Raw genomic sequence first — 72,089 nt, forward strand, 5'->3', positions numbered from 1 at the left:
GTGCTCTTCTTTTGCACCAAACAAAAAAAAGATATCTTTCTTCTTTTTTAATGTCAATAATAAAGGCATCCATCTTCCCTCATAATCCTACACCCCAATAATGAAGGTATCTTTTCTTTCTTTTTTGGGGAAGAGTGAGTATGCCATGAAGAACAATGAATAATACAAAATTGAATATAGAGCTCTGCCAATTGTCGGGTAAGACAAAAATTTACTCTCGAAAAGAAATTTCATTTGAATCACATACCATTTACTCAAAACATCAACAAACCGAAAATTTGACAAGGCAATTAATAAAAAGGACAAGGCAAATTATAGTTGAAAGATCACTTTATTCTAGAATAAGGTTATTACATCATCCTCTCGGGCTAAAGACATCTATGTATAAGGGCTACAATAATCAAACACTGTTTACAATTGATAACATACCATAACTACCTAGGGTTCCTACACCTATGTATAAGGGCTACAATAATCAAACACTGTTTACAATTGATAACATACCATAACTACCTAGGGTTCCTACACCTATGTGCTTTTATGGGCTACTCTATTCTTCAACTCCTCTTGCAGGAGCTGCTCCTCCTCTTCGGCAATGTACCCGTAACTCCACCAAGTGCCGATAGCGTTTCCAATTTTCATATTCCACACATACAAATCTCTAGAATCAATAGGCTTATCCACTAGCATCTTGCTCCAAAGATTACAGGCCACTGTCATGATTCTCAAATGTTCTACTGCATCTCCGCCCATTTTGTTGCACAAATCTTTGCAAACCCTATCAAGGAAATCCTTTAGAGTATATTTGGGGCCACTAGAAGAAGACATAATTGAGATCAACAAAGGTTAGTTGATGATGGTGAGGGAGATAAATACAATAAGAGGGAGAAGGAGGCAATAATATTTGGAAGTGAGGATTAGAGTAAGAGCTAGGGATCATATTTATAGATACACAAAGCTAAAAGCAAAAAGGGATTTTGCATGGATATCTCCTAAATTTAGAAAAGTGGATGCATGGCTATTTTGAAAATTTAGAAAAGTAGATGCATGGCTATTTAGAAAAGTGGATGCATGGCTATTTTGAAAATTTAGAAAAGTAGATGCATGGATGTTCCCTAAATTTAGAAAAAGCAGATGCATGAATAAGTGATGTGTGTAAAAAGAGGATTTGCACGAATAAGTAATATATTCAAGAAAATCTATGTAGACATCAACATTGAGAAGACCTTGAAATAATAAATGAATATATTCAAGCCATTGACATACAACCATATTGATTTTCCTACTAAAACATTTAAAAACCTTGTTAGAGAGTTGATACAAAGGACATTTTATTATTGCATATGGAGGACCTTTTCAAAACTACAGTACAGTGTCATCAACAGTACAAGGTCCTTTTTAGATTGTTCTCCTATGTTGAACATTCTCATTAGGTCCTCCCTTTTTAGAGTGGCTTGATGTATAAACATATTATGGTTCACATCTAACCCAGAGATACATAAATATACAAAATAAAAGTGCTTGCATGTATAATATGGTCTATCAGCACCTTTCCTGATTTGAAAATCAGGATATGTGCATGATGGATTCTTTCACATAGTCACTTAGTATTTTTCATTGCATAGTAGGGATTTCTCGATCTCAATTACAAACACTTCCATTGCGTAGTAGGGATTTCTTGATCTCAATTACAAACACTTCCATCTATCCGGCCTTGATGATCAAATGCTCAAGGACCGTAACTGTGTTTGAAATTGTTGAATCTATTCTCTTGACTGCCATATCCGATATGCCACTTCTGCACTTTGTTGACCGATTGGCTACATCATTTGCTTCTTAGCATAGTCTATTCTCTATTCTCTTGATTGCCATATCCGATATGCCACTTCTGTACTTTGCAACACAAATCCACCAACCCTCCAATGCTCAAACCTCATCCACAGTAAGGTTTGTACCTCGTCTAACTGGTCATACAATTGGGGGTCTAGGTGATTGACAGATGGTATTACATACTCTCCAACAAGTATGATCCACACAGCTGTTGCAAAACCACATGAATTGACACCTCTGCCTCCTTGACCACACTCTCTCATACCATAGAAAGATGGAGCTGTAACACCTAACTCGTAGTTCTTAATGCTCGTCTTACATTTGCCATCTTGGCCACCTAACCATCCTTGGCAAAAGTGACCTTGTTGTGTAGAGGTGTTTGACATATAGCCCACATTGAGTCATATATGTCATTCTCTAAAATTTCATGTACCTCTGATTTAGTTTGCTAATCCCTCTACATTGTGATTACCTTCTGGAGCTGAAGGAGTAGTGGGTGGAAAGTTTAATCTTCTACCTTGTTTCTTGCATGGTTGGCTTTTTGTGACATACTTCGGACGATGTGATGAGTTATCTTCCTCAAGATTTATACGCCGACTAACTATAATTTTATCAAAAACCTTTGGACACCTTTTGGGTTCTTTGCTAATGACCTTCGTTAGCAAAATGTACCAATAGGAAGAGAGGAGTGTGCACATTTGGTCTCCTCCAAAAGTAGGGGGCAACTAGGCTTGTCCCCCTCTTTACTGCATTTGTGGGGTTCAAAAAGTAGGGAAAGGCCTTCATAAATTAGGGAGGTGGAGTGCAAAAAGTAGGAGGGTGCCATAAAGCAAGGGGGTAGCTTCTAAAAAGTAGAGGGCTCCACTGATTTCAACCCTATCAATCTCGTGGATCAAAAAACCCTAAAAAATAGGATTTTTCAAAAAATTTCAAAAGTGCAATTTTCCCTCTCAAAACCCAATCCAAACCATATTATATCAAAAACTTATTTTTTCACCTTAAATTTCTCTCCCTACACATTATTCTTCTCTCCAACATCATCCTCTTCACCCCAAACCTCAAATCTCCATAGCTCATTCTCTCTTTACTATGTAACTCTCTCTCTCTCTCTCTCTCTCTCTCTCTCTCTCTCTCTCTCTCTCTCTCTCTCTCTCTCTCTCTCTACCGTGCTAAAATTTGCAACCTTCTCTATCACGTGTGCGTGTACACATTTTAATCTCCCCACACCCACATCTACCTCCCTCTCCCCAACAACCTCAAATCTGTAATGTGCAACCTTCTCTCTCACTCTCTCTCCCCTAAAACCTTTTTAGCAGAACACACCATGGAGGGTAGTGCATCTTTGGCGAGGAGAGAAGGCCAAGGGATGAGGTTGGGGCTTTGCTCATGCATAATACAAGGGATGAACACGGTGCTTGGGTTGTAAAATAATTTCGAAAGGGAGATTGGGTGTATTTACAGCCCAGTGCCACTGGATTGCATCGAGTTTGACGTCGAGATGTGGTTGAGCACAATTGGAAGGGACGTCTATTAGGATTTAAGAAAACAAGGCGTGATGGATCGGTGGCCCTAGTGCAACATGTGTACTTGGCATCGGAAATTTCTTTGTGCCCACATCGTCATAGTCCTCGTATGCTTTCACTTTAGTACGCTAGTGTACATGGCATGTGAACTATTGTTTTCAACTTTATTTGATAGTTTCCTCATTTTTAGATATTTTTTCTTCCAACATCATTGAGGAGCAACCCATAAGGAGCCTAACAAGAACATTCTATGCCGTACACACGCACATTGGGGATGGTGTATTCTTTGATAGTGCCCCTTCTAACCTTGCTAGTCGAAAGATTTTCTTCTACACCCACAACTATGTAGTCCTGACACAGGTCAACGGGTTTGGTAAGCTTGAAGAAGTACCCTCTCCTTCCCTCTCTAGTGCTAAATGTCCAAAGCCTAATGTTTGTACTATTGTTACTCCCACATGTTTTGGGCCATTACTTGCACACAAACCCCAATAATGTACATGTGCAAGGTGGTAGACATTGAAGAGATTGTCAATTTGCTTGGCCAAGGGTGGGACATTGTGGAGGGGGAGCACAAAAAGGAGAGAATTTCACGTGTAATGTAGTGCATTCCAGTGTCTCCTTTTGATTCTTGCGAGCTTGTACCACTTTGTGTACTCGTTTTTGTTACAAGCAGTGGATGAAGAAGAAGGGTGCATGGATACCCTTACAAGCTCAAGAGGAGGTTGTAGAGCCTATATATCTCTCTATATGCCTACCTTATATGGGGGTACAAGTAAGCATTGGAGCCTTTTGAATGTCCATGATCACCTATGCATTTTGGGATTTGAGGGAATCAATAATGCTTACTTCAATGTGCGAGGTAGGAAGGTAAGGATTGTTTAACATTTAAACCTCTGTATTTGCTCACCCCTTTCTGGAATCACTTACTGTGTTGTGTGTTTGGATAGTTTGGAAGAAGGATGGAAGTAAACACCAAGGTGTCCTCGGATTGGGGGCTGGATGATGTCACCTTGGTTCAAAGAATCTAAGCTACGAGTGTCCACTGGAGCAATTTTGTAGTATTCCTCCACCAGAGTTTTGTATAAAAGAATATTTTCTAAGATACTTCGGTGTTTAAAATATGTTGTCTGGATTCTTGAAGAGGTGGTTTTGTCTTTTAAAAAATCAATGTTTTTTCATATTTTTTGGTCCAGTGTGAAATGGAGGCTATCTTGTATAAATAGTACTTTGAAGGCTTGATGTGTCATTTTTCACTCATTCTCAAGAGCACAAGGCACCTCCACAGTCGAGCTTTAGAGCACATGGCTGCCTATGAATGGTTCATGGACTTCCTCCGTGAGAGTGAGTTTCCAGAGGCCACACACTTACATGTAATGTTCACTCGTGCGAGATTGATTGGATCTCCACACTCCGCCTCCATGAAGAATTATTTATGAACACATTATCATACATGGACACCCACATCAAGCCGCACTCTGTCTCTCTTGCCAATGATGATAGATTATGGGTGCCCTGCAACCTCCTAGAGTACATCAACCACAACGAAGAAAGGCCCTTCCAAAAGCAGCTCAGAAGATTCGAAGCAATGGCAATGAAATCTAGACACTTCCTAGAGCTTGACAAGAAGCGAGTACGCAAGCTCAACTGAGGTGCCATTGGCCATCGCTTCCTACCATGACTGGCCTGCTTTGTTTTCTTCCTTTTAGAACGAGAGGAGGTCGAAATGCCACAACTGCGCCTTAGAGGATTCATCCTGACACACAGGTCTAAGTGAAAGCACACACAGGTCTAAGTGAAAGCCTGATCGTCGCACAACAATTTCCAGGAGGTGCGCTAGGGCTCGTAGAAAATCCACGCCGCTTTGAGGCTAGTGCTAGAGATTGACTCTCTATGTTCAGTTGTGGTAGGGAGGGAGCTTTTCATTTTTTTGCATGATATTGAAAAGTCATGTAGCCTTCACATGGATGAGTGCTTGAGCATGCACAAGGTGAAGGCAGAGTTCCCATTGGATGACTCTAACACATGTAACATGGAGGAGAACCTCCTCGCACTCCCATTGGATGACTCTAACACATGTAACATGGAGGAGAACCTCCTCGCACTCACATACTCGGTGGAGGAGATGGTGGTTTCTCCTCTGGAGGTAGCCAAGAATGCAGAGCAGGCAAATGTGGAGTTCCAAGCAGTGCAACAAAGTGTCTCTTGCGCAATTGTGCCTTGGACACCAACTCCAACATAAAATATCAACACGTTCAAGTCCAACATTGACTTGGAGCGAAAGGTTGATGCAGACGAGGATGATAAGCAAGAGAAGGTGCTAGAGATGGACAGTTATGCTATGCGGGGCGAGGGAACACGTGCTACTACAGGACCATATCTGGCTCTTGGCCACTACATCAAACATCTCCCACCCAATGACTGTGATTATTCACAAAGAATTCACACCCAGTGTGCCAGCTTCCCCCTTTTTGCATTAAAGTCCTTCTCAAAGCAATTGTGTGTGGCCACTCCTGGCCGCTCGGTTAGTTTTGTAATCCTAGTTAAAAATTTCCTAGTCATGACCACTTTTGGGAGTGCCTATAGAGGCTTGCCCAATTAGGAATTGCCAAGTCGCTTGGCCACCGTGACTCACCGGCGAGAAATTTCCACTGCTATTCTAACCAACAAGCTCCTCGCAGCTAAGAAGCGACGAACCTCTCTTGTAAAGAGTATTCCCAAATCCTACATGTAAATTTTTATATCCATACAGTGCTAAAAGGTGCTTTTAAGTACATGTGATTGATTTGTAATGTAAAAAAGAGGAGTGCGAGAAAGGGCTGTCCGGGGGCCCTGCACAGGGCATTTTCGCATCCTTCTAGTCATCATGAAAAAATATGTGCCATTTAATTTTCGTTGGTTTTCAAGTGAAATAAATGTGCTTTCTGTTTTGACGACATGGCTGTAGAATGTGTGTAGCCTTTGTAAGTGACTCGTGGAGAGAATCTTCAAAACATGGAAATCAAACAAAATGTTAAGTCGTTCCCCATGAATGAGCACAGAACTAATGCGTGGAATGTTCTAGAAGGCAACCCATAAGATAATATCATTAACTTTTGTAGCTTTCGCATTTCAACAAAAATGTTGTTGAACTCATTGAATTCGAATGAAACATTACCATCTGTAATCTTCTTCTTTCCCCGTGCTACAATGCAAAGTGTATCGTTGATGTGGTAGTAATCCCCAATCCTGCATTTTACATCTTCATTGCTCACTCCCTTTGCTAGACGATGTAAATTTTTCCAAATCCCACATGTAAAGTTTTATATCAATACAATGCTGAAAGTGGCTTTTAAGTACTTGAATTGATTTGTAATTTAGAAAAGAGGAGGGCCAGAAGGGTGCAAATAAGGGTTGTCCGGGGTCCCCGTATAGGGCATTTTTGCACCCTTCTAGCCATCATGAAGAAATATGTGCCATTTAATTTTCGTTGGGTTGAGTTATACCACGTCAGATTTTAAGGGATTTGAGTTTTAATTTTGATAAAAACCTTCAAATTTTAGGAAAAAACCTACAAAAATTTGAGTACATGTGATTGATTTGTAATCTAGAAAAGAGGAGGACCAGAAGGGTGTGAATAAGGCTATCCGGGGGCCTCGCATAGGGCATTTTCGCACCCTTCTGGCCATCATGAAGAAATATGTGCCATTTAATTTTCGTTGACTTAAGTTATACCATGTAAGATTTTAAGGGATTTGATTTTTAATTTTCGTTGGCTTAAGTTATACCATGTAAGATTTTAAGGGATTTGAGTTTTAATTTTGATAAAAACCTTCAAATTTTAGAAAAAAACCTACAAAAAATTGAGGTTGAAGGTTTTTTGAATTGTTGGGAAAAATGGTCCTATTGCTCGAAATCATCCTCTGTTTCTCTCTTTCGTCTCCACCCCCAGTTCCACCTACCACCACAAGACAATGTGCCACATAAGAAAGGAGGGCTAGAGGGGTGCGAAAATGGCTTGTACGAGGCCCCCATACACAGCATTTTCGCACCCCTCTGGCCATCACGACTTTCCTACTCTTAACCCCATTTGAGCCACCCCAAGCCCTTTTGCTCGCGATGAGAGTTTATCCAAAATTGACATCTTACTAGAAAAACCATGTGGGCCAGAAGGGTGCAAAAATGGCCATTGCACGCGGCCCAAAGGAGCCTTTTTTGCACCCTTCTGGCCCTTTATTGAAACGTGATTGAAAGCACATACACGCTTAAATAAAATAGACAATAGCAAGATAGAGTACACATCGATAATTGCAAGATGTCATACACATCGACAATTGGAAGATATATTACACATCAAAAATTCATTAACATAAAAAATTGAGATACATCATTAAACATTCCTCAATTTTCGTTCTCCTTTTCTCAGCGAATATGGCGGGCCAATTGCATATCCTTTACCATTATGGTGACCTGCATTGAATGGATGGCGCACGAGTTGGTGTCCTCAAATAGATTAACAAGATATGCTTTAGTGGCTTCCTGCAAGGCCTCAAGGGCACCCGACTACATCCGACATTCCATCTTGTATTCCCATAAAATTTCTTTGCACGTTCGTGAGAAAGGTGCCCTCCAGATGAGAAGCTCTATGGACTCTTGGTAGTGCCGTATCTCCTTGGAAAGCCCTGTATCTTGAGAGTCTCCTGGTGAGCGGGGCCATGACGAAGACATTCGGTGGGACATGGTTATAGCAGGCGAGGCCTATAATAGGTCGACTTCCTTCTGTTTTGTTTTGGAGCCGGTGCTTCTTCCTCTTGCTCCCCTTATTGCTGCTCTTGTTGTTACTATTACTGTTGCTCTTGCTATTACGTGGTGATGCATGGCAAGGTCTTTGCTCCTATGATTGGGTGGTTGGGAGTCTCTATGTGCATCCATGTAGGCTCCTCCAAGTCGGTTTCGGTGTCGGTGCTTGTTGCACTGCTATCTTCCATGCCATAATCCACCAACTTTACATGTTTGCCTGGTTAGGATGAGCTGGCTTGCTCTGTCAAATTTTTCTTCAGACTGCAGTTGTAACGTTCCAAATTCTTGTTTACACTGTCTTTCAATCACGTGTGTTCTTCGATCATCTTCTTCACTATTTGTTTGCTTTGTACGCGCCATGGTGAGGAGAGCTAAGGGTAAGGATGGGAAGGCTTTAGTGTGTTTTTCTCGCTGGGCAAGGAATGGGCAAAAGTAGAAGTTGACCTTTATTTATACAAGAAAATGCCATCATTGTAATAACCCTAAAAAACCCTAATTTTAAGAGGTTACGCACGCGTGCGAACAAATCGTACACTTGCTAAATGATGTATGTCAGGCTGCATGGGGCATCATTCAAATAAGCGTTCATTGGAGACAATATTGAAAAAATCAAGCAAATTTTTTATTGATTCGGAAGGGTGCGAAAATAACCTCTCTGACCACCCTGCATAGTGTATTTTCACACCCTTCTGGGACGCTTATCACAAAGCATCAAAACACATGAACATGTGGAATACAAAGCATGTCATATTTCAAAAATCATCATCTTTCGACTTCTTTGAGTATTACAAAGCATCGTAAATCTTTGGGATATAATTCAAGTTATCAAAAAAACTATATTTGAAGGTATTACAAAGCTTCCTCACTACCAATCAAACCTAGCAAGGGAAGTATATCAATCTAACAAAATTGGTAATGATGCATGACTTCAAGGTCCTCGAAACCAAGGGGGACTCCAAAAACTGCAACAAAATTTGCACCATAGATTGTCGGTGCTCTGCAATGTTCCTAGCAAACTACAACGCCCTCGTGCGGTTCGCTTGTGGTATGGAGGGCTCATTACGTGGCCTCCCCGCTCGTTAGCATGGAAAACTTAGCCCTGTTCATACTACATACAAACAAAATTGTCAATCCGAGCGGCAAGGTTGTCCAAATCCCTAGGTTGAGAAGACATCCTCATCAGGTTGGATGGGGGCGTCAATAGAGAATAAGTATCGTGCAAGTTCGGAAGCAGTGATTGTGCCCATGAGGAGTTGAGTGCTTGTGTGCTCTCAAAGTGCTTGTACAAAATGGACAAAAAGCGAGAGGCTGCTCATCTATAGTGGCCAACGTAAGCATTACACCAAACCCTAGTTTTTAGAGAAATGTCACACACCAAAAAAATGGATTTTTAAACACGAAAGATAAGATGGTTCCATATTAGGCAAAAAACAACCATTTACATTCTCATTCATAACACTTGATTGCATTCAATAGATAATATCCCTATAGATCAGCTACACATCAACCCTAGGCCTCATTCAAGCCTATAGGGACCCATACTTTACCAACTCTCCTATGTGTAACTCTCCATGCCGCATGATATGCAGGTTATGTCCCTGCCCTCCACCTTGCTGTTTTCTGACTCTTACTTTTCATTTTGGGAATTTGGGCCAATTTGGACATTTGAGCCCTCTCCCTTGAAAGGTTTCTTCTACATGTGTAACAGAAGAACTAATTAAACATTTCTTTGAGATAGTTTGATCGAGTCCTACCACCTCCATGTCTTGTGTTCTTGAATTAAACTCTCCTTGCATGACTTTTCTCCATTCCTTGGGTGCTCCACATGTCAAGTGAGCTGTAGGCGTTTATGAGCATAGCGAAGAAATGCAAAAAGAGAGACCAGCAACCCCTAAGGACATTAGTGGGTATCCAAACGCTGAAGAAGAGATAAGGAAGCTTAACGAGGCTAAGGCCTTGGTTGAGGAGTGCCAACAAATTCATGAAGCCAAATTAGGGGCTAACAGGGTCAGGGATACAATGTATCCTAGACATGAGCTAATAAAGGAATAGAAATTGGAGGTGCCTACTCTCTCCGATTCCAGAAGAGTTTGAGGGAGGGACTCACAGTGACCTCATGGCAAGAATGTTTGAGGAGGAAGCAGAACAAGACTTGTCCATGCATTCATTCTTAAGCTTCTTTTTTTTTGTTCCGCTACCATCATATATTTGTTGTATTGGACTTCCTGCGCGACAGCCAAATTCAACGACATTATCTTGGGCAGATCCTTCATGAGGGAATCTAAATTGGTAGATCATGTGTATGTTTGAAGGGACTCACAAATTCTAAAGATAGATCTACAAACTTGGAAAGCATATCCAATGGAAGGGCAATTGTTTGGCAACGATTTGGTCACTATTGAGCGAACCACGTCCTTATTACAAGTCTGCCAACCAATGGTAGAGATTTCAAGGGAAGAGGAAGAGGCTGCAATGTATGTGTTGCTTCCACCTCCAGATTTCAGTGAAAACTAGATGCATGTGCGTAAACCACTATAGATGTGTTGCAGCCTAGAGGAACCCAATATGTTGAGTCAAGGAACGTCCCTACAACCTCAGTATGTATGGTAAATGTGCAACCAAGAGAAGAGGATATGGAGGATGAAGCCTCTATAGCACAGAAGAGACGGGATTACAAGGCCACACCAGTGCCCAACGCCTCAGAAGATGGTGAAAGTAGAAGAGGTATATCGCTCGACGAAATGCCCTATTATGAAGTAAACCCACAGACGCCCAGTGGTGGCTGAGATATCTTGAAACTACTAAGGTGGTGCATGAGGAGTTTTCTAAGAATTAGGGTGAGTAGTTGAGTAAGATATCCCTGGAAGGTAAACAAGAGGAGAAAATTATACCTCAAGAGACAGAGACACCCAAACTTACGAAAGTAGGGTGAAGAAACTGGAACAAGACTTTGGCTGAAGCCGAGCGCACGAGGCTAGAAAAGCAATGGCTCAGACAAAAAAAGAGGATGAAGATAAACCAGACCTTCTCTCTGTGTCAGACCATTTCAAAGCCTACACTATTGAAGTGAAAAGTGGTCCAATCGATGACCAAAAGAGTAAAGGAAGACGGTCTATCCATGTCGTACAATGGTTCAGCCGAAGTTAAGGAAATTGATATTGTAGAGCCAGGGGAGGAATCCAAACCTGTCTAGATTGCTAAGAACTTAACTGCGTCTGAGGAAGAAGAGCTAATATCTCTCCTCAAAGAATTCAAGGATTGCTTTACCTGGAAATACACAGAGATGAAGGGTGTACCGCCTGAAGTGGTACAACACACGATTCTGATCATGGAAGGATCTAGACCATCTAGGTAGAAGCTGTACTAGATGAATCCAAAATATATATTGCAATTGTGAAGGACAAAATTGACAAACTCATTACTGCGGATTTTATCTATGAGATCGAGCACATCGATTGGCTCTCACCAATCATGATAGTGCTAAAAAAGAATGGGAAATTGAGGGTTTGCGTTATCTCAAAAAGGTCAATGCAGCCACTAGGAAGGACCATTACCCACACCACTGTCATATAATGAACATGTATTGGAATGGGTAGCTGGTGAAGAAGCTTACAGCATCTTAGACGAGTTTTTCAGGTTATAAAATCAGGTGTCCATAGCACCAGAAGACCAGCACAAAACAACCTTCAACATGATGTGGAAACATATTCTTATAAGGTTATGCCTTTTGGCCTCACCAATTCCCTAGCAACCTTCCAACGATTGATGTGCACAGCCTTCAAGGCCTACTTGCAAAAGTGGTTGGAGGTATTCATTGATGACCTATGTGTACTCACGATGGTATGAACATTTGGCTTTTGTTTGAGAAAAGTGTTTGAGCGATGTCGATTGTGTAGTATACCACCACCCACACCAACTACAAAGGTGTACAGAGGTTTATGTGCCACGTTGGGTATTATCCTCGCTTCATAATATTCTATGTTGAAATTTCCAGGCCCATGTATAGACTACTCATTGTCTTTGAATGGATTGAGGAATACAAAGAAGCATACGATAAGTTGAAGAAAGCACTAACCAGTGTGCCGATTCTGAGACCACCCAACTGGGATCTTATATTCCACGTGCACATTGATGCATCAAATTTTGCAATAGGATGTGTATTGGCACAGCTTGGGGAATTCAAATTGGATTACCCAGTTTGCTTTGCCAGTCTCGTCGGTTAAACGATGCTTTGCCAGTCGTCGATTAAACGATGAAGAAATAAATTACACCACCACGGAACGTGAAGGTTTAACCATGGTCTATGCCGTAAAGAAATATCGACATTACTTATTGGTGGTGGCCAACAAATTTGTCTTCTTTGGACCATCAGACCCTATTATATTTGGTGAATAACCCTTGCAACAACAGGAAGAATCACATACTGGTTGCTATTACTCTTGGAATTTGACTTCACGGTCACAGTAAGAAAAGGGACACAACATGTGTTGGCCGATCATATGTCTAGAATTTCGAATGGGGAACCTGCAACAACTGGTATTGATGATGATCTCCCATATGCTTGTCTGTTCAAACTCGACATGGTGCCTGAATTGAATGAGGAAATATATGATTATCTAGCCTATGGTAAGAATGACCCTTGGATAAGGACAAAATGCATCGGCTTATCAAGCTGGCTGCACCTTATCAATTGATTGTTGGAGAATTGTACAAGCTAGGTAAGGACAATATCCTGAGAAGATGTGTTCGAGAAGATGAATTGGTCACAATACTGGAAGAAGCACACTCAGAAATAGCTGGAGGACACTTCACTAGGGAAGTTACACTTCACAAGGTGCTTAAGTAGGACTATGGTGGCCTACACTATTTGGAGATGCCGTGGAATTTGTGAGGAGATACGAGGAGTGTCAAAGGTTTGCTATTCCACAACAAAGAGACAGGATGCCACTCATCCCTGTGATTGTAAGACAACCTTTTGAGAAGTGGGGAATTGATTTTATTAGACCTATCAGTCCATCAGTGCATCCGTGCAAGCAAGATATGTGATCGTTTGCCACCACAGACTATTTCACAAAGGCAAGAGCCTCTAAGCGAGCTGATGCATGCACCATGACTAAATTCTTATACGAATATATCATTTCAAGATTTGGCTGCCCATTTGAAATAGTCAGTGAAAACTGGGGTTCACATTTCATTAATGAGGTGTGATCAAACACTTACTTTGCCAGATTTCTTGTAGTCCATCAAAAAGTCGTCACCTTATTATATAGCAAATGGTCAAGTAGAGAGTACAAATAAGGTTTTATGTGCTATCTTGACTAAAACATTGGAAGCCAGTCATACAGATTGGGAACATAAGCTGACTGCTACTTTATGGGCATATCATACATCATATAAGGTGGCGAGACGAGGTATACTCCTTTCCACCTAGCTTATGGCATTGATGCGGTAATGCATACTTTGTTCCAAGCCTGCAAATTGCAATACAGGAAAGACTTATTGAAAATGCATTAGCTGAGAGATTGATCGATTTAGAGAAACTTAATGAAACATGGCTAATTGCATCACATGGGCTTATGGTCGAGAAATTGCAGAGAAAGCGTTGGTTTGACCATAACTTGAAACAAAAATAGTTGGAAATGGGGTACCTCACCCTCATGTATGGTGTCGGAAGCACTAAGAAAAAGAAACAAAAATACAAAGGGTTAGGATCAAAATCAGCCCTCAAGGGTCAGGGTCCGAATTGAAACCATTGAGGGAGTTCAAATGGAGGGAAAAACCAATGGGAGCAAACTTAAAAAGTATTACAGACCACTAACCCAAGAGATGCTCATGCAAGAGCATTTATTGAAACAAAAGAAGGAGCTGGCTACTAGGGAAAAAATCAAATAGGCTCAAGAGGAAGCCAAGGCAAGGGAAGCCAAGGCCAAACAGGGTCTACAGGAGAAAATGTTGCATGTGAACATGGCTTCATTAACCCTCCTTGAAGAAGATGACCTGGACATTGAGCCGACATGTCTAAGTGTAAAAGTCTCTATGAAAGAGAATCATGCAATGAGCATTGCATTAATTGATATGGGATCAAGTCATAACTTGATCTCTTATGAAACGTGGGAAGCTCTAGACAAACCCCACCTTGAAGCCACCAATGCACAAGTCCAAAGTGTGCATTTATCTACTACCAAGTTGTGGGATTTTTAAATATTAATATTTCCATCAGAAATAATCACTTGATTGGAAAGGTGTTTGTCATGTCTACCTGATCTATGGAAGAAGAGATGATTCTTGGACGATCCTGGATCTGCGTCAGTAAATGTAATTTCCAATGGGAAGAGAGGGCATCACAACTTAATGAAGGCAATGATAGCATTACCGTGCCATTATGGAGCCCCTTAAATAAAGGAAAACATGCAACAAGTGACATGACACCATCGAAGCCATAGAGAACAGCCATCATACCAGAGAAGGCATCAATGTCACAGCCTTACCTCCTTACGAGAATACCACATAAAAACAGCAAAAGTATCCACTAGTTCAACAGTGGGTTCCCAAGGACCAACTTCGAGCATAGGGATACTAAAAGGGGTATCCTGGGGATCAAAGCAAAAAATTCCCACTAAGGACATGGGACAGAACAGCCTAGCAAGTAGTATCCCGATCAGAACTGTAATCCCCAAGTTATTAAAAACCAATGGGTTTGAAAGGATTTACTAGCTGTACAAGGTTATTATCAAGGCAATAAAGCAGTATGGGTACCCAAGACCTAATCTTGCATGTACCTTTCGAAGAACAAGAAAAAACCACGAGCATAACCAAAATTTAGTTAAAACCAGTAATCAAAAGGCATAAAAGTGGGTCTCAAATCAAAAGTCCGTTCAACCAAGTGAACAATAAAGTGTGACAGTGCCAATGACCGTCACCATCAGGGAGAACATGCTAAACAAAGTTGTGGAGGAACAAAAGAAAAACTTGCACTTACATGCACAAGAAACACATCAGGTTGTTCCACAGGATTTAGTTGATGCCTTGTTCAATTGGATGGAGGGCAAAATTAGAAGCTCCCACTCTAAACTAAAGTGGTTAAAACAAAAGATTCCCACAAGCTCCAAAGTATCACATTGTCTTCTATGGCAATAAACCAGAGAAGATTACAAGAGGTATCTATTCCCAGGTGAATAGGTACAAGGTAAACAAATGTCCCTTTTATGCCATGAAACATGTTCATTCGTTTCATGTGTATTCACTTCGTCTCTGAATGCATGATATGAAGTGAGTGTTTGAGCATATAGGAAGCATAGGGTATCATAACTTGCATGCACAAGGGATTAGATAGTTTCTGTTGGAATTAGGGTTGCAGAAAAGCACACAAAGCTTGGAGAAGAAGAAGCAAGAATGCACACAACACACAATGTATTAGATTGTGTCAATGTACAAAAGATAAGTTAGCCCTAGAATGATGGGCGTATATACAAGCCGGGGGAAAAAACCTTCTAAAGAGGGAAAAAGTGCCCCGGTGGTCCTAAGTGTGTTCACACACATCACTGCCTATATATATGGCAACAAATCTCCCCTGGGAGAGTGATGGTGTGAACGAGAGCTGGCACTTATGTATAGGGAAGTGCCATGCCCGAAGTAGATCAATCCACAAAGGGGAGCAAGCCCAAAGCTTTACGGAAAGCTTCGAACTTCTCACGAGGAAGCGCCTTTGTGAAAAGATCGGCGAGGTTATCCTGTGTTGGCACATAGGCCAAGCTGATCTCTCCTGCTGAGAGTCTCTCCCTGATATAGTGATAATGCACCTCAATGTGCTTTGTGCGAGCATGAAAAACTAGGTTTCTCGCAACTACCAATGCGCTCTGACTGTCAGTGTAGATAGAAGTGGCAGACTCCTGTCGTCCAACACCCAAGTCCATAAGCCGTCTGAGCCACACACACTCAACCGTAGCTGTGAAAGCTGCCCTGTACTCAGCTTCACAACTAGAAGTGGCCACAGTAGGTTGCTTCTTGCTCAACCAAGATATGCATGAGCTACCGACCGAGCATGAAACAAAAACCACTTGTGGACACTCGTGTCATAGCAACCAGCCCAATTTGAGTCCGAAAAAGCATGTAAATCTGGCGGCAACGATCCCCCCCTTGGGATAAAACAACCCAAGATGTATGGTGCCACTCAAGTAGCGAAAGATGCGTTTAACTGCCTTCCAATGCTGAGACCCCGGGCTATGTATAAACCTGCTCACTTGTGAGACTGCAAAAACTGAATGTCCGGCCTTGTAATGCATACATAAATGAGGCAACCAACAGCTGTCTGATAGAGTGTGACATCAAAGTGATCTCCAGCATCATGAAGACTCAACTTCAAACCTGTCTCCATTGGAGTAGCAATAGGCTTGCAGTCTTCAAGGCCAAATCTCTGCAACAATGTCTCAATATACTTTGTCTGACACAAAGCAATACCTCCATCACACTACTTAAATTGTATCCCCAAATAATGATGCAAATGCCCCAAATCTGACATCTCAAAAGAGGCATTCAAATCAGCCTTAAAATCAGCAATATGACTCTCATTTGGTCCTGTGAGCAGCATGTCATCGACATAGAGAGCAACGATTAGATGTACATCATCCACACATTTAACATACAAAGTGCTTTATGTTGGAGTATTCTGAAAACCATGTGCAGTCAAATATGCATGTATCTTTTCATACCAAGCTCGTGGAGCTTGCTTTAAACCATACAAAGCCTTTTTCAACCTGCACACTTTGTTTTCCTGCCCTCTTTGAACAAAACCACGAGGCTGCGATACATACACCTCCTCATGCAAATCTCCATTCAAGAATGTAGTCTTTATGTCCAACTGATGTACATTCCAACCATTATGAGTTGCCAATGCATAAATGCTACGAATGGTAGTCATACGACAAGTGGGAGCAAAGGTCTTATCAAAATCAATGCCCTTTTCTTGAGCATAACCCTTTGTAACAAGTCTAGCCTTAGAGCGATCAACATTGCCATCTGGCTTTCGTTTCAACTTAAAAACCCACTTACATCCAATGACCTTTTTACCAATAGGAAAATCACACAAAGACCATGTACCATTCTTCATTATAGCATCATATTCACTTTGCATTGCAGCCAACCAATTTTTTGATTTTTGTGTCTCATCAAATGAAAGAGGTTCTTCCTCTTCACACATACTAGACACAGCCAAAGCATAACAATCTGCTGATGCATAAGAGACATGCTGAAAACTTGAACAAGTACGACTAGTCATAGGTGCATCAATTTTACTATCACGCAAGGTTTGCACCAGCCATTTAGGCATACCTCTAGCCTGCTCATTTTTAGCCCTATCCTCATGAATTACATCCTGTAAATCTGCATCAGAAATAGGCTGATCTATGATGTCGTTTGAAATTTGCATAGGCTGAATATCTGCCTCATTAGGACTTATATTTGAATTCCCACCTGTAAAGAGAGGCAACAACGTATCAAATACATCCCGTGAGCTCACACCTGTCTCTTTGGTACATGATAACAAAGGCTGCACAACATCTTCCACAAAAACAACATCTCGACTAATCAAGATACGCTTTGACTACGGATGATACAATCTGTAACCCTTGCTCTTAGCATTGTAACCAATAAAAATGTATTTGACAGCCTTATCATCCAATTTTCTGCATTGTTGCACAGGCACTAAAGCATAGGCCAAGCAACCAAAGACACGCAAGTGACCAATAGAAGGCTTCCTGCCATGCCAAGCTTCGTATGGAGTAATAGACTGCAAGGCCTTAGTGGGACACCTATTGAGTACATATGCAGCACACATGACAGCTTCAAGCCAAAACGCATGTGGCAAAGCTTGGCTCTTGACCATACATCGTGTCATCTCCATAAGTGACCTGTTTTTTCTCTCAGCAACACCATTTTGCTGAGGGCTATACGGCACTGTACATTGGTGTTTTATCCCACAACTAGCCAGAAATGCATCAAACTCTTCCCTCGATCAGAATGGAGGGTGCCCACAGTATAATTGGATACATTTTCAACCATAAGCAAAAAGTGTTTGAAGCACAAAAACACTTCGGACTTTGCCTTCAGTGGATATACCCATGCATGCCTTGAGTAATCATCAATGAAAGTCACAAAGTACAAGTGTTTACCAAATGACGGAGTTTGTATAGGCCCACATATATCACTATGTACAAGTTGCAATTTGCGAGTGGCCCACACAGAACCATCCTTTGGAAACGCAGAACGCTACATTTTGCCCAAAATACAGCCTTCACAAACATGTTTCAATGGTGTCTCAAGAGGGGGCAATGAAGCAACCATATCAAATTTCTGCAAACGCAGCAAACTAGCAAAGTTCAGATGACCAAAACGAGCATGCCATAGTTTTGCATCTGAAACTGCCTTTCATCAGAAACTGCATTTGCTGAATCTTCCACACACTTGTCATAAGAATTGAGCCTATACAGCCCACGAAACAAGGTGCCAGATGCAATAATCGTATCACCAGAAGTCAAATCATGAACAGTACATCTATCATTCACAAATTTGACTACAAGTCCAAGTCTAGCAAGTGCAGAGACAGACAATAGATTCTTCTTTATCCCTGGCACATACAAAGCATCTGAAAGTGTGAAAGCGCTGCCATTTGCAGCAATAAGCATAATTTTACTAACGCCCTTCATTGGGTAAGAAGCATTATTGGCACATGTGACAGTATTCCTATTAGGGACAGCCTCAAGTATCACGATGCGAGGTAATGTGCTTTGTAGCACCACTGTCAAAATACCATACATCAGAGTCAATAGAAACTGCCAAACATGCATCATGTACAGATGGGTCAAACTGGCAATACACGCTAAACGCCCATTCTGTATCTTGCACAACATTTACAGAATCTGTATTTGTAGAAGCATCCGCTATTGTGGCTGCATTTGACTCTTTCTTCTTTGCCTCTTTAGCCTTTAGCTTAGGGCAATTCTTAATGACATGATCCGTTGCCTTACAATAGTTACACCTGATCTTTTTCTTGCCTTTATCAAGAGCCTTCTCAGACCTATTGTTGCTACCTGTAGAAGGAGAAGAAGTTGCAGACCTACTAATAGGAGAAGAAACAGTGGAAGGGGCTGCCTTACCACTTCTTCTCTACTGCTGGGCCTGATCAACTGCACGCTGCCTAGCCCTGTTTTGCCTGGACTGCACTTCTTGCAAGAGCTTGTTGACGAAAGTATCATACTTGACAACATCAAGTCTGTCCTCAATAACAAGTCTCCACGTGGAAGCAAAAGTCTGATATGACTCAGGTAAATCATCAAGTAATCTCACCTAGAGAAATCAACTGTTCCTTGAGATCTTTAATCTTAGCAAGAAAAACATTCATGTCATCATCTTCCTGCATAATCTTTGATTCCAGCTCTTTACGTAGGTAAGAGATTTTTGCCTCGTTACGACCTGCATACAAACCAGCTAGAATATCCCAAGCCTGTTTTGCTGTTTTAGCTGAACGAATATGCGGAGTGATGTTACGTTTGACAAAAAGTGCAATCACGGCATGAGCTTGTGCATCTTTACCATCCCAATGAGCTTGTGCATCTTTACCATCCCAATGAGCTTGTTCCGCAGTGGGTAAAACAGCAGCACCAGTAGAGCTGCTAGAACCTGCAACATCCTCAACAGATCCTACATCCACAGAACCTGGACGTACATCCATACCCTGCACAATGTTCCACACTCCTTTTGCAACCAAAACATGCTACACCATGTATGCCCAAAGTGGGTAGTTGTTGTCTCCATCCAATTTGTCATCAGCAGCAGCAGTAGACAACATGTGAAATACATCATTGCTATTATCAGCCATGGCCACTGACTGAAACTGATGCAAAAGCTACCTGTAATGAAGCAAAGACTGAACAGAAAACAACTCGTGCTATGTAGCACGGTCCACAATAGAATACGCATGCCTGTTTTGCAGAAAATTACACTGTCAAAATTTCTGCACAAAATGACGAAAACACATATGCAGAACTTGTAATGCAAAAACGGAGCCCGAAACGACCTCAGATGCAATTTCTGAGACCGCAAAGTATAGGGACTTACAAGCGCTCGTGAAAGCTCACCTCAATTGGAGAACGTGAGTCGGAGGGTACTAGCGGTGTAGCCCTGGGAGCCGATGCCTGCTCTGATACCGATTGTTGGAATTAGGGTTGTAGGAAAGCACACAAAGTTTGGAGAAGAAGAAGCAAGAATGCACACAACACGCAATGTATTAGATTGTGTCAATGTACAAAAGATAAGTTAGCCCTAGAATGATGGGCGTATATACAAGCCGGGGAAAAAAACCTCCTAAAGAGGGAAAAAGTGCCCTGGCGGTCCTAAGTGTGTTCACACACATCACTGCCTATATATATGGCAACAGTTTCACGTCGTGAAATGCACAAAAACAGTTCACACTGTGAAATGGTTAGAAACACCTTAGCACTTCACGCCGTGGAACGATCAGAAACGGTTCACATCGTGAAACGCCTTGGCATTTCATGCTGTGAAACGGTCACAAACCATCCATTAAACGAAAGCCGACACGTGGCATACTTATTTAAGTTAGCCACCGGGGCCGATGGTTGAATCATAAAAGCTACTCTTTTTCCTCTTTTGTGAAATTTTCCTTATGCGATTTCTGGCATTCAAGCGTCATTCGTTGCACTCATGCTGCTCATCACTTGCAGGATTGTATTCACATGGTCTTCCATCTATCATTGCTTGTTGTTGCGACCTTTGATTTCAGGTGGGAGCTTGTGCTTGAACCTTGTTTCTTTCTTTCTTTTTGAATAGTAAAACTATGGGCAACAAATAATCGCATGTCATGCCTTAGCTTCCCGTAGAATCATTTAAGATAAAAAACCATCGTTCTCAAAACTCTACAACTTCACGGCTTAAGCCCTTTCATGCGCTAACACTTTCACAGCTTAAGCCTTTCACAGGTTAAGCCCTTTCACAGGTTAAGCCTTTCACAGGTTAAGCCCTTTCAAGTGCTAAGCCTTTCACGCTAACCCTTTCATGTGCGAATGTTTACATGACTTAACACTTCACGGCTTAAGCCTTCTCACTTGCACTTTCATGACTTAAACCACTCACATCTACATCTTCACGTCTTCACAAACCTTATACACTTTGTTCTTGCTCACCCCACTAACACCCTTCTCATCAAGCATAACATACATGCACACACCACACCTAAAAAAGAAAGAAAGAAAGAAAGAAGAAAGTTAGAAAAAAGGGGAGGACCACGAGCTCCTATCAGTCATTATGACTGATGCTCTTTTCATTGTTATAGATGGCATCCTCCGAAACACCAGAACCGGAAGCGAGGAGACTCCAGCCGTAACACCAACAAGTACCATAGAGTCACCCATGGACGGAAAAAGAGAGCACCCCGCGGTACCAAGCTAAGCTATCTGGGACCATACGCACAACAGTTTAAGAGCTCTGTAATCAGCAAAGATGTACATACAATACACGGGAAGATAACATTACAATACCATAGCCTGAAGTGTTTACAGATTTTGGAAGATTTTGAAGTCAAAGCAAAGCTAGAGAATGTGGGTCTTCACACAATGGCCGAAAGGCTACCCCGCACTATCAATACAGATTTATGTGTGAAGTACCTTAAGTCTTACGCGACAAAGCCACTAAGAGAGGTACAACAATAAGAGCAGATTGTACCCTAGAGCCAAAGTAGGTCCTTCTCTTGGAAGAATTGATACGGGATGCCTTGCAGTTACCACCACCAATCCAAACCCATGTCCACAACATTGAGAAAATGCCAAAGTAAGACATGCTAAAAAGGATCTCCTACAACTCAAATGGGGCAGAATATGACAATATCTGTGATGAAGTCACGAAGAAAGCTTGTCGTGCAATGTTTATGATGATACAAGTAAAGCCAGTAGATAGGTACAACAGAGTTCCTCTGAATCGGATAGCCAAGGTGCACGAAGAAATGGGAGAGGATTGGGCGTGCTATATCCATAGGGAGATGGATAATTACTTAAAAGCACACCAATCCAAGGTGTTCAATCCCTATCTTCTCATGAAAGTTTTGAGTCGTGCAACAAACATTCCAGTTCTAGAAGGCATGCCAAAAGCACAAGCACAACAAACTGCAGGGTCTTTGGAGCCACTAGCTCTCCTCCCCCCCTGAAGAGTTGCAACGTGGAGACAAGCCCTTTTAAAGGAAACAAAGGAGATAGTGCAGGAAGTTAAGAAGGGGAAAAGAAAAAAGAAACACAAAAGAATGAGGGGCATATCATTCCGGGAATTGCAGAGGAATCCCAGAGATTGGAAGCAGAATTGGCCCAAGATATTGCATCATATCATCAGGCGGCGGTGGAACAGCAAGAAGCCCGGTCAATGAGCATTCTCGATATACTAGTGGGCACAACTTTGGAGATACCTCATACAACACCCCCTCCTAACCTTGCACAAATGACTTTCAAAAACCTTTTACCACTTCGCAATCCGGTTATATCAGATTAGCCTACATCAGCGGAGATTGGTGCAAAGAAGGCCCTTGAAGAAGTAGTACTGCAAGGGGATGTAAGCAGAAGGAATGAAGAGGTAACATCAGCACACCTAGAGGCCACATAAGAAAGCAATGCAACAAAGCTGACAAAAGAAAGAGAGCCGAGGAAGCAACAAACCTAAGCAAGCAACAACGGTTGGACGATGAAGGCCGAATCTCACGAAAGATTCCTTCTTGCATAACATCAACGCCGAACGCTTCCTAAAAGAGACTATGGAGGGTCTGGACAGCATGCTGCAATTGCCACTACGCGGATTAGAAGGCCCATCATCCACTAGTGCTTCCATTTGGGAACAAGAGCAACGGGTTGGGACAACCATTTATTGACTACTCACATGCTCTATGACAGAAATGCTACCCTCTGGAAACAAGTCCAAAGCAACCGTCCAAGTGTAAATTCTCAAAGAACAAATGGCTACACGTGACACCACCCATTGAGATGTAAGTTTGAAGGCCACAGAAGAACAAGATGCGAGGTATCAAAAGTATTGGAAGAACAGAACAATCAAATGCTCAGCAAAACTGTGGTAAACAGGATTAAAGAAAACACAGAGTTGAAGGCACAAGTAAAACAAGCTAAAGAACAACTTTAAAAGGAGGTGGCCGATGCTAAAGCAAAAGAAGAACACTATACATAACACTTGAACGAGGCCAATACAAGGTTCAAGGTAACAGAAGAGGAGTTAGCAAAGCAAATCAATAGCCTCATTCACTTAGTCACTCACCACAATTGACAAGAAGGTTGATACTCTTCAAGCTAAAAGGGAACAACTCAACAAACACCTTGCTGAGAAGATAAAGGCATTGAATGAAGCAATCACATCAAAATCTTTGGAGATAGGTCAGATGGTTGTCAGCCACACAAGAAAATGCTTGATCAAGTCAATCAACAGCAGCAGCAAAGCAGCCAATTATTAGCTGAAGAGCAAATAAAAAGGATTGTAGATGCAAATGCATTGGAAGCATTGGCAAGAAGGGCACAAGAAGCAGCAACACAAAGATATGAAGAGTTAGATGTAGCCCGCATGGTACATGAAGCAGCAATATCTAACCTTTTGTTAGCAAAGGACTCAAGGATACAAGAGTTAGAGCGCCAACTGGCCACAAGGGAAAGGAGCGAAAGACAGAAGCCTACGGATGAATTGCGACTACTTATTAAACGAGCCTTGGAAATAGGTTCGTTGTTGCTGGTGACTCCTCAGGCCCCTCCTCAAACCTTAACTCCGTTTTTGTCTACACTAACCCTCTCACTTCTTCAATATGAAATTAGCTTATCTGAAGACCTCAATCTAGGGGACTTAACACTAATTAAATAAAATGCCAAAAGAGATGCAGACCCAACTATCATTATGGGTATTTTTTGAGGAGATTTAATCCTAACAGATCCTAGTGATATCTTTTTCTACCCCCTACATCCAATCGTGTTAAACCTACGTAGTTGGTGTCGGGTGTTACATCAATTAGACATCTTGGATAACAATGTCGACAAACTTGACCTATTTATACCAAATGATATCCCCCATACACCGACCAACTACAAGGTGGTTGCACGTAGTACCAGTGGATCATTAGTCACACGGGTGGTTAGAGGCATATAATACACACTAGCAATCTCTTTGAATCAACCTTTTATCACCCGTATGGCATTCTAAAACTCTATCGCAATATCCATAAACACTTGGAAGCCATGATGGCTGCTGTGATATATAATTTTGATAAAATGCATATTGAATATCCTGAGATTACCTCAGATGATATCATAGAACTTTAGGAGTTTATGAAAATCATCAAGCCTGGCCACCCACCCCCTCTCTCAAGTGACGGCCAAGAAGAAACACAAGGTTCTTCAACTCCTACCACTTATCCAGTGTTTTCTTCTATGGCTAGTAAATTACTACACCCTTACCTGAGTGTTAGTCCTACTAACAAATCTCAGGATGATTGTATTTTCTCTCATCTACCTTCTATACATCTAGATTTTTCCATTGACACTCTTGCCTCTCTGAGGAGATGGCAGCACCCAACTCGTCTCCACCAAGGCCAATTCAAGAGGTACATCCAATTCAACCATGGGATGACATTGAGCCGTTTACTCGTAGCCACAAGTTTACAGTCTTCAAGATTAAATCTCTTTAACAAAGCATCTACGTATTTCCTCTGCAGCGCATATAACAATACCATCATTATGTTGCCCAAATAATAGTGCAACGGTCCAAGATCTCACATCTTACAAGACTTCTCTAAATCAATTATAAATAGAAATATGATTATGATTAGGGACTATGAGCAGCATGTCATCAACGTATAACACGATGTCAAATAAAACATCCTTAGTTCCCTTAATCCTTAATATAGAGGATACTGTCAGTTGGGTTGTTGCAAAAAACCCAGAGCAACCAAGTATGCATGTATTTTTTCATACCATACTCGGGAGCTTGCTTAAGACCATATAAAGCTTTCTTCAATCTCCATACTTTTGATTCCAAACTTTTTTGAACAAAACCATGAGGTTGAGATACATAGACCTCCTCATGCAAATCTCCATTCAAGAAAGCAGTTTTGATATCCAACTGACGTACATTCCAACCTTTATGTGTTGCAAATGCAATGATAGTATATAGGGTAGTCATATGACATGTGGGTGGAAGGTTTCACCATAGTCAATGCCTTTTTTTGTTGAGATGTCAAACTCAACATGAGCTGACACTCGCGAGGCACCTGCATGACCGTTCGACATTTATATCACTGGTGGGTTTGGTAGCTGGCACTGACATATCTTTGCTAGAGATTCGACAGCTGGACTACACCGACTAGTCCACATCTACTCACTCCTCTTAGCGTGTTCATATTATGGAACGCTTGTATATACTCTATTATGTGTGTTAGTCACTTTATCTTCTTTGTAGACCTCTTTTGTTGTTGTGAAGAAGAAGAATTTTCAGCCTCTCACCTTGTGTGTTCTCTTCTAGGGTTTGTGTGAGTGTGTGTGTGCTTGCAAGAGCTCAAGCTCTCTTCTCTCTTACATCTTTTCATGGTATCAGAGCTTGGTTCATGCTAAGGACTGAGCAGCAAGAAAGAGAAGCATAGGAAGCGGTACGAGGGTAAGAGCTTCATCTACTCTTCCCCCTTTGTGTTGGCTACTACACCCTTGTCGCTCGGGAGCTCTTCGGGAGGCACTGACAAACGAACTTCGATTGAGGAGCTTTCTTTGTGGGAGAGAGCAAAGCTACAGGGCAACTATACTGTTCATTGGACAACATTTTTCGGGTCGAAAACGTGATTCGGATGCGTCTGGACCTTCTTTTTTCAATTCGCATGCGTTTCGATTCTTTGCAGAACTCTATTTTTGGAACTGCAAGGAGGGTGATTGGTTGTGCAGACACTGTGTATGCTACAAAGAGGTCTCAAAGTTTCCATTGGATGTATGTATGCAAATTGAGGTCACTGGTTGTGACAGTTTGGGTGCAGTATAGTACCGTTGCAGAGAATACAACAGTTTGTGTAGGTCAAACAAGAGTGCTGTTTTTGGTAAATTTGTGTTGCAGAAAAGATGTCGAATAATGGAATAAACCAGGTTGTTGTAGAGAAGCTTGACAAGAACAACTTCCATGCTTGGAGGTTTAGATTGACAAATTTCCTGATGGGAAAGGTTACCGGAGGTGAACATGAGGAGGCATCGGAGATACCAGAGATTAATCCAACTGTTTGCAGATGTAAAAGAGTTCAAGGATTGGAATCAAGGAGCAAGGAAAGTCATGTATTGGCTTTCTATTAGTATACAAGACACCATGATTGGGCATATACAGGATGCCAAGTCACCTAAGGAGGCATGGGACACCTTGGTGAAGCTATATGAAACTAACAAATAAGGCACGAAAGATTTAGTTGAAGAATGAGCTTCATACTGTGGAGAAGAAGAATATGTCTGTAAATGATTATGCCTTGAAGTTCAAGGGTATTGTGGAATCCCTTGCATCAATTGGAGTTTCTGTTGATGATGATGATAAGGTGGAAGTGTGTCTACGTGGTCTCGTGCCATAATACAAGGCATTCAAGACGTCTATTCAGACTTGAGAGAACATTCCCAACTTCACAAATTTGGTGTCAATGCTGATCATTGAAGAGAAGAACTTGGGTGCAGATTAACAGTCTTTACAAAATAAAAACAGTTCACAGCAGTAGGCCTTCTACACAAGTGCAGGTAGAGGACGAGGTAGAGGTCATGGACATGGCCAAGGTGGTGGCCGAACAGGTAATCAGAATTATGGCCGCAGCAGTCCCAGGATTCACAACACATAGGTGAAAGAGGCCAGTTTCGAGGCAATAACAACACATAGGTGAAAGAGGCTAGTTTCAAGTCAAGGGGAGTTAAAGAGGTAGTGGTAATTGGCAAAGGCAACATAATGATACACGAGGGTGTTTTTACTATGGTAAGCCTAGACATGTGTAGGCAGATTGCTATAAGAAGTAGAGTGACATGCGAAATGGAAAAGTGCAGCAAAATAACTATGCATCCTCTAGCAGAAATAATGAGGACAATGAGAGGTTGTTTGTTATGCAACATGTGGTTAATCCTATGTCTGGAAATGATGTAGCAGCATGTAAAGGTGATGTATGGTATGTTGATTCAGGTGCTTTGAACCACATGACAAGTCATGGTGAGTGGTTCAAGGAAATTAAGAGTCTTGAATCATCCAATTGCTCATGTTGGGGATGTGCCATTGTCCATGCAGGATGGTAAGGTGAAGTACCTTACAGATGTACTTCATGTTCCGAACATTACAAAAAATCTGGTTTCTGTTGGCCAAATGATTGAGCAGGGTTTGCAGGTTCGGTTTAACTCTGATGGTTGCTATGTAGAAGACTTTAAAGATAAGTGCAGGTCAGTTGTAAAAGGCAACAGAGTGGACATAATGTTTACTTGAATGTGAATATGCCTGAAGTGACTGATGTAATGTTTGCAAATGGTTCATGAGTTGTTGCAGATACAGAGATTTGCCATAAGAGAATTAGGCATGTAAATGTCCAAAGAATGAAGTCTATACAGAGACTAAAGAAATTGTGACAGGGCTGCCTAAGTTTAAAGTTGAAGGTATGCAGAAAGTTTGTGAAGCACGTCAATTTGGAAAGTAAACAAAACATGTATTTTCACATGATAGAAATGTGAGCAAAAATGTACTAGATGTTGTGCATTCAGATGTATGGGGTCCTGCGAGCGAAGACTATGTCTATGGGTGGCTGCAGGTACTACATAACATTCATTGATGACCACTTGAGGAAAGTGTGGGTGTATTTCATGAAGGAGAAGAGTGTTCATTCATTTTGAGAATTTAAGAGTTATGGCTGAAAAATAGATATGAAAGCATGTGAAGCGCCTAAGGTCAGATGGAAGGGGACAATACTTCTCCAATGAGTTCTCTGAATTTACATGTAGATACACTCCGCAACAAAATGGAGTTGTTGAGCGGAAAAACAGGCACATTGCAGAGATAGCACGAGCATTGATGGTAGAGAAGAATATGCCGTATAGTTATTGGGCTGAGGCTGTGTCTATAGCAGTTTATATCATGAACAGGACTCCTATTGTAGCCATACATGATGTAACACCACTAGAGGAGAAGTTTAATGGCAAGAAACATGATTTGTCTCACTTGAAAGTTTTTAGATGTATTGTATATGTACATGTGCCAGATGATTGCGTACTAAGCTAGATCCAAAAGCAGAAAAATGTGTGTTTATTAGGTATTCCCTTGAGCAAAAGGGATATAGATGTTATAATCTTGCTACACGTGAATTGAGGGTAAGCAGGGATGTTGTATTTGATAAGATGAGTAGCTGGTATGCTACAAAAAAAGATATTATTGGGGCTGATGTTAGTGGATTTGTGGTTGCATAGAATGCAAGTTAGCAATCACAGTCATTGAGTGGACCAGGAGAGTCCTCATCGAGCGGTTCTATTGATAGACCATGGAGTGGGTAGGCTGCGTCATAGTACTAGTCTTGCAAATGTAGTTGGTACATCACATAAAGGCAAAGAGAAAGTGGTTGAGCCCCTTGGTATGCCTAATATTTTTGTAGGGTATTCTCTTGTTGATGGAGATTCTAGTGGCTCAGAGATGAGCCTTGATGAGGAGCTTGGGATTCTAGCAATGAGGACACCTGGTGTGAAGAAGGCTATGGAAGCCATGAATGCAAAGTTACAAAGATCTGGAAGAGTCAAAAACCCTGTGCAGAGGTTGACTTATGAGATGGTTATGTGGCACATCACTATGCTTATATGGCAAAAGTTGTGCAAGCTGTAGAACCCACATGTTTTAATGAGGCTATTGGAAATGTGTGTTGGGAGAAAGCTATGGATGAGGAGATGGATGCATTGTATGAAAATGAGACTTGGGATTTGGTGCCATTGCCTGAAGGCAAGAAAGCTATTGGCTATAAGTGGGTGTATAAGGTGAAACATAACAGTGATGGTAGCATAAGCAGATACAAGGCTAGATTGGTAGCTAAAGGATATGCGCAGACACATGGGATTGATTATGAGGAGACATTTGCTCCAGTTGCAAAGATGGCAACTATGAGAGTTGTGATAGTAGCAGCAGCTAAAGGTTGGTTTTTAAGTCAGATGGATGTAAAAAATGTGTTCTTGCATGGTGTCTTATAAGAAGAGGTGTATATGGATCAACCACCAAGTTTTGAGGATACAAGTCACCCAGAGTATGTATGTAAGATTTGTAAGGCCTTGTATGAAGCAAGCTCCATGAGCATGGCATGACAAGATTGCTGAGTATCTTGTCACTATTGGTTTTCATATGGTAGATGTAGGTGCGCAAGAGTGATAAGGGTATTGTGATCATCACCATATATGTAGATGATCTTATTGTTGGGGGTAACAACTTGGATGAGATTGAGCATGTGAAAAATCTTCTCAAAAGAAAGTTTAAGATGAAGGATTTGGGAGATCTGCGCTACTTTTTGAGAATTGAGGTCATTCGCACACCTAAGGGTATTTGGCTATCACACAGAGACAGTATGCATTGGACATGTTGTCCGCGTATGGGATGGCTGATTGTAAGCCAATCTTGGTGCCATTAGATCAAAATGGCAAGCTTAGTACGGATGCATGTTACGTGCTGGTGGAGGATCCCATTATGTACATGAAGATTATGGGGAGTTTGATCTATGTCATGATCAGCAGGCCAAATTTGAGCTACAATGTTCGCTAAGAGAGCCAATTTATGCAGGTTCCGTGCAAACCACATCTTAACAATGTGCGACACACACTTCAGTACTTGAGGGCCACTGTTGATTGTGCATTGTTTTATGCAACAGGTGTGCCATTGGAGCTATATGGGTACACAAATGTGCCATTGGAGCTATATGGGTACACAGATGCAGATTGGGCAAGTAGCATCTCAGACAGGAGATCTACCAGTGGATTTATGTTTTCATTAGGGAGTGTTGCTGTGACATGGAGTAGCAAGAAGTAGCCCACAGTTGCCTTGTCGAGCATAGAGGAAAAGTACAAAGGAGCTGCAGTAGTGTGGCAGTGTGCGAGGTAGCTTGGTTACGCAAGCTACTTGTGCTGATTTGGGGTTGCATGTCGAGAGAAAGGTTGTGATATATTGTGACAATCTTAGTAGTATACAATTGGATAGGAACCCAGATTTCCATGCGCGAACGAAACACATTGAGGTACATTACCACTTCATCAAGGACAGAGTCTTGGCAGGTGACATCGACTTGGCCTACATTGGCCTACATCAGCACACACAGGATCAGGTTGCTGACATCTCACACAAATACCTTGGGAGCTGAGAAGCTCTGCAGATTTCAAGATATGCTTGGAGTTCATGAGCTAAAGTTGAGCTTGAGGGGGAGTGTTGACATGTCAAGCTCAACATGAGCTGACACTCACGAGGCACCTGTATGACCGTTCGACATCAATATCATTATGGCGGGTTTGGTAGCTAGCACTGACATATCTTCGCCAGAGATTCGACAGCTGGACTACATCGACTAGTCCACATCTACCCACTCCTCTTAGTGTGTTCACATTATGGAACACTTGTATATATCCTATTATGTGTGTTAATCAGTTTATCTTCTTTGTAGATCTCTTTTGTTGTAAAGAGGAAGAAGAATTTTCAACCTCTCACCTTGTGTGTGTGCTTGCAAGAGCTCAAGCTCTCTTCTCCCCTGCATCTTTTCATTTCTCTTGTGTATAATGCTTTGCGACAAGCCTAGCGTTGTATTTCTCAACATTGCCATCCACTTTACGTTTGATCTTGTAAACCCATTTTGTACCAATGGCCTTCTTGCCCAAGAGGCAAGTCTACCAAATTCCATGTATCATTTTTGAATATCAAATCATACTCAGATTGCATATCACTCATCCAATTTTTAGATTCCTTTACTTTATCAAAGGAGATAGGTTCCTCTTCATCACATAAACTGGCAAAATAAGAGCATAACCTACCTCAACAAGAGATGCATGATGAGATCCTACATGTGTTTTTCTAGGCAAAGGAGTGGCCAATTTGATGTCACGTAGTGTTTGCACACCAGCCATTTTGGCATACTTTTAGACTCCTCAATTTCCCTTCTTTCCTTATCAACTATATCACCCACATTTGTCTGATCATCAATAGGATGATTTGTGGGCTGAAAAACATGTTGATTTGTAAGCTATGTGGGCTGATTTTTGTAACCTATGTGGGATGATTTTTATCATTTTTTTGGTTACCCAAATTCTCTACATCAATGTGTCCTACATTGAATAATGGAAGGAGAGTGTTGAATATGTCCTGCGAACATACATTTTGATGTTTTTTACATGAAAGCAAGAGCTGAATTGCATCTTCCACAAATACACATCTCTACTCACAAGAATCCACTTGGTAGTAGGATGAAAGAGATGATAACCCTTACTTTTCAAGCTGTACCCTACAAAAATACATTTAACAGTCTTATCATCAAGTTCGAAGTTGCTCAGGCACAAGTGCATAACCAAGACAACCAAAAATGCATAAGTGAGCCACAAAGGGCTTTCTGCCATTCCAAGCTTTAAAAGGCATAATTGTATATAAAGCCTTTGTAGGACACCTATTCAAAATATATGTTACACACATGACTGCTTCTAGCCAGAAACCACGAGGTAACTCTTGACTTTTGACCATATAACGTGCATAACCAAGACAACCAAAAATGCATAAGTGAGCCACAAAGGGCTTTCTGCCATTCCAAGCTTTAAAAGGCATAATTGTATGCAAAGCCTTTGTAGGACACCTATTCAAAACATATATTACACACATGATTGCTTCTACTCAGAAACCACGAGAGAGGTAACTCCTGACTTTTGACCATACAACGTGCCATCTGTATTAGAGACCTATTTTTACGTTTAGCTACATTGTTTTTCTGAGGTGTATAGGGCACAATACATTGGTGTTTTATCCTATGATCAGCCATGTATGCATGAAACTCCTTAGACATACCCCCCCCCCCCCCCTCGATCAGTCTCAGTACACACAGGGCACTAATCTTACATGTAGAAGCATTTTGAACCATAGCAGCAAAGTGCCTAAAGTACATAAAAACCTCTGATTTCTGTTTCGATGGATATACCCAAGTATTTCTAGAATAATCATCAATGAATGTGAAAAAATAGAGGTAACCCCCAATAAATGGTGTCCTCATAAGACCACATACATCACTGTGTGTATAAGCTACAATTTTTGGATAGCTCTAACTGAACCATCTTTGGGAAATGATGCCCGCTACATTTTTCCAAGAATACAGCCCTCACAAATATGTTTAATAGGGGCTTCAAGATGTGGTAGCTTGCTCACACACCATGTCATGTTTATGCAAATGCAGCAAATTGCCAAAGTTCATGCCACAACTTATCATCACCCATTGCCTTTGTGGCAGAAACTGTACACATAGCATGCCTTTGTCTTTCATATGTATTTAGCATGTAAAGGCCATGAGACAAAGTACCAGAAGCAACAATTATCTTATCGTCATCATTGCGATCATGAACAATATATCTATCATCCTCAAAGTGAACCACTAAGCCAACCTTAGTAATGTGGCAGAGATAGATTACAAGTTCTTCTTGATCCCTAATATATATAATACATCTAAAAGCATGATTGTTCCACCATTTGAAGCAATGAGAATAATTTTACCAAATCTTTTTACAAGGTATGAGAAGTTGTTTGCACATGTCATAGTGTTTCCCTGTGGAGCATATTCAAGTGATGAGAGGTAATGTGCTTACTAGCACCACTGTCAAAATACTAGACATGTACATCTGTAAACAACCATGTACATCTGTAAACATCCTTATGCGAAGGATCATAATTGCATTGCATAATGAAAGCCCAATCATCATGTGCATAGTTTTCAGATTCTTTGTTTTCTGCATTAGATGTTGATGCATCAACTACGGCCATGCCCGAGACTTTCTTTTTCTCCTTCCCGTTTCCTGCACTCATTAATGTAGTGACTAGGTTTCCTGCAATAGTTGCATTTGCCCTTTTTCTTTGGCTTGTCGCCCTCCTTGTTTTGCAGGCCTGCAATAGTTGCCTTTGCCCTTTTTCTTTGGCTTGTTGCCCTCCTTGTCTACAAGATTTCTCGATGACTTTGATTTTGGCTTGTAACTACCTTGATGAAAGAATTTACCTTTACCTCTTTGTTGTGATTGGTAGCAAAAGCTTGATTTCATGTACGCATGATACATCTGTTTTGCCTGGATTGTTCTTCTTGTTGCAAGAGCATAGAAACCAACTCCTCAAACTTCAAGGCATTTGGATTTCCTTTCATCATGAGTTTGATGGTAGAAGAAAAAGAGGAAAACCTTGATACGAGTCCGGCAACGCATTCAAGACAGTAGGTAGTACCAATGAACTGTCAGGATATATTTGATCAACACTGGCCAACTGCTCCTTAAAATCCTTGATTTTTGTAAGAAAACTGTCCATGGAGTCTCCCTCATCCATATGCTGCTCTGACTCTAATTGCTTGCATATATAGGTAACACGTGTTTCATTACGTACCTGATACAATGATGCAAGTCCATCCCAAGCATGTTTAGTAGTCCTACATGATTGAATGTGAAGAATGATACTACTCTTAACTGACAAAGCAAGCAACACATATGCTTGCACATCTCTTCCATTCGACTTTGTTTGTTCCTGTGTAGGAGGTATGCTACATTGTGGTAATGCACCATGTGAAATTGAGTCCATGTCTGCAGATGTGTCTTCTGCATCTTGTTCACATAAGAGAAATCAGGACGTTTCTCAATACCAACCATAACATTCCACAGCCCTTTGGCTACGAATACATGCCACGTCATATAGGACCATAACGAATAGTTGGTCTCGTCAAGCTTATCCTCAGTGGGATAACATCCGAAATACATCACTGTTTGCCATTTCTCATAGTACTCAAGCAACTAATTACGCAACCTGCAAAGTGCTAATAAGTGCTCTTTAATGCAGCCAAGGTGGCTATTAATAAGGTCGCTGACAATGGAGACCTGTAAGTTGTATGAAAGAAATGCAGAGTATAGTGAGTAGAAATTTTACTTGTAAGATGCAGAGATTGATGTCACTGAAGTGAAGCCCACAGATGCTTTCTTGTGTATCTACACACTCGTATGTAGTAGATCTGACAAAACCACTCTAGAATCCGATGAAAAATCGAAAACCGCACGAACGGCTCCCAAAATGTGCCCGAAACAAAAATCTGACCGCAAAACTATGGTACAAAGTATTATACACTTCACGGTACTCTGTCTTCTCCCAAAAGGGCTCCTTGATCTGATTCAAGAAGATAGGCGACTCAGGGGTGAAGGGTATGTAGCAGCACATGGACGAGGAGAGTATGCTCTGATATGAAATGTTGGAAATAGGCAGCAACACATGGGCGAGGAGTGTTGGAAATAGGGTTGCAGGAATGTGTGTGCGCGGGCACACACATATACACAGAGTGGAGAAGCTCAAGGGAGCACACAATGAGATGATAGATAGATAATGAATGTGTGCTGTACCAAGAAGATAAGTATATCCCAAGATGGGTGTATACTAGCATGGGGGAAAAAACCTCCTAAAGAGGGAAAAAGTGCCCCGACTGGTCCTAGTGTGTTCACACACATCACTACCAAATATGGCTACATTGGGCACTCTCAACGTATCCCAATAAGTCATCAAGTCTGATTGGATATCTATTGTTTATCATAATTTTGTTTGAGTGTGTGATAATCAACGCAATACAACTTTTGGACCAAAAGTACGGGTGTTTGGTGAATTACTACATCTTATTAATCTTTTTTCCAACAATTGTTTCCCTTGTTTTTGGGTTACCTTTTGTTCAATCATGTCTACTCTACATGGTGCCTTGCAAGTTAGTGTGTTTCTCAAAAGGATCTCTCTCTCATAATCTTCTGATCATAGATTATGTAGTTCAAAGTGGTAATTCTTCTAGAAAGCAATTCAAGGATTTAGAGAGAAATTCTTGGAGAATTGAGGGGTTTTGTAGATGTTATTTTATTCAAAAATATCATGACCGTTTTCTCATTGATATGTCTAATTCTTTTTAGTCCTTCTCGATCCACATTTGAAGTACGTCATATAGTCTATCTTGGGGTTATACTGATGTCTTGAAGGTATACCCAAGATAATATCTACCCTTTACCAAGAAATCTTATTTCTCTTCAAATGGTTTGATTGAAATGTCTAAGTCCTTCACCTCTCTAAAGCACTTGTACCTAGTTCTAGTGAATGCAAGCCTAACTTTGTAACGTGCTATAATGGGCTTTAAATGCAACCTCCCAAAGTAAGATCATGTGTGCTACCCATCATCATGCAAGGCGTTTTCAAAAGAGCATGAGTTTTATAGTCATCATGAAGACATTTTCAAAAGGGCATGAGTTTTATAGCTAAAACAAGAAGAGGATAAGTTTTATAACACCAACATAGTAGTTGGAGTATGTTATGGCTGTGCCAACTTCTATGCAAAAAAAACATGTCAAGAGATGATGCAATGTTCTCTCCAAGTGTTACATAAGTAGAGACATTGTGCCTTCCTTCATTAAAAATAGCGAGTGACATTCTGTGATATTGAAGCGTCCATATTAAATGCAAGATTGTTAAAATGATACTTACATGGTAAGATGAAATTATGTGTGAAAGAGCTTCTACAGGTCTGTACCAAGTCATATTCGCAGTCAAGGTGTGCTTTGCTTTACAAGTTAACTGCAATGGGCACTAAATGGGCACATTATATTCAATCATCTTAGCACTTGAACACTGCCTCTGAAGTGGTTATCTTTATAAGCCAATAACCCTTCATACTTGTCTACTGATGTCAGTTGCCATGATGCCAAAAGCCACTTATTGTTTTAACCATTTTTTGAAACCTGAAGCCTTTGCCCAAGTGCTTATCTAGGAGACCAAATTTAGTGCAACTCCTTACAGATCATTGCAGACAACATGTGATTATGTAAGGGGTTTGACTCTTTAGGCGCAAAACCTTCTGCCTGCTGTTGCTAAACATGATGCTGCCTACCATATGTTACCTGAAAGGATGGCATAAAAGCCACAGAAGTCTGTTGGGGGCTTCAAGTGGCATGGTTCTTAGTATATGCATTAGTGCACCATCAGAGATTGACAGTTTTGGGTTTTTGCGGGTGTGCTTGTGGGTGCATGCATTATTAATGGGATTTGATGAATGCTTGAAGAAAATCTTTGATTACATGGTTCACACCCTCTGTCTGGCAAAATAAGTTTTCAGATGATAGGGTGCCAAAATGCTCCATATAGTAGTTTTGAAGAGGCCGGGAATGCAAACAGATGCTGGACTTCATTTACATGTGCAATAACAAAAGGGGGAAAGTGATCATGCATCAATCCAAATGACATGTAGTTTGGATCCTCTTAGGGTTCATGAGAATTCTTGGTCTGCCATGGGTAGGCCTTAGCATAAATTTAGTGTTCCCTACACTTGTTACAAGAGCAGTGAGGATGCAAGAATGCATGACTTGTCTTTGGTCCATGGTGAGCACACAATAAAAGATGGATAGAATCTAGAAGAGCACAAAAAATGTGGGATGTGGGGGGAGTTGGACATACACAAGTGGCTGTGCTTTGTAACAAGCCAACAACTTTTTACAGATGCACATAATCCCATCTGAGGAAATAGCCTACATTGCGTATGTGTAAAAGCCTCATTGTCTACAAAACACAAAAAAAGACAGGCCTCTAGTTCACGAGGCACACAGAAAACATGCACATTTCGTCTTCAGGAACCCCTGCAAAATGACATGAACCAAAAGTCACGTGTAACAGTTCAAATCATAGAAACCCATTGTGTAACATGTTTCTCGTGGAGGACCTTCTGCACACCAATGTCAGCCAAAGTACATAACAACCTGCTGGCCTTTCTACAGCCATTAAACCACATTAAGATCCCGTGTTCCAACCTGGCCAAATCGAAAGGCTGGTTACACATAAAGGGCACACACATTCATGGGCCCTCGAGGGACCTATCATGACCCTTAAGTCTTGGACGAGCAATTTGTCCATCCAAGGCCCTGCCGGTCTTACTGGCGGAGATTATGACGTGTGTACACGTGGACCTAATGTGTACCACAATTGATCACAGGCCATGATTATATCTAATAACCAGCTCTTCTGATATGCTTGCATTTTGCACAACACTCATAATCCACTTCATAATTATTAAACTTCAATCCCATAGGATAATACTTTCAATCCCATAGCATTAAAAACATACATAAGCCTGCTTTCCAAACACTTGGATCGAGTTTTTGTAGCAGCCAGTCCATAATCATATAGGGTCAACCCCTTTGAATGCCTAAAAGATGTACTAGAAAAACAACATGATATCAAAACATATCCCAAGGACACCCATAGGTAGTGTTAGTTCCAAAGTAGTAAACGTAGGTTTAATAAGGAATGTTTAACCTTAGGTCTCCACTAGCTTACCAACTGTTGGCTGGTTCTTCTTCCCCAAGAATGTTCCCAAAGAAGGTAGTACATGCTTCTTCTTCTTCTGCACAATTGCTCGATCAGATGAAGTTCTAGTTTCTTTCTCCAAGGGAGGCATCTTCATGTTCAATATCTGGGCTAAGGACTCTGCAGGTCGAGCATGGGAGAAAGACAAGGGTTGGCTCTTACCTCCCATCTTGAGGGAGTCTTTCTGAGTTGCTGGGGTCGCCTCTCTCTCACCCCCCCTCATATGGAGTTCTTTCTCCCTCCACCGCCTCATTTCACTCTCCACAGCTAATTTGGCTTCTTCCGCCATCTCTGCTTTTCGCAGTGCTTGTGTTGTGTTTCTCTTCATTGTGTCAATGTCGTCATTCAAGGTCTCGAGTTTCTGCTGCAATTCCAACTCACCCATCTTCACTGCTTCTACCTGTGCACTGGCCGCTGCCACCCTCATGTTTGCAAGCTCCTCAGCCTCATGCACTTTCTTCTTCAATGTATCATACTCTTCTTGAGATATTGTAATGCCTGCCCCTGCCTCTACTCCTGAAGCTCTGGCTACACTTGCTTTCTCAAACAAGGCTCTGAATCTCTCGAGAGCTGCCCCCTCAGCAGCTTTTGCTGCCTCAGCGGCTTCGAGGGCCGTCTGTAGCTCACACTCTGCACGAGTCATGGCAGCTTTAGCTTGCTCTGCATCTGCTCTAGCTTTGCTTGCTTCTTCATTCAATGTCTTTGCATTACCCTTTGCTTCCTCAGCTTCAGCTGTGATTTGTTGCAAGGTTTGAGAGAGACCCAAAATGGCTTCATTTGCTTTGGCCTCAGCTGCAATTGCAGCCTTCAGCTCGGCTTTTGTCCTTGAGAGCTCAATGGTTAGAGTTACAACTGCTGCACTTGCATTTGTCTCTCTTTCTCTCAGATCAGCTAGTTCTTTCTTCATGGTTTCGAGGTCAATTTGGAGAGATTCCATGGTAGCCTGCAGAGAAGTTCCACTTTCCAATGCCTTCTCGAGCTCTCTTTTAGTCATGCCAAGCTCAGTAGAGAGAGCATTGGAAGAGGTACTTGCACTACTTGCTAACATTTGTGTCTTCTTGAGCTCTGACTTGGCATGCTCAAGATTCGTGAATGCTTCGGATGCCGCCCTAGTCACCTTTTCTTCAGCTCCGTTGGCCACTGCCAATTCCTGCCGCAACCTAATCAGCTCCTCGGTTGCAACAGCCAGCTTATTTTCAAGCTCCTGAACAGCGGCAATGCCCTCCTCCGATGAATGCGAGCTCTGATGATGATGATCCACCCCACTCTTGGCTGCAAGAAGGGCTGCCCTCTCTTTGCTTGCCTCTATGCAAGCCAGTTTTACCAACACCAGGGACTCATTGGTTCCCGAGATCTCATGGCTCAATTCCTCCACTCTTCTAGCATTGATTTCGGCTGAGGTGAGGGCTTCTTCAGCTTGTCTAAGAGCATTTTCTTTCTCAGTGAGTGAGGCCACAAGTTCTCGTTGTAGTTTCTCCAACTCTTTTTTTGCCGATTCCAATTCGGCAACGGCTGTCATGTGCTGCTCTTGTGCAACTTTTAGCTGAACCTCCCACACAACATGCTTTTCTTCTGCATTTGGACTGCTTTGTTTCATACCATCCGTGTTTGGGGCATCTAGAATTTCTGTTTGCTTTGATGAGCATGGTTCTCCCGACCCCTTTGCCATCTCTTCTAGAAGCTTCTTGGAGTCTCTCAGCTCTGCAAAAGCCTTTGCTTTAGCTTTCTCTGCATCTGCCAAGTGAAGCTTCACATTGGCTAGCTCCTGTTTCAACTGATGCAGTTCTGCTTCCTTAGTACCATGTTTCTACAAGAAAGCCATCGAGCACAACACATATTCAATGATAATTTGAGATTAGTTTTTTGCAAGGGGGAGTTAATAGAACAATAGTACATCCACCAGCACGTGTAAGCTGGCGGGTATGGAACCCAGGTCCTTGCTCTAGGAGGCAAAGCCTTTCACCACCAGGCTATACGCCTATGGGCATGCATTCTAAGAATTTAATAAATAAGCAAAGACAAGATGCCGTACCTCGGGTAATCTGAGTTTCTTCACATCTGCCTTTTCACCAAACAAGCTCACAGCAGCCTTGACAGACTGGAAAGGTAAAGTTGTGTCAATATCCGCCCTTACTTGCTTTAATGGATGAGAGAGTTGAGATACATCATCAGCCATTTAGAAGCTCTCTGGCAATCCTGGCACAAGCAAAGACATGTATGGTGATCATAATAAGAATCATGCATCCACATGTCATTAGAATTGGCTTCTGCATAGAACACATGATTCCTGATTTAAACCATGCACGCAGATGCCATTTTGAATGTAGACTGCCATATCAGATGACCATTAGAATGCCATCCACATCATGGCAACCAAGGATTTGCTGCAATTAAAATGCAGCGGCACATTAACAATTAAAAGAATATAATAATAATAATAATAATAGTAGTAGTAGTACAGTCATCAGCATCATCCAGAGGCTTTAAAGCATGCCTCGTATTTTCAAGAATGCTGGAAAGTGTCATTAAAATTAGAAGAACCAAGCAGCTCTTTCCATGTCTGGCATGTGGGACATGGAAATGTTGGTGTATGCATGGCAAGCCTTTCTAGTATCATAACAGAATTTTGATGGACATCAATTTAAATTAAAGTGAAAAAGCCAAGAAAAAAATTAGCTTGATGCATTACAAAGGATACCCGCTTTTTTTTTTTTTTTTTTGGTTGGCATAATAGACTTAATATGGACAAATGTCAGCAAAGTTTTAGTTATAGAAAAAAAACGAACCTGGTACGATTTCAAAACAGATTGTGTGAAGCACTTTGCTGTTTTACACAAATGTGGCTGTGAAATCAGAGTCCTCTTCTAAGCCCGGACCAATTGCAGAGGTTGAAGGGCCAAATCAAGTAATTGCTCTGATAATGAGCAGGTAGAAAAAGAGAGGTTGAAGGGCCAAATCAGAGTAATTGCTCCAATAATGAGCAGGTAGAGAATCTAGGGTTTGCAGTCATGCATTTTCTTGAATATGGGGCTAGGGCTACGATTAGGGAAAGAAATAGGCTGTCCAACAACAACCCATCCCAGCACAGGTGCCAAGCAGAAGCACATAATGAGGAAAATTTCCCTCATTTGAAGTTGCGGAAGACATAATTTGAGGAAACTTGGAGACGGGGAAGAGTGAGGGGGAAGGGTAAGCAATGCTGCTAGGAGGTTGTTAAGCTTGATAGAAACGTGCGATTACAGAGAGAAGAGAGACGGAAATGTGGGTGTGGGTGTAGGTGAGAACAAGACCGTTGGAGGGTTTTGCGTCCTCGAGAAAGCAAAAAAAAAAAAAGCACAATCATATACTTGGCTTGGCTTGTGAGAGACTGACTGTTCGAGGATCTCTCACCGAGGTGATGCTTTCCTTGCTGTGTGCAAGAGCTCTGAATCTGTGTAGCTTTTATTTTTTTATTTTTATGGGAAAATAAAGAAAGGCTGAGGACGTTAATTATGATTAAAATTCTTAAATTTCGAGCTTTTGGGCAGGCATTCTTCAATTCCAGATTTATCGAGAAAAAAGGAAAAGGGGTTCGATTTTGTCTCTCTTAATTAATTCTTGCGCTTGTTGGTAAAAAAAAAGGGGTTCGCAAAATTTAAAATTGGGTTTATTTGTCTTTCAAAAATTAAAAAATGGGTTTGTGTTTTTTTTCCTTTTTTGGGAAATTCAGAAATATGGATTTCTATATTATTTTTACCGAAAGCCCCCCCCTTTCTTCTAGGGGATGTAGCCGAGCTAGAAGCTACACCACTCACACACTACCTCTTGATTAGGGTGGGTCATGGCTCAACACACACGACCTCTTGATTAGCGTGGGTCGTGATGAGCGGAGCCACTCGGGCAACTGTTGTTGACGGATTTCTATTTTTACAGAATATATTTGTGCAAATTTCAAACTTTTAATTTGAAAAGTTTGGTTTGTCTAGAAATGAACTACTGCTCATAATTTGGAAATTCTAGTTGAAAAATAGTTGTGTAGTTTTTTTAAAGGACATCTCCTTGTTTTGAGTAGTTGGAAAAAATGTTATTTTACAGCCTTTTGATTGAATCTTGTTGCCTTAATATACATATATACGGTCGGGACAATTTCACAAACATGTAAAGTATATACCCTTGGGACTTTGGCCATACGGCCCCAATATATGTAATCATTTTGTAATATTTTTCTTCTAATTTTTTAGGGAGTGGGTAGGGTATCCACTCTCAACATGCCTTTTGCATTGCTCAAAAAAACACACCATTTTTAAATTTGGAAAGTCCATAAAAGAGACAAAGGGTTTTGCATTTCTTTAAAAAAAACACACCATTTTAAAATTTGGAGAGACCATAAAAGACCATTTTAAAATCTGGAGAGACCATAAAAGAGACAAAGGGAGCACTTCAAAGTTCTCACACAGCCCACCCATGTTGCCTAACATCAAGTTGGTGCTAACCAAGTTGCCTAATGAGGTTGCATGTTGCTTAATGTCATGTCGGCGCTAGCCAAGTTGGTCATCAAATTGATACTGCTCAATCAGTCTTAAGAATTAGACTAGCTAGAGAAAAAACGTGTAGAATATCAACTTCAATAATGAATGGATTGGTTGCAAATTCATATCGCTAAAGGCAACTTTAGACACTCTAATCACAATTGATCTAAGGTGCGAAAGCCTCTAAGGTGTCAATGTGTGCGATGCATGACCAATTTTTGTTGGGTCATGTGAGACAATCTTTAAAGTCCAGGCATTGCTATCTCAAATAAATAATTTGGGTGTTGGTCTCACTAGCATCATCTCTATGTGAAGTGTGTTTTGTTCAAGATCTTGGTTTAAAAACATGGACACACATGATGACATCCACGAATGCCACAAAGAATGATTTGTTTAAAGCTAGAAAGCCATTTTAGGGAATGATGCACACCTTTTATCTCTTCCACCACCCCTCTTAAATAATGTTGTTACTACCCCCAAAACAACTCTATGTGTTGTAAGAGCATTTGTTGGGTACTAACATCTAAACTAGTAGGGAGGCTTGTATGCATCCAAGATGATGCCATGTATGTATACCTAGCCTTACACAATCTCCTAGGCAACTACACAACTCCTAAAAAATGAAGCTGCTAACTACACTTAAACAAGTAAGTCAACATGCTAAGGGCTACCACCCATGCGAGTGTCATGTGGTATAATGGAAAGAGGACAAATGAGAGAAATAAAATTGAATAGAAAACCAAATGAGTCATGCTCAATTGTTGGAGTGCAAGGATGGTGAAGCACATTATACTTGTGTAAGAGAATTAAAGGGAGAGATCCCATTAAGCGTTTCCATGTCTCTTGAGCATGAGATGCTTTTTACTCTTTTGATAGCACCATAAGTGAGCCCTTGATAGTCAAGTGTTGCCTAGTATGAAAGAAAGTAAGAACACTTTCACCTCTTGTAATGTTTGCATTAGGAGCAATGAAGAATATGTACATGGTAAAGGCCTCTTAGGGACTTATTAACTCTTTTTTGCTAACACAAAACTAAAGCCATTTCTTTTTTAAAGTCAAAATAGTACACTTGCAAAAAACTTCACATGTTAAATACTACAATGGGTACACAAAAAAGACTCTCTAAAACATTGAAAACAAGTAAAAAAGCCTATAAAAGTATCTAAAGATTCGAACTTTGTACCTCTTGATAGAGAGGCATGGACGTTACTATTGTGGAGTGTGATAGCACATACCCTCTCCTGACAGCAATATAAAAAAATAAACAATCTAAAGAATTGTGGAGTGTGATAGCACATACCCTCTCTTGCAGCAATATAAAAAAATAAACAATCTAAAGAATTGGTCAAAAAAATTGAGAGTACATTCTCATATGAGTAAAATGATAGAACCTAATAAAATCTCTTTACATTAAGAACTAAGGTTCTTATCAAGTGGGACTATCACACATGCTTTCCTTGTTGTATCCCAAAAGCATAACATAGGTTAAGTAAATGAGTAACATGGATATATAGTCTAATCTCACATTTGGATGCCCAATTTTTGTTGAGATCTCTATGTTCAGTTCAAAAAGAACATGATATCAGTAAATTGAGCAAGCGAGAGGTATGCACTATTTTTTAAGTAGGAGATCTTAGGTAGACGTGTGCATGTACAAAAAGCTTACCAAATATTCCTTTTTCTTTTGAAATTAAAACCCTTATCACCAACTAGATGTATACGAGATTCATGAATTAGAGGCCTGAGTTTAGAAGTCACAATGTAGCACTCACCTTAGAAGAGCCTTTTATGTTATTTGCACTCACATACACGTTCATGCGCGCATTCATACTTTTTTTTTGTGAAACATCATGCACATGCATACACACATATACCCACACACACACATGCACGTACGCACACACACGCACACACATGCATGCGCATGCTCATGCACATGTATGCATACATAGACATACGTTTAATATCTCTTAATCTAGTATGTGCAAATTTTAATCGATGACTTCTAAGTTCTTTCTAGAATAGGAATTTTTTCCAAAATGATATTTGAAAAAAATACCCAACTCACACTCTCAAAGACTTCTACTAAGGGCATATTTTCATATGGTGTTTAATCACATAATATAAAGAAGGTACTATAAAGAAATAATCAAATTTTGGATAGCCTTGACTAGGGTTGAAACCATTAAACCTTTAAAGTTTTTAGCCTAATTTCATATGAAATACAGGTGGTCTGCACCATTGGATAGAAGCTCAATGGAAACCTGGGCCTCCATCACCATATCAAACTATTAACCAAACCAATGTAATCGAAGTCAAGGGTTGCATCCTCAACTAATTTTGTAATGTTATTTGTTTAAAATAGGAATTTGGGGAATTGATAGCCAAGGTTATGGTCAAATAGACATCAAAGGTTTGAAATCATCAACAATCAATTGCATTGGAAATTGACATGTCAAATCTTGCAAAACAAGGGTTACCCTTAGGCTAGAATTACCAACATTGGGGAGTTACCCTTAAGCTAGATCTTTGTGGGGGAAGCTATTCCCACATTGATGTCACATCCATCACGTTCCTTTATGTGCTCCATTAGGTTGGAGAGTAATGTTGTAGGGAAGAAATTCGGCACTCCTCACCCCTCACATTCATCACTGTGTTTGATGGAAGGGAAGACATAGAAGGGGATAAGTGCAATGAATGGAAGATAAGAGAAATCTCACACATGTAAGAGCTATTCCCTCTCTGAAGATCATACACACCATTGCACTAGCTAAAACAAGAGAGTAGTACACGCATAACAAAATAGATAGCTAGTGAGTTTGTACAATTCTCATTACTTCAAAATTAACTTACATATGCACCTCCATATATACAGTTGGTTTCCAATGATTATGTGTATGAGGTTCCCATCCTTAGCAAGGGCTACTCCTAGGCTATCTACAAATTGTTGCTGACTTCCTTTACATTGGCATGGTAAGCCTGACTTCCCATTACACAATTTCAGTGAAGGTACTTAAATAAAAATATAATCTTTCTAGTGCACATCACATATTATAAAAAGATATGTTAACCAAAAGGGTTACCATCCCCCCCTCCATTATCCAGATATTGTCCTTGAGATTGGTGGTAATCCGCTCCCTAATAGTGGACCAACGAGAGGTTGTCCTTAAGATTGGTTGTAGTCCCTTCCATAATTAATTATTCTTGAGATTAGTCCCTTCCATAATTAATTGTTCTTGAGATTAGTTGTAGTCCCCTCCCTAATAGTGGACCAACAAGAGGTCCCTCTTGAGGTTGGTTGTAGTCCCCTCCCTAATAGTGGACCAACCAAGAGGTCCTTGAGGTTGGTTGTAGTCCCCTCCCTAATAGTGGACCAACAAGAGGTTGTCCTTGAGAGTGGTTGTAGCCCCTCCATAATTGTGGACCAACAAGAGGTTGCACCTTGTTATTAGTAGTGTGGAGGTCTCACTCTTGAAGTAATTGAAGGACATCTAAATTTGGGTTTTAAACATGTCTTCAACAATTATCTTTCTATGCCCTACCAAATACCTCATTTCGTTATAATAAAAACATTAGTTGGGATGGTTGATCCATTATAAGGTGGGGATTATAGTATGATGAAAATATGTTTATTTGTACAAAGGTTACCAGAGTCACGATAATTAAACGTTAGAGGTCCAACATAAAGAAGACATCGACTTACAGGCCTCATTGTTATTCATTATTTGATTTTTTTTCATTTTTCTTTGTCTCTTTTCTAAAAGTGATTTTATACTCTCTTGTTTTTGTATTTTTTGTTGCACTAATGTCCTCTTTGAAGGTTTTGAAGTTCGACAAAATAGAGTGGAATAATTAATCAATAATATCCAAATTAAAAAATTAGTAAAATAGAATGTTAGCTATTGCCAAAGTAGAGTGACAATTAGAAACGATAGGCAAGGGGGATCCAAAGGAGAAAGGATACAACTATCATAATGTGAGTACTTCTTTTTGAAAATAATTGTAGATTATATCTTTTCTTGGATAAGATGCTTTATTGTTAGTATTCTATGACCTTTTTTGGACTTTTTTAATTTAGTATTAGTATAAATAACATAAAATTTTTATCTTCTTCTATCATTATAGCTCCTATGATTGGCTTCTTATTCATTACATGAGCATATAAGTGTGTGGGATCCCTTGTTTTGCTAGTTCTTAACTGCATGAGCAGATAAGTGTGTGGGATTTTGGCATTGATGCCTAGGTCAAAGTAGTGGATCCAAAATTCAAGAGTGGTATGATCCTCCTTGTATGTTGGGAGATATATTCAATCTCTCCCATGGATTTTCTATGTTATATATGGTTCAAACCTTAGTATAGTGATAACTTCCTATCACTTGGTTGCTTGCGAACATATGGCATGGATACTTCTCAACATAGTGGATGTTCTCCAAGATGATTTCATTTCTTGTGAGGAGAGAGCTATCCCATTTTTGGGAATAGGTTCTTATGACCACTTACTAAGAGTGTACTTATGACAAAGTAGTGATGATAAGTATACTTGAAGGGCTACTTGTAGAGTTGAACTTTAGCTACTTCATATGGTCCTTGCAATAGGTCTCCTTGTAGTTAACCTTTGGTTTGAATTACAAGAAAAGATGTGCATTTTGGTGGTGGCAAGTCACCTAATGTTGTAGATTGAAGAAGGATTTTCTTGGGGTCTTGTGTCCCTTGATGCAAAGTTATCTACAGTGGTTAATTACTAACTCAATAGTGAAGAAAAGTTGGAGAATAGGTTAGTGTTGTAGATTAGAGTACCTTCAGACCAACCTACTAGAGATCATGGTGGAAATGTTGATGCATCTACATGTTAACAAATGTGGATGGTTGACTCTCTCTAGAGCTCTTGTTGAAGTAGATTGTTTATGTGGAGTAGCTCCTAGCGTGGGAGGTTATGTGGCACTTTTTGCTTTTGGATATGGGGATCCCTTTGCAGTTCTTTTTTCATCCTTGTTGAGAGTAACATGTTCTTGTGTTTACACTCCATTTTTGGTAGATCAAGTGCTTGTATTTTCTCTTGACTTAACTTGTTCAATGGCTATGACTATAAGAGGGGAACCTTAAATGATTAGCTGTGTTGTGGGGGCCTAAGAGTGTGTCATAGCTGTATAGACTACATAGTAGTGGGTAGCCATGTTGAAGCTTGAGCTGCAGCCTTTCATGTCATAGACTACACAGTAGTGGGTACCCATGCTGAAACTTGAGCTGCGACCTTTCATGTCCTCTATCAATTGATTATCCAAGCAAAAGAGCTCTTCCAAGCCACTTTCATGATTGTTCATTGAAATTTCAGAAGGTCTGAGAGCTCTTGGTTGGTTGCAAAAGGAATGGGCTTAATGTAAAGAGCTTTGATGAAAAAGGGGATTTTCCCTTATGCAAGATAGGTTCCTTGTATCTACATCATTTTTTCCCCTTAATGTCATCTTTGATGAAGAAGGGAATTCGCCCTTATGCAAGATAGGTTCCTTGTATCTAGATCTTTACTTGATGCAAGTTTTTGTAGTTCTTCCTTCATGCTTGAGGTAGAGGGCAAACATTGGTGTGTTCACTCAGAGGGAATAAGCTCCCATTTTGGATCTTTGTGAACTACATGGAAGTTTGGGGATATAATAGAGATTTGCATTAGCTTCAAGCTTGAATCTTGGGACCTTGGAGGTGGAAGCTTTCGTGTCCATCACCAATGAAGTAGGTGATTTAGAACTGAAGGTTTACAAGGGCAAGGAAATGGGGAGTTAAAGGATGTAAAAGAAAGCAAAGCTTCCAAGAAGTGGTGAAGGATGTGCGATGGTGAAGGAGGGGCAATTGGTGGAGAATCGCTTGTCTTGAATATAGAAGGGGAGGAAGCTTTCTAGAAGAATTGTAGTGAGGCAGTGTGAGAAGTTGCTAGCAGTGGCCTTGGGATTTCCCAAGGCATAGTTACATAGAAGGAGAGAGAGAAAGAGAGGAAGGAGAGAAGAATTTCCTCAAAGGAGTTAGGGAGTTGAAGGATGGCAAAGAAAACAAACATTCCAAGAAGTCGTGAGAGGATGTGCGATCGTGAAGGAGGGACAATTGGTGGAGACTCGCTTGTCTTGAATATAGAAGGGGAGGAAGCTGTCTGGAAGAATTGTAGTGAAGCAGTGTGAGAGGTTTCTAGTAGTGGCTTTGGGCTTTCCCAAGGCATGGTTGGATAGAATGAGAGAGAGAAATAGAGGAAGGAGAGAGAAATTTCATGGTTAGATAGAATGAGAGAGAGAGAGAAAGAGAGGAAGGAGAGAAAAATTTCCTCAGAGGAGAATAAGTAAGGCCACAAAATGATTGGCTACTTGTGTTCAACAATAGTAGTAGAGTGATGGATAGTGATGAAGCTAATGACAAAAGCATTTTGAGTCCATGGGGGGAATTCTAAGGCCTTGTTAGACCCGAATTAAAAAACAAAAAGTGAGGATGGGCCGGAGATGATAAGCTTATAATAGCTATTATCAGGCAAGGGAATGGCTAGTGCATGGCTAGTCTATCCTCCTATAGTATTTTAGCACAAGTATTAAGAAGAATTCATGATCTGAATATTATAGCCTTGCTAGCCTCTTATGATAGCTAGTGCATGGCTAGTCTGTCCTCCTATAGTATTGTGGCACAAGTATTAAGAAGAATTTAGGATCTGAATATTATAGCCTTGCTAGCGTCTTCTTTCTTTCACTAGGACAAATTAAGAATGTAAAGGGTATGGGTGGTGTGACCACGAGTGTGAGGGTAAGTTGGTTGAGACTGAAAATTAAGAATATAAAGGATATGGGTGGTGTGAGCATGAGTGTGATCACAAGTGAGTGCACCTGCTCATCGCCTTGTGTGGTGTGGGACTCATGCTTATCTTCCTTAGAGTGGCTATCCTCAGCATTCTCATCAATGTCATCCCCTTCCCACTGTGGCCGTGACCTCTTTTTGGGCGTTGCTATCACGGTCATGTGGATGATGGAGGCTTCTCGTTTGTTGATTTCTTGCCCTTTTTCTTCTTGAGGGCCAATTGTTGCTTGGTGCTAGGCTTCTTGCCCTTCTTCGCTCCTATGTTCAATCAACATAAGAACTTTAAACTCCCAAAAATAAGCTTCATAGCTCATACAAATGTTTTACCCTACACAATGAAATGTACTCTAAAATTGCTCAGCCTCCTTTGAAGTAAACTCCCCCTCTGGAAAGTCTATCCACCATGGGCATAGTATCCAAGTTTCCTTGCCCCTCATAGCTCCTCAATCCACTCCTCAGGGTACAATCTCGTCTCCTTTTGTCTCAGACTGCACCCATGCGTCTGAAGGGTGCTCGGGAATATATACCCGATCACACACACTACTTCTCCACCATACCTAATATAGAAACATTATATTCTCTAAGAAATTAATAAAATAACAATAATAACTTCTCCACCATGTAACACGATAAAATAACAATAATAGTATGGTGGCATGCTACTACATACTTGTAAAAGAGGTGTCGTGATGTGCACAGTAGGTGTGGTTGTTGTTGGTCTTAGGACCAAGGTGGCACACATTTTTCCTTTCCACCTTATGAACGCCCTCGCAAAGTGAGTCTTTCTATAAGATTTGAGGGCACCTACCCACCAAGAGTCTATTGTGGCTCTCTCATGTACGTCGGCTTTACGGTGGCGGGGGAGCTTGTCTCCAACTTCGCACACAACTGTAGCATGTACTCGGTCAATTGGAACTAGTACACAACTGTAGCATGTACTCGGTAAATTGGAACTAGTACACATGATCATGGATCCACACAAAGAATGCTCTGTCAGCTGGCAGAATCTGGGCATATTCCTACATTATGAACTAGCGTTATGTTTCTACCTACATATAAAAAATATATTATTGCTTTCGAGAGAGTTAGAGAGATCTTACTCTTCATTTGGAATCTTCATTTGGAATATGTGCTGCTCGAGCAATCTCTACTAGCTTGGGAGTAGTGAATTTGCTAGCCTTTTCACCCTAACCCTGGTAGGAGATCACTTTCTTGAAAAACTCTTTGCCACCACAGTCAGGGTTTGGCAATTTGTGCTAGCTCATGTCCCCTCTTAGTAAATAGTGCCTCCATCTCCTTCAAGGTATCTTTGTAATTCTTGTCAAACATTTCTACATTCAAAAGGTATTCGCTCAGGCAAGCCAGTGACCTTGGCTTGGTATGTGGCATCAAACTTTGACTACAATGCATTTATGTTTAAGAAACATATTTTGAAATCAAAATATGTTTGAGAAACATATTTTGAAATCAAAACATGACTTTATTATGGTCTGGGAACAAGGCGCGCACATACCTTGAAAACTAATTATGAGAGGAGTGTGCCATGGGAAGCTTCAGCCACTTCGATCTGTTAGGTCCCCTGATGTATAGCTTTCTTGGCCCATGCACGATTCGTATCATTAAACTTTGACAAAAAAGAATTGTGGATCGACAAGGCCCACACGCTACATTATTATAAATATATCTGTATGCTGTTGTCTTCGGCACATGAATGGTAGTGACCTTGATAAATTTTCATGCATATAAAACAAGTTAAATGATGACATATAAGATGTTTGTTTATTTGAATCACAAAAAAACAAGTTACAATCCACTTATTTATTTATCATGCGCGCAACACCAATAAGAACTTTGTCTCTTCTTCCTCAAGGAATCGGACCACTCTCTACAAATCACCTTGGGAACCTTCTCTCTTTCAACTCGATTGGTTTTTGCCCATTCTTACCATGCTTTGAGTCGATGGTTGCCATCCCAGACAACAAACATCTTCCCAACCATGTGTTGCCATCCTTTTATTTCCTCTAATATCGTATCAAACTCTGTCGCGAGACAATGATAAGTCATGACCGACTGCACTTCGGTAGTCAAATGGAAAGGGATCTCGGCCAAGGAATCCCTCAGAGACAATGAACGATGCCATTGTCAATTGGTATGTTCTCTCTTCCTTGATTTTAATTAACCCCTTGATGGAATCCTCATTTGTGGATTGCCAGGTTTGCACAGGGAGGTGACAAAGAGGCACTCTAGGAAGGCGATTATGATTATCAAACCAAGTGGTCCTTCACCCAATTCATGGAGATGTGTCGATCAACCACTTGGCCAAAACTCTTCTTTATGGACTCCTCTTCTTTGGCAATTGTGGCACTATTGCTGGTACCATGATTGTTAGTGGGCATTAAAGAAGCAGCATCCAAAGTCAACTACAATTGAGAGGTGTTGGTTACCTCATGTGATGTGGCCATTTGGACATGCCCACTTGCAAATACTACAGTCTCATGTTGATTTTTGGTGAAGCCCTTCAATTGCAATCGCATCTTGGGAGGCATTTTACGTTGAAAAAGACCACGTTAAAAGAGACTATGTAGAAGGAGAGGCCGTGGAGGAAGAGGGCACATCGAGGGGGGGAACATGAAGGTGAGTTCTCTTTAAAGGGGGGGGCATTGATGGGGGAGGGCTATGTGAGCCTTTTCTATCATTGTCCAATGGATTAAAAAGCCATTGGACAAGGATAAGGAGCACCGCGTGGCATGCACATGCCACATGTAATGCTCGACCACACGAGCATTACACATGGCAGCTGCCACATGTAATGCGATGTCCATGTAGGTAGTGGAGAGAGAGAGAGGAGAGGAGAGAGGGAGAGAGGAGGAAGGGAGAGAGAAGAGGGAGGAGAGAGAGAGAGAGAGAGAGAGAGAGAGAGAGAGAGAGAGAGAGAGAGAGAGAGAGATGTTCCCACCATCTTATATGAGTCATATCATCCCTTGATTAATTAGGTTGACCTTTGGTGCTATGGATGAGGGTGGCAAGATAAATTAAGGTAATATTGGACACATTTAGAATCTCCATTTGTGGCTTGTCCCTCTTGGAAGGAGCCACAATTATTTGTGGAGTGAGGCTAGAAATGCCAATGACTCATAAAAGATAGGGCAGCATATGCATAGGTTTTGCATGGTTGATAACACTCTAAGGTGTCATTAATGGGCATAATATGCATAATAGGGTAGACATGCATAGGCAAAGGTGTTTCATGGGTTTGATAACACTCTAAGGTGTCTTCACCAAAGCATATAATGAGCATAGGATGCACACGTGTTTGGCCTAGGGTGTGGGTACAAATCTCTTTATGGGTACAAATGTCTTTCTCAATAGTGATATAATTATGCTTGTGGATCCCATTCACGATTCACTTGTCATCATTGATGTAAAGAAGTGAAGCAATTAGCTCCTCTACCATCATGTGTCTTCTTGGTATTCCATGTTTATTTTCTTTATGGCATTCTAACCCATCATCGTGCCTCTTATGGCAGTTCATCCCATCATGTCTCTTATTGGCATTCCATTCTTATTTTCTTATGTTTCCCTAGATAAGGAAGATATCTATGAGTTTCCATTGGCACATCTACTAAGCTTTAACTTGATGTCCTTTCATGCATATTATTATTCAGAAGATGGGCCATCTATAGCATTTATCAAATAAGATGAGTCCTTTATGAGAAAGGAATTATGTCTTAAGACTTCTTAATCCTTTAAGAGAGAGAGAGAGAGAGAGAGAGAGGTAATATACTCCAAAATTCCTCCATTAGGTTGTCTATCTGAGAGTTTTAATGGTTGTTATAATATACAATAATTCTTTTACATTTGGAGATATGCATATTGTTTGTTTTTTAGATATGGATTCTCTTTTAGAATTGCATGTGAAAAATCACAACACCAAGGGAGCCTTCGTACAAAGATGAAATATCCTCCTTAGTGTCTTATTTTCTACTATTATTTTTATGATGTGGATGGCATCATTTGTGTGAAGCTAACATGGTTTGGACTCCGATTTGACTCACCAGATTTAGTAAGAACACTAGGGGCATCAAATGTAGGGATGCTAATATATATATATATATATATATATCATATATATATCACAAATTTTTTTTGAATTAATATTTTTAAAAAATAATAATTACTTTAAAACGTTCAAATTAAAAATGGCCAACTTATTTAAGGGTGTTAATCACCATTCATTTCGTGTGTACTTGGTACCTGTTGTGTCATTCTTTCTTGTTCTTGTGTATTTATTTTTTGTTCCTCTTTACACAATGAGTTGTACAATCACATTCCCATCTTCTAAGAAGAATCTATGTTGCAGCAATGGTTGAGTTCTCGTGAGTGCAAAGTTCTTACAAGAACAAGTAGCTTCCCACTCATTCTTGCCAAGCAGTAAATATTGGGTCTCGAGATTTGCATGTACCCACTCATTCTTGTAGCAATAAATATTGGGCAAAACTCCTCTCCCACTGTTTATCTCTATAAATATAGAGATTGCCACCAAGCCTTGTTAGTAGAGTACACCACCCCAAACCCTCCTTCGTATTGTTTGTGATGGCCTTATCAAATACTAGCATTGAAGTTGTTTTGCTGCACGTATTTTGAGGGAGGCCACCAATGTGGAGGTTACGCAGAAGACCATAGATCGTGCACAAGCATGGAAAGGTCTCACATCCTTTCCACTTACTGGTAATGTTGATGATATTTCTTAAGTGAAGGCCAAAGTGGTGGGCTTAATTGCGATATGGTGAGCCCACGGTTTTATTGCAAAAGTAGAGTACACCTCTCCCAATGTTTATCTCTATAAATATAGAGATTGCCCACCAAGCCTTGTTAGTAGAGTACACCACCCTAAACCCTCATTCATATTATTTGTGATGGCCTCATCAAATATTCGCATTGAAGGTGTTTTGTTGCTCGTATCTAGAGGGAGGCCACCAATGTGGAGGTCAAGCAAAAGACCATTGAAGCATGGAAAGTTCTCACATCCTTTCCACTTCTTGGTAATGATGATGCTATTTTTCAAGTGAAGGCCAAAGTGGTATGGCAAGCCCATGGTTTTATTGATGAATTGTCTGTGTGTGTCTTGCTAGAGGAAGTATGAAAGGGTACGAACACCGTTCTTTTACTTCGTGCCTTCACCTCGGAGGACAAGTGAGGCCCATAATAGTAAAGATGATGGTTTTAAATTTCTGTATTTGGAAGTTGTGCATGAAAAAGCTAGAAAGGTGTTGTACTGGTTGTCTCATTGTGACATATTTTATGATTATGTGCATATATATGATGCTTAAACACCTAAGAAGGCTTGGGACACCTTGGTGAAGATTTACAACACAAACACCTAAGCTCGAAAGATGCAGCTAAAGCAAGAGTTGCAAAATGTCACCAAAGGAAAGCTAAGTATAAATGATTACTTAGTGAAGGTTAAAGGTCTTATAGATGCCCTTGCTTCTATTAGATTACCATAGTAGATGATGATGATGATTTGGTGACCTTGAATGATCTTGGCAAAGAATACAGCTAGTTTCAGTCCTCCACCCCATTGGAGTTTGAGAGAACTTTCCTAATTTTTCAAGAACTGATTGTTCTTCTCATCCGTGATGGATAAGGAGATGAATATTGATTTCTCTTCTCATTCGTGAGATGAGGAGATGAATATTTATTGCTCTTCTCATCCGTGAGGAGATGAATGTTCAGGGAGATTCATCCTCTGGAAATTTAAATAAGTAGGCCTTCTACTTAGATATAGTAAGTACAGAGGGAGAGGGAGATCATCATCTAAAGGCCAAGGTGGAGTCGTTTTGGAAATAGAAATCATGGGCGACAACAACAAGATTCAAATGTATAAACATGTAGGGGAGACCACCCTAGAGGTAGGGGGAGCTAGAGGGACCGAGGTGGTTTTGCAAAGAAATCAAAATGCAAATAACATAAAGTGTTATTACTGTGGCAAAGAAATCATGGGCAGGCCTTCTACTTAGATACATGTATAAGTAGAGGTTGAGGGAGATCATCATCTAGAGACTGAGGTGGGGGACATTTTGGAAACAAAAATCATGGGCACCAACAAACAAACAACAAGATTCAAATGTACAAATAGGTGGAAGATGCCACTCTAAAGGTAGGGGGAGCCAGAGGGGCCGAGGTGGTTGGCAAAGAAATTAGAATGCAAATAATATAAAGTGTTATTACTGTGACAAACTGGGGCACATGGTAAAGGATTTCTATAAAAAGCATAATGATATTAAAAGTGGAAAGTTGTTAGGCAACTATGCATTATCAAGTAAACATGGTTATGATTGATAGAAGTGAGCAACTTTTTATGATGCAGCCTGCTCAATTCCACAACAGGAGATATGATCGGGTCTAGAGATGTTTGGTATGTGGATTTTGGTGCCTCTAGTCACATGACTAGTCATGGTGAGTGGTTTAGAGACATGGAGACAATGGAAAAACTAGGTTATGTAGAAACATGTGATGATATTATGCATCCCATTGCACACATTAGTAAAGCGTGTTGTCTATATGCAGGATGGCAATCTGAAGTACTTGGTAGTAGATATACTTTACATTCTAAATATTACAAAGAACCCAGTTTCTACTAGATAGATGGTTGAGCAGAGTCTGTAAATAAGGGAGGTTTAATCCTCAAGGATGTTTTGTGGGAAGACTTCAAAAATCAATGTCACCGCTTGGTTGCAATAGGGCAACAAAAATGGTAGGATGTTTACTTTGGATATGAACATGCATGAGGTAAAGGTAGCCATGTTTGTGCATAGAACAAGTGTCATTACAAATATTGACATATGGTGCAAGCACATTGGTCATGTGAATATACAGTAATTGAAGTCTATATAGGCCCAAAATATTATTGCAGGTTTGCTAAAATTTAAGGTTGATGGTATTCATAAAGTTTGTGAATCATGCTAGCTTGGTAAAAAGCAAGCTAAACATGCTTTCTTGTATGAAAAGCATGTCAGTGCTGCAAGGCCATTAGATGTTATACATTTGGATGTATGGGGACCAATCGAGATTGAACAATCACAGGTTGGTATTATGTTACATTCATTGATGTTTTATGTGGATAACTTGATTACAACTGGTGATAGTGATGCTAACATACATGATATAAGAAGGGTTTTGAGATGAAGGATTTGGGTGAGCTGCGGTATTTCTTAGGCATAGAGGTGGTGAGATCACCTCATGGAATTTTGTTATTATAGAGGCAATATGGCTTGGATATGTTATGGATATTTTTAGTTTTTTTTTTTGGCCTTATCTATTAAGATAATTTTGAGTGTGTGTGTGTAAAGCAATTTTAGAAACCAATGTGTTTGAGACTCTTTCTACATTTGAAAACTAATTTTACAAGGTATCATTTTTAAGCACACATCTCGAGGAGGATTAGGGGGTGATGATGACGAGAGGGAGGCACAAGATAGAACAATAAAGTGGGGTGTTAATATAATAATTATCTTTCTCCAAAAAAAAAGAACAATAAAGAGGAGGGGAAGCTAAGGTTAGTGAGAGGTAAGGTTACCTTAACATTACTTTAGGCTCCACCTATGGAGAGGGAATAAGTTTGTGAATAGGGCTGTGCAATGCATGGAAAATATTAGTTCATTGATGAATCATGAACTAATAAGGTTTTAAACCTTAAACATATCAAAAGATTGAAATTTCAAATTGAAGGAGCAACCATCACCTCCCAAAACCGTCTCTCTCTGTGGTTTATAGAGCATGAGGGCAAGAGGGCTGCGGGCTAGGTTCCACACTTTATCTTTCATTTGGGTAGGGCAAAGAAAACTTCTTGCTATCTCTTAGTATCTGTAGGGAGAGGAGAGGCCGTGCTCGGGATTGTTGGAAATGGGTGGTGAATGTAAGAGGCATCATTTTTTGTAGAGCATCTTCAATGCGCATCTTCATAGTATAAGTTTTTGAATTATGGATTTCCATGTATTTCCTTCTTTGTTTTTAAAATTCTTGATTATTGATTTCCATTTATTTCTTATTTGATTTAGATTGGCTACTGAGAGAGAGAGAGAGAGAGAGAGAGAGAGAGAGCAAGAGAGAGAGAGAGAGAGAGAGAGAGAGAGAGAATCGCTGTATAGAAACCCATTAAAGCACATCAAACTCAAGGGGTATCTTAGGAACTCTTCAATCCTCTACATAAAAGTACATGGGTAATAGGACTGTTTTATTTCCTAATGCTTATTATATATATGCTTAATACATATTTTATCTTTTTTAAATTTTTACATATTCTTTTCTTTGTTTTTGATGATGTAGCAAAATGTCAAAAATGAAAACAAGAGCAAGAGAAATACGAACGGGAAAATTTACAAACTCAAACAATCCAATTATTGAGGCTTCAAGCATCAAGCCAAAGAAGAATTGTGGTAGACCAAAGAAACTATCTAATGACGAGTCATTGTGTGATCAACCCAATGTGTTAAAGAAACTATCTAATGATAAGTCATTGTGTGATCAACCCAATGTCAACTTCAAAGTTCTTAAGCTAAGTGTAACAATATCATTAGGTGGTTGTGATATTGATGAAGCATTACTAAATAATCTTCATGATTTTATCACAAAAGAATATCTTGCTAGAAGTTACTCATTGAAAAGAGGAGGTACATTTTTCCATCTACACTATCAAATGGTTGTTAGAATTCATGTAATTTCAATTATTGCAGTTAATAAACTTATCAAAAAGTATCTTGGATGGGATAAGAAGAATCTTATTGGTGGGATTGTAATGTGTAGAGCTTTAAGGCAATGGGATGATAGATTGTTGTATAAAAGATCTAAACAAGCCTCATTATAAAAATGTTTCACATAATATTAGTGCCAAAGATATTTCTACGGGAATAGAAATTTACATGTAATATGGTGTGGATGATCTCAAGAACAAAGTTTGTCTCACTCCAACAAACATTTTTGATAGATCATTGATGTTTTAGAAGTTCTATTTAAAGCATCATTTAGGCAATTCATAAAATGATCAAGATTTGAAAGTACTACCCATCTTCTAATTGGATAACACCATATTAAGAAGAGGAATGGAGCTCCAAAAAGTTGGTGCTCCATTCAACATAACAATGAAAGATATTTATGATATTTTTATTTTGATGCTTCATATCCAAGATTAGAGGAAAAGTAATGAGAATGAAGTTGATGATTTGAGGAATGCGTATAATACAAATAAAATAGTAGAGAATGAAGTTGATGATTTAAGGTATGCGTATAATACACATGAAATAGTAGAAAATGTATACAAAACCAAAAGGCAAACAATTGAAATAATAGAGAAAGAGCAAACACATAGACCTGGTAAGAGATAGTGAAAGAGAACAACATTACTATAGAAAGTGAAAGTGATGATATTAACAATGAGGAGAACATCCACAAGCTATAATATATTCCTTTATGCAAAAAGAGGAATACCAATATTGTAATCACATAAACCTTGAATAAATGACTTTTTACAAAATTGAATCCATGGGAATTTTTTATGCTTACCTTTTTTAGTTGATAGATATTTTTTTAAAAAGAATGGAGGCCAATAGTAGATAAACCTTATTAAAAAACATTTCTAAACATTAGGTTTTGCTAATGCTTTCAAAACCTTATTAATTATGGTATTTCAAATGTCACATCACAATTTTCGATCTCTCCTACAAAGACAACATTTCTTTCTGATAGATTTAAAAAACAATTTGATTAGAAAGAGAATATGTCTTTCTCTCAGATGTATTCAAACATGAGAGAGACATTCATACACATCCAAACTCTCTCTCTCTCTCTCTCTCTCTCTCTCTCTCTCTTATGTGAAATACACACATGCACACACACACGCACGCACGCATGCACACATGCATGCACTCACACACACATGATAGAGAATCTCAAATCGCCCCCAAAAGCTCAGATGAGTCTATTAACAACCCTTTAAGAATTTTCCTCCATAGCATTTTATTTCTAACCATTTATAAAAATATATTTATGGTGATAGAGCCCTCTTTGTAGTGATCAGCAAGATGCTAAGAATTTCAGAATAGTAGAACCATTAGAGTAGAATTAAAAAATGCATTATTTAATGAAAGAAAGATAGTCATTGATGTAAGGTTTTGTTTATGTGTTTTTTTAAACCTTAAAATTTTTCATCCGTGGCATTTTCCCCCAATCTTGTGTGCGCGCACGCACACACACACACACACACACACACACATGAATGCTTCTTTGCAGTAAATCTTGTTTCATAGCCTTTTCCTCTCAAGCAAGCAGTGAAACTATCATATCCCCCCCGGAGTGCTAATATCCTGATCATTCTAAGAATCACAAGACAACACAAAACATTTATTTTTCTCAAGTCTGACAATGATTATGAGTATGCCTTGATCGCTACATCAAAAGCGCATGAGGGCTTCATAGAGATTGAGTTTCAATTTTCATAAAATTGTACAACTTTTCTTAAATATTTTGTGTGTGTGTGTGTGTGTGTGTGTGTGCGTGTGTGTGTGTGTGTGAGAGAGAGAGAGAGAGAGAGAGAGAGAGAGAGAGAGAGAGAGAGAGAGAGATTACATGTGAGAGAGATGATACTAGTGTATTTAGAGGCTGTATTACCAAAAGCATAGGTACAAAAATCATGTGTGAGAGAGAGAGAGAGAGAGAGAGAGAGAGAGAGAGAGAGAGAGAGATTACATGTGAGAGAGATGATACTAGTGTATTTAGAGGCTGTAGTACCAAAAGCATAGGTACAAAAATCATGTGTCAACTTAAGGCTATTTGAGTAGTCTAGTGTGTAGTTTGTACACAACTAACTAACTAGTGAGGTGCGTGTGTAGCCATATTTGGTAGTGATGTGTGAACACACTAGGACTAGCCGGTGAACTTTTTCCCTCTTTAGGAGGTTTTTTTTTCTTGTGCTAGTATACACCCATCTTGGAGTATACTTATCATCTTTTTATAGCACACGTTCATTATCTATCTATCTTCTCATTGTGTGCTGCCTTGAGCTTCTCCAATGTGTGTGTGCATTCATGCAACCCTGTTTCCAACATTTGGTATCAGACCATTCACTCCTCGCCCATGTTGCCTACCCTTTACCCCGAATCGCTTGTTTTCTTAAATCGAATCAAGGAGCCCTTATGAGATAAGAAAGAGAACCATGAAGTGTATACTACTTTGTACTCCAGTTTTGTGGTCAAATTTTCGTTCCTCCGCACATTTTGGGGGTTGGTCGTGTAGTTTTTAGTTTTTGTAGACATCTTCGAGACTGAATTTGCATTGTTCTTCATCAAATTCTGGAGTAGTATTATTAGATCTACTATAGATGGGTGTGTAGATACACATGAAAGCATCGTCAGACACTCACCTGCAGTTTTGTGGTCAAATTTTCGTTCCAGGTACGTTTTGGGGGTTGGTTGTGTAGTTTTTAGTTTTTGTAGACATCTTCGGGACCAAATTTGCATTGTTCTTCATCAAATTCTGGAGTAGTATTATCAGATCTACTCTACAGACGGGTGTGTAGATACACGTGAAAGCATCATCAGACACTCACCACACCTGATCTTGTCTACAGTTTAGCGACATCAATCTCTATATCTTACGAGTAAATTTTATACTCATTTTACTTTGCATTTCTTTCATACACCTTGCAGGTCTCCATTGCGAGTGGCCTTATTAGCCACCTTGGTTGCATCAAAGGATCACTTAGCACTTACAAGTTACCTGATTACTTTCTTGGATATTATAAAAAATGGCAGACGGTGATGTATTTTGAATGTTATTCATTGAGGATAAGCTTGGTGGGACCAACTACCCATTATGGTCCTATATGATGCAACATGTATTTGTAGCTAAAGGGCTATGTAGTAACGTTGTGGTTGGTATTGAGAAACATCTTGGTTTCTTTGATGAATAGGATGTAGAAGGCACATCTGTAGAAGGGTAAAGACAAGGGAAAAGCAATCAAGTGCACATTTTGTAAGAAGCTAGGACACACAAGAGATGCTACAAGCGGATGGTAAAAGAGAAGGAGAAATAATTTTTCTCTTCTACCAAAGAGAAAGATGAAGAGTTTGGAGATGCTCCAGAGAAGTCAAAAACCTCAACTTCAATACTATTAGCTCACATAAAATGGAGAGCTGGACTCACACACAGACACAATGATCAAAGACAAGAACACAAGTGTGTAGAGTGTAAGAGAGATTAGAAAACTTAAAGGAGAGAGATGAAGCCCTCTATAAGTACAAATGAGTAAGCTACCCTAAACTGTGAATGAGGTTACTTATGTGCTAGCTAACCCTAAGGTGCCTAGGCATTCACACTTGAATGGCCATGGGGAAAACCCCAGTGGTACAAGAGTCCATGACACAAGTGCATGAACTCACAATGCAATATTACCAAATAGCTAACAAACCTCCCTTAATACAAATGTGAGGTTTACAGAGATTATAGATCAATCTCTTAAAGGGAAGAGGCCTAAAGCTTTGCAAAAGGCCTCAAACTTTTCATGTGATAAGGCTTGAGTGAAAAGATCTACCACATTGTCATATGTACTACAATAGATCATGGCATGAAAGATAAGATTCTTTGCATTGCCATTACACTTTGAATGCTGGTGAGAATAGGAGTAGAGGTGTCTGACGGGACATAAAGATTCTCCATCAATCTTCTCAACCATACACATTTAATTGCATAGTGAATGTTGCTTTGCATTCAACTTCCCAGGATGAGGTTGCCATAGTTGGTTATTCCTTGCTTAGCCAAAATTATACATGAATTGCCAAGAAAGAAATAATTTTCAGATGTGGATTGTTGCGTATTATAATCACCTGCCCAATTGGAATCACTGAAGGCCTACAGTTCTAACTCACTCCCTTTGGCATAGAATAATCTAAGAGCTTGAGTACCTTACAAGTATCGAAAGATACATTTAACTGCCTGCCAATTCTTGCCTCCTAGGTAATGCATGAACTAAAAGTTGTGACACATCGTATTGGATGTATGGCCATGAATTACACAATAGATTAGGCATTCAACAATGCGATTAGAAGTGGTTATGCAACCAATGTTTCACAAGCATCCTTCAAACTAAGCTTTACACTAGGTTCCATTGGTGTAGAGATTGGTTTGCAACTTTCCATATTGAACCTCTTGAGCAATGCCTTGATGTACTTTGATTGCTTAGTGACTATACCATCATCTTGCCATATAAACTACATACCCAAGTAGTAGTGCAAAAGACCAAGATCTGATATCTCAAAATTTGAGGCAAGGTCAGCTTTGAAAGCTGTAACAAAATCCTTATTGGTGCCTGTCACACTAACATGGCATCTACATAGAGAATGACAATAAGAGATCTAGCTTGTCCTTTTTCACATATAAAGTTATTTTTGTATGATTATTTTGAAATCCTTGTCCAATCAAATAGCATGTATCTCTAGTACCAAGATCTAAGAGCTTGTTTCAAACCATATAAGCTTTATTAAGCTTGTACATACCTTCTATTCTTGACTAGGTTAGGCAAATATAGCTAGTTGACTCACATAAACTTCTTCTTGGTAAGTCACCATTCAAGAATGATGTATCGGTGCACTTTCTATTCATGATAGGCTACCAAAGCAATAATAGTGGAAGTGGGAGCGAAAGTTTCATCATAATCAATCCCTTTCTGCTAGGCATAACCTTTGGCAACAAGTTTGGCCTTGAATATGTCACAATAGTTCCATCTGCCTTTCTCTTGATTTTGAAAGCCCACTTAGCACCAATAGCTTTCTTCCATTGTGGTAGATCCACTAAGTCCTAAGTACCATTTTTCTAAATGGCATGAATTTCATCATGGATGGCTTTTACCCGATTTGGATATTCTTGAGCCTCTTCAAAAGACTCGAGCTTATCTACATCATATAGAGAACTAAGAAATGTTAGCTCAACAATATCTACTAAAGGAGTGGTTCAAGCATTAGATCTGGTTCTACTCTACAAAGGAGCAGAAAATTTACGATCTTGCAAGGTGATTTTAACCCATCTTGGCATAAGGCTAGATTCATTGATTGATGATCTTTCAACATTTACTACATCTTCCAGCTGATTTGAAGTTAGTGTATAAAATCCTTAAGCCCAAACCAAATATATCCAAAGAGTTGGCATAGGCATGTTTATTGAATTCCATCATTGGTGGGATAGACAGAATCCTTTACAAAAAATGACATCCCTAGTGACAATGATCTTCTTTGTGAGAGAATTATAGTGACGATAACCTTTGCTTTAAGTACTATGACCAATAAAAATGCATCACTGCCTTGTCATTAAGCTTAGTTCTACTTTGTGCTGGCGCATGTGCATTGCCAAACAACCAAAAACATGCATGTGTTCAACCTTAGGTTTTCGATTGAACCACACCTCATAAAAAAGGAGTGATAGTCTTTAAAGCTTTAGCGGCACACCTATTCTAGCACGTAGGTAGCACAAAGAATGGCTTCCAGCCAAAACTTGTGTGTGGAAGTTGACATTTAACTATGCATTGAACCATCTCCATGAGAGTCCTATTTTATCTTTTAGCAATACCATTTTGTTGTGGCATATAAGAAGTTGTACGCTAATGTTCTTAATGCCTTTTCATGCCAAAAAATCTTTAAATGCATTAGACATATATTCATCCCCTCTCTGTGAAAGGAGAGTTTGAATTGTTAAGCCAATTTCATTTTCAACCACAGAAACAACAAAGTGTTAAAAATGTGAAAATACCTTTGATATTTCTTTCTTCATAGGAGGGTAAGATCATGGGTTAAAGATCTAGTAAGAATAATCTGTTTTGTCATGTTCTCTGTCAACGAACAATGCATTTGATCATCTACAAATTCAACATTAAGTCTCCCCCTTGCTAAAGTGGGCACTAAAAGTAGATTCTTATGAAACAAAAAGCATATTTTGAAGATAAATATCCTTACCAATACCTTTGAGAACTATCTTACCAATACCTTTGTCAGGGAATGAGGCATTACTGTTACATATAATAGTGTGCCCACTTTGCACATTCTCCAGATGTTTGACCAAACTTCTTTGGAAAGTTATGTGCTTAGAAGCACCACTATCAAGAAACCAACTATCAGAGATAGTTACACTGAGACATGCATCCTATTCAAGATTATAACTACAAACAATCATTAGTGAGAAGTCTTGATGTGGATAACAATATTAAATCTAACATCTTTAACCATTTCAATTGCATGATCAATTTCACCTCTCTCAGGTGGTAAACCACTAGGTAAATCAGTAGGAAAAATATCTTTAAACTCAGCAAGCAATTTACTTAATTCATGTTTACTTTTATCATCATTACTCACACACGAAAATAAGTCTTTCTTTTGCATGTCAAAAAGAGAGTACTTATTTACAAGACAAGAGACTGACATCAAACCATATATATATCACAATATTGTCTTTCAAGAAGCTTTTGCAATTCAACAGAACATATCAAAGGAGAATTTGGCACATTGTGTTCATCTTAAATAACATAAGTTTTTTCCAGTGAGTTATGCCGGTAGCTTCTTTTGAGGGATGGTCCCAAACTCGATAACCACTCTCTACATAGGTCTATATCTACTCAATCCATATTCATGATTTGGAAATCAAGATTATATTTATAGTCTTGAATTTCAATTTCCAAATTGGATACCATAGTGTCCAATATTTTCTTGTCCTCTCCTTGCATCATGGAGGATGACATATTGATGAGCACTAGCAAGTTGGGAAAGCTTAAGCTTCTTGACAAGGGCGTAATTCACAAAATTGTGAGTGGCTGAGTCATCTATCATGACCCTAGCCCTTTCACCTTTAACAAACCCATGCATCTTAACTAATTCATGTGGACAAAAGGTAGATTTCCACATCGTAGATGACACACAACACTGATGTGTGATGTCCTTGTGCAACACCTCAACAGATTTATACTTTTTATTTCTTGTAATTGAAAGTGTTTGCACAACATGGATTTGCTTTTCCTTTTTTCCCTTATCCTTATTATCTTCCCCCTTTTTCTTTTTCTTAGGAAATTCCATGCAGAATGATTAGGTGAGAGACATGTGAAACACAAATTTTCTTTTTTGGCCTTTTCGAAGTCCTCTTGACTGAGTCTAGGGCCTTCAACAAATTTCTTCTTGAAAAGTTGTTTTCTTTCTTTATTAAATGGAAGTTTTCTTTTATTCTTAAAGAAAGATTTAGAGGTACTAGCATCTCTAGTTTTAGGGTTCGTCTCAGTGGGGTTAGTAGTATCACCCAAGCGTGCATGGTCCTCACAGATTTGGGCAAACTTAATTGCCTCATCTAGAGTCTTAGGTGCACTACATTTCACTTCTGTCTTAAAAGTTTTATCTGACCCCCTTATAAAACCCCTAGTCTTCTAAAAGTCGTCAATCCCTTGCAATTTGAGGATTATCTCGTGTGGTAGTCCACAATATAGGTGAGCAAAGGTCTTCCCTTTTGCACAACCTTATCCCAATCCTCCCAATTTCTCTCAAGTTCATTCTCAGGAAGAAATTCTTTCAGAAAGATGGTTTCAAATTGAGCCCAATCCTCTGGAATACTCCCAGTTTCCTTGAGCCCATCCACCATTTATAGGCTTTTGGCCCTAGCGATAAGCTAGCCTCAAGTACTTGATACTCAGGTGGAGTATTTTTAAGTCTATGAAGGTCCTGCCATTTTGGTAAGAAGGTATAGCTAGAATCTTTATTTCTATCTTTTTCCTCACCATTAAATTGTGGTGGTTTCATGTCTTTTTAGAACAGGATTTTCCCTTATTCTCATTACTTTTGGGGCTATTTCTTGTGAGGGCGTAGTTCTTTCTTTAGTAACCGTGCCACCATCTTTCGATGTAAAGAGCATGTTTGAGTCAATTGGTCTCAAAGCTTGAGCCAATTTCTCCTTACCCTTGTCTGTCATTTCAACTAACTTAGTTAGCTGAAGTTTCATATTGTCAAGGGCATCAAAGAAAGAACGAATATGACTTTCTAAACTGTCTACCCAATTTTCTAAGAGCTCATGCTGTTAACGGCGGGTAGGTCCCTCTTCTTCCCATTCCCATTCATTTTCTTGTTCTAGAGTGTTGTCTCAGTCATGATTTGATCCTCATTTATGGTGTCAGTGTTTCCCTCTATGGGGTTTTCTACATTATCCCTTTTCATAGCTAAGTTTCACACTGGAAATTGAAAGAGAAAGTAAAACAAATAGCTATTCAAAAATGTACACAAACAACTATTCAAAAATGTACACAAAAGCACAAATTCTACTTCCCGATTGGTGCCGTAGATGGCTTTGTGACAAAGCCAAAACGTCGGAAGCTCAGGCGTAGAAAGAGTCTCTGAAATCCTGCCGATCCCCGAAGATGGCTCTGTCAGCTTTCTGGCGTGGGAACGTCCTCTACTAAAGACACAACCAATCGGAGCATGGGTTATGTGAACCCCCTCTTGTGGCTCTGGCATGTTATTTGTCGTGTCGGCTTCTGATATGGTTGCGGCACGCACGATCAACTACTGTTGATGTGGTGGCAGTTGTTTGTCGTGTCGCCTTCTAATGGTTGTGTGGCACACGCTATTAAGGTTGTCATGGCTGTGGCTACCAATTTAATACGACTATGGTTGCGAATGAGAGAGAAAGAGTGGTTAACTGTGCGCCAGTTTTATATGCGCCCTTTACTGTTGCCTGCTCTGATACGAGTGTAAGCTAGCTAGCTATGGCGAGCTTTAGAGCTGAGAAGGAGAGTGTGGGAGGAGAGAAAACGTGTAGGAGCCTCTTGAATCTGTTCCCTACCACACACGAATACCCCCCAAAAGGCCCCTTCTAGATTCTTTATGATTGGGCCTTGTTCACAGGCTTCCACAAGCGTATGCTTGGTCCTGCCCCAGATTCCATGACTTCGCACGTTACTTCAAGTAACGTCACAAGTTGCCTTTTGAGATAAGCAATACTTGCATTATTTTTAGCCCAATACATAATTTCTAAAGTACTCCAATGAAGCATGGATGTTTTACAAGGGAGATGTGCAAAATAAAAGACCTTTTAATCGATAAGGAAATCAATGCCAAAGCTTGAGCATCATGTGAATCCCATCTTCTTTGGTCAATAATCATTTGATGAATTGATGCTGGATCTGTTGGCCTTGACCCCTTTGAGGAGCAATTATGCCAGTCTCACCACCACTGATATAACCCCATAAGCCCTTGGCAACAAGGATATTTTTTACCATAAATCTCCATAGGGAGTAATTTGACCCACCTAATTTATCCTCATTGAAAAGAATACCAAACAAATCACTTGCATAGTTGTTGGCCATGCCTGACTGCTGGGAGAATTTGAGAGGGAAGATACGAAAAGTAAGCGTGATTTGAAATCAGCTGGTTTTGATGAACAATAGACAAACTACTGAAAATTAGCAGTAGAATTGGATGATTTGACCAAGAAAGTTGAGTCAGACAATCCGAGAACGTGAAATCGGACAGTCCTTGAAAGCAGAGTCGGGCAAATCAAAGAACGTTGAAACGGTCGATCTAAGAAGTAGAATTAGATGATCCCAAAAAGGTAGAATCAAACAATCCTTGAAAGTGGGATATGATGATCCCAAAATGTAGAATAATTGGTCAATCCAAAAAGTTGAATTGGTCGATCCGAAAAGTTGAATTAGTCGATCTAAGAAAGTTAAATCGGATGATCACAAAAAGTGGAATCGCCGAGGTAGGATCGCCACCATGGGGAAGAATTGCTGGGGTAGGATCGTTGAAGTAGGACCACCAAGGTAGGATTGCTAGAGTTGGATTGCTGACAATTCAATCAACAAAATATGGAATCGGTCTCGAAAAGTAAAAACCAAGTAAAATAATTTATAAAAAGCTTGAACACATATAGATGAAAAACCAAAACTCAAGCTATGGAAAATCTTTACTCTGATACCACTATTAGCTCCAATAGAATGGAGATCTAGACTTACAAACATATAATTCTTAAAGACGAGAACACAAGGATGTAGAGTGTGAGAGAAATCGATAAGCTCAAAGGAGAGAGATGAAGCTCTCTATAAGGATAAAGAGAAGGTATAAATGAGCAAGGTACCCTAAATTATGAAGAATGAGGTTGCTTATATACTAGCTAACCCTAAGGTGCTCGTTCACACCTAGATGGCCATGGAGAAAACCCCCTTGGAATAAAATTGCTCATTGCATAAGTTTATGATCTCACAATGTAGTACCACCAAATACCCAACAAATACCTGAAAAAGCTTTTACTGCCACATTCTCTTATCTATCTCTCTCTGAGGTAAATGATGGATGGGATTTTTGAAGAATCTTTATGTTTGAGTCAAGGGTTCTCTACCCTAGATGTCTCCCGAAATTTGAATTAAATAATCCTTGTGTGTGTTTTCTGTCTTATATGTTTGTAACATCTTATTTTATAAAAGGCTCCATTCTTATATTATCTTTATTTTGAGTCATTGGGAGATAGTTTTGGAAGCTAAAGAATCTTATGTGTAGTCATGCTCCATTTGCAGACTTGTCACTTGACTATGATTTATTGTACCATGTCATGGATCCAAAGCTTGATAAAGGAAATGACAGCAATCAAGAGCAGATCATCAACCCCTAGTAGCCTCAACATTAAGTGCCAACGTGTTAGTAGCCATAAATGATAATACTGACACAAGCGACGATAACAAAATCCAAAATATACAGCTATAGGTAGAGCTAGAGAGAGAAAAGAACAAGAATGCTCAGTTGTTGATAGCAGGTTTTTTATAGAAAATTATTACAGCAAAGGGCAAGACATTTGTGCAGCAACAAAAAATATCTAGGCAGAAACTCCTTACTATGTCGATCAATGCTCAGATAGACACACTTATGATCAACGCTTATAATCAGCGAGTTGCATGATCAGTTATGGATCCATATACAAAAACTCCTTGCTTTGCCGACCAATGCTTAGATAGACACACTTATGATCCGCGCTTACAATCAATGAGTTGCGTGATCAGCTATGGATCCATACGTAGAAAAGTAAAGACAATGGGTGATGAGTTGATCTCATCAAAGACACATACTTAAAAGAGCCTACCATCATCACAATCAAAAAGCCCAGGGAAGCACTGAGTCCAAGAATTATAGAAAGAGCTAAAGGACGCTGAGGCAAAGCTCATCATTTGTGCATTTGTACTTCTGTAGGTGAGTTTGGACTCTTGTGCATTTGTACTTCTCTAGGTGAGTTTTTTTTCTTATATTGCATCACTTGTCTTGGAGTTTGTACTTGCACCCAATGATGACTTTTGATATTTCATGGGCATGCTAGAGTTAACAAGGCTTAGTGGTTGAGTTGCAATAGTTACGAAAAATAGGTTTTTAATAGGCTAAGGGTGTTCCTAAAGCACTGTTATGCATATGGTTGGGAAAGCCAATGTTTAAGTCTATCATCTCATAGTGTGCGTAGAGGCTTCTGCTTATGTATAAATACTTGTTTGCGAGGGCCTATGGTGATCCACGGGCCGAGAGGATCTTCCTACCTCTCTCTCTCTCATGCTCTTGCTCATGCCCGTAGGGAGCTCTCCACCATGGTTAGCTGTAGAAATGACTCCATCAACAAGCTGGTTGGGAATTAGGAATTAGCTTCATCTCTCTCTCTCTCTCTGTCTCTCTTTTCTAGAGCTACCAAAATTAGCTCCATAGGAATTTTCCTCTTTTTTTTGGCAAGTTGTAGGAAGTGGTTTTGTTGACATCGGATAGGTTGTCTAAGAAAAGGAAAAGGTGCCATTGATATTGATAAAATGAATCTTTTTTTTGACCAATATATATATATATATATATATTACTGAAAAAGAAAAAAACATTACATCCTTCACCACAGGCAGCCAACAAGAGCTAATCTTAAAAAAATAGGTTGGATCCACAAAAATGTAATAATTTGTTGCAAATCATGTCCATTGAGAATCATTTGAGTCACCCATTTGACATGGTGTGGCATTCTCTTTCGTCCATGTCTTTGCCCCAGAAGGAGATGCGTGGTAAGCTTATTAGGGGAGATTCCCAAAGCTAACACATCCAAGACAACAGGAGTAAGCTTAGGGCAGATTCACAAAGCTAACACATCCAATACAACATAGAGTCGAATCACATTTACCCAAGTAGTACTAAGAGTGTTCAGAGTACTGCCTGCCCATCGTTTGTACTCACCGGACCTGGGCACTTACCCGTTAGTTTCTAGCTCATCGGATTAAGGTTAGCTTAAGTGACGCAAATTACTCTAGGCATCGGCCAATGCCATCATAAACAATTCTGGTAGAGTACCGTTTAAGCAGATGAAGTGGGGTGTGAAGAGGCCCGGTTTCTTCTGATGAAGCGAGCATTGTTGTGTGGTGGGTAGACTAGCGGAGCAGAAACAGAACGAAACGGCTTGCTGAACCATGGCCAGAACCAAGAAAAACCCTAAAAAATCAACCCAAGTTGCATCTTCTTCCAATGTAGCCCAGCAGGAGGCCACAGGTTTTGACCACACTTGCTTTTGTTGTAGCTTTTAGGGTTTTTCTGTTGTGGGCAGATTTTGGGCGGGTTTCAAATTGTGTCTTTCTTGTTAACTTCGTCCTGTGAGTTCGGATTTTTTGCTTTCTTGTTTGCTTTTAGTGTTTTGAGGAGTTCATAGTTTTCCTTATGGGTGGTATTGTTCAGCTTTTGCTTTCTTGTTAGCTTTTGCATAAGAGGAAACCTTGGTCTTGTATGGCTTCCTGGTTCCAATTTTGCTTTTCTTTGAGCTGTGCGATGAGGCAAATTATGTCCTTAGATTTTGCTTTTCTGTTAGCCCTTGGCTTTTTCGTCAGCTTTTGCTTTTCTGTTAGCTTTTTGTTATGGAAGGGTGTGATGAGGTTAGAGAGGGGCATTTACTTATCCAACATGTTTTTTTTTTTCAAATGCAGGGAGCAGTAGACCACGAGGAGGGCGAAGCAGCAGTGCACCTCCAGCAACTCCAGCAACCCCCTCCAGCATGCCCCAACACCGCCAACGCAAACCCCATCGGTTTCGGCCTGGAACAGTTGCCCTAAGGGAAATCAGACATTTCCAAAAGACTGTTCACTTTCTCATTCACCCCCTACCCTTTGCCAGATTGGTAAGCTAAGAACCTGTACAACAGTGTCCCCTATGTTGCAAAGAAGGATCTAGCACAGAAAACCTGCAGACTGTATTACAAATTTATCTGCAATATTTTTATTTTTGTTTTCTCAAATTCAAGGCATTTCAGTTATATTCTAGCTCAAATTTATGTCATTTTTTGGAAATATCTACAAACATTTGAAGCTGTAAGTTTTATGGCCTGTTAATAAATGTTGTGGTTGGGGAGGAGGGAGGAAGAAGTGCCCATGTTTGAGAATGAACCTCCTGTAGTTACATGCCATCACATCTCACAACCTTGCACATAGTCTGGGCTGAAACCTTCGTCCTGGTTTTTGCAGGTGAGAGAAGTGGCTGCTCAATTTTCAGATATAGTATCCCGGTGGACTGCAGAGGCACTGGTTGCGTTGCAGGAGGTAAGGAGTTTAGGCAGCCCATGCCTGTTTGCTTTTTTGTTTTTGTAGTGGGCTTCTATAATGCAAAACCCTATGCAAATTCTATTCTTATATATACAATGAGAAGCTGCTGTATTGAAAGTGTGATGCTATTGCAGGCTACTGAGGACCACCTCGTGCACCTGTTTGAAGACACCAATTTATGTGCCATTCATGCAAAGCGTGTCACCATAAGTAAGCTTCCAATCCTGTGCCATTCACTCAAGACTAATGGGCCTTTTTGAAGGCATTTCTCTAGGACAAATTTACCTGTTTAGGATCCAACACCTTCTGCAGGTCTTGATTCCTGGGATTTAGAGACAAGTTGTCTATTTAAGTTCAGGTGACCAAGTTAACATGTGACATAATACCTCA

At 40.1% G+C, this 72,089-nt stretch overlaps 2 protein-coding genes across 2 annotated transcripts in view; one reads left to right on the forward strand and one right to left on the reverse strand.

Annotated features, from left to right (window-relative positions):
• Positions 1 to 37,435: 37,435 nt before the first annotated feature.
• LOC147610392 (uncharacterized) lies at positions 37,436 to 41,219 on the reverse strand. The gene is made up of 3 exons (XM_086786046.1): positions 40,553 to 41,219; positions 39,799 to 39,962; positions 37,436 to 39,573 (listed from the first exon to the last, which is right to left on the reverse strand). Exons 2-3 carry the CDS (start codon positions 39,940 to 39,942, stop codon positions 37,717 to 37,719), a joined length of 2,001 nt encoding a protein of 666 aa, XP_086642172.1. The 5' UTR covers positions 39,943 to 39,962; positions 40,553 to 41,219; the 3' UTR covers positions 37,436 to 37,716.
• Positions 41,220 to 70,442: 29,223 nt separating this feature from the next.
• Positions 70,443 to 72,089, forward strand: part of LOC147610393 (uncharacterized) — a 2,840-nt gene continuing 1,193 nt past the window's right edge. Inside the window, exons 1-4 of the mRNA XM_086786518.1 lie at positions 70,443 to 70,659; positions 71,088 to 71,278; positions 71,622 to 71,696; positions 71,834 to 71,909. Of these exons, the coding sequence (XP_086642644.1) occupies positions 70,581 to 70,659; positions 71,088 to 71,278; positions 71,622 to 71,696; positions 71,834 to 71,909 (421 nt within the window). The 5' untranslated portion in view covers positions 70,443 to 70,580. The remainder of the gene's footprint in view (positions 70,660 to 71,087; positions 71,279 to 71,621; positions 71,697 to 71,833; positions 71,910 to 72,089) is intronic.

This window comes from Cibotium barometz, chromosome 49 (assembly GCF_041138505.1).
Source record: "Cibotium barometz isolate CiBa-2024 chromosome 49, ASM4113850v1, whole genome shotgun sequence".
Classification (NCBI taxonomy): Eukaryota; Viridiplantae; Streptophyta; class Polypodiopsida; order Cyatheales; family Cibotiaceae; genus Cibotium; species Cibotium barometz.

Coding starts and splice junctions, on each gene's coding strand:
- LOC147610392 (XM_086786046.1), bottom strand. CDS start 39,942: ATGGCTGATGATGTATCTCAACTCTCTCATCCATTAAAGCAAGTAAGG. Junction 39,574..39,798: donor AGAAACTCAGATTACCCGAG/GTACGGCATCTT, acceptor GCTTTCTTGTAG/AAACATGGTACTAAGGAAGC.